Genomic DNA, 68771 nt, shown 5'->3' on the forward strand with positions numbered 1-68771 from the left:
ATTTGTCTTCTCCTCAGCAAAAAAGAAAAAAGGCTGCCAAATGGTTTACGTGTAATCGGTAAAAGAAGACAGACCTTGCCTGCAAGTTTACATTCTAAGAAGACATGACACACGAGGAAAAGGGGATGAGGACGGAAGAGGAAAAAAATAGTCTTTCAGCAGGATTGGTGGAACGGCCCGCTTCGCCGTCTCTTCTCCCTCTGCTGAAATGGCTGCTGAGGGGTGACTCCTTTTGCAAGGCTTTGGAAATTAGTTCAGGAAAAAGCTTTGTTAATTTCAAATTATCTGCTTTCTCCGTAACATTCGTAAGTTTTTAAACTCCTGTGATTGTTCTCCCAAACCTTTTTCTAAGCTAAAAGACACCCCCCCCACACACAAAAAAAATGCTTTAGTCTAGCCTTCCCCAACCTGGCAGTGCTAAGTTCCGGGGGGGGGGGAAGGAAGAATCATGGGGGATCACAACGCCCCCTCCCCATTTCCCCCAAAATGCTTGATGTTTAGGGACCCTCTATTATTATTTACACGCACTGCATATAAATATGTCACCATTATTTATTCTAGTTTTGCAGAACGACGCTCCCTAGCTAGTGCTGAAAGCAATGCACTCTGCACCTGCTAGAGCAAGAGTGGGCAGAAAATAGATCTCCAGATGTTTTGAACTTCAAGTCCCAGAATTCCTGACCGTCAGCCATGCTCGCAAGGCCTTCTGGGAGTTGAAGTCCGAAACACCTGGAGATTGAATTTCTACTTTGCGCTAGAGGCTGCTGGCTTACCTAGAGCCTGGCTAGTGCTGCAGGTGATGCACTCTGTAGCTGCTCAGACGCCCCATCGCCTAGACGAGGATCCAGCCACTGGCTTACCTAGAGCCTGGCTAGTGCTGCAGGCGATGCACTCTGCAGCTGCTCAGAGTCCCTGTCGCCTAGGCGAGTGTTCAGCGGCTGATATCATTAAAATCTGCATTGCACTCTGCAGCTGCTCAGAGTCCCTGTAGCCTAGGCTCTTGGAATTGTTGTAGATCACAAGCTGAATATGAGCCAACAGTGTGATATGGCTGCAATAAAGGCAAATGCTATTTGGGGCTGCATTAATAGAAGTATGGCTTCCAAATCACAGGAGGTACTGGTTCCTCCTCTATTCAGCCTCATCTAGAGTATTGCGTCCAGTTCTGGGCTCCACAATTCAAGAAGGACGCAGACAAGCTGGAGCGTGTTCAGAGGAGGGCAACCAGGATGATCAGGGGTCTGGAAACAAAGCCCTACGAAGAGAGACTGAAAGAATTGGGCATGTTTAGCCTGGAGAAGAGAAGATTGATGGAAGACATGAGAGCACTCTTCAGATACTTAAAAGGTTGTCACACAGAGGAGGGCCAGGATCTCTTCTCGATCCTCCCAGAATGCAGGACCCGGAATAATGCGCTCAAGTGACAGGAAGCCAGATTCCAGCTGGACATCAGGAAAAACTTCCTGACTGTTAGAGCAGTACGACAATGGAATCAGTTGCCTGGTGAGGTTGTGGGCTCTCCCACACTCGAGGCCTTCAAGAGGCAGCTGGACAACCCTCTGTCAGGGATGCTTTCGGGTGGATTCCTGCATTGAGCAGGGGGTTGGACTCGATGGCCTCGTAGGCCCCTTCCAACTCTGCTATTCTATGCTTCTATGAGGGTTCAGCCCGTGGGGCGCTGCTGGCCAGCGTTTCCACCGCAGCCAACTTCCCCCTTCTAAAAATACCGCCCGGGGCTGCCTGTGGCCCCTCCCGGGGCTGGGAGAGGAGGGGGGGAGGCGTCGCTGAATGGCCTTGACTGACGCCCCCGGGGGCGGGGCCGGCCTGAGGTTGGCTACCGACGGGCAGCCGGGGCGGCTCAGTGACCACCCGATCACCTGTGGGACCAGGGGCAGAAGCAGCCGCCAGGGCGACCAGGAGGAACCGCACCCGGAGCAGCAGCAGCAGCAGCAGCGGCAGGGTACTTTGCCCCGGGGCGCTTACCCCGCGGTGGGCGAGATGCTGCGAGACCGGACGCTGCGGCTGCAGTTCGGGAACCGGATCGAGGTCGTGTGCGTCGTGGGCACCCAACTCTCCACCGACGTCTATGGGTGAGGTGGCCGCTCTCCCCCATCCCCCATCGCCCCAAAGAGCCTTGCAGCATAAAAGCAACTCACCCACCCTCCGCAACATAACGTTTTTGCTCTCCCCCCGCCCCAATTTCGGAAGATCCCCCCCCCCATACACACACACCACATTTCTGGCAGTCCCTTTTTATACCTGCTCCCCAACGCCCCTCTTTGCAGTCAGCTAGGTTTCTCCTTGCAGTGCGCTCCCTCCAATAGAGGCTAGATTTCTTCTTGCAGTGCCCTCCTGTCGGTATTGCTAGACGTCTTAGATCTTGACACATTACTCTCCCATCCCCAATGACTCCATTACTACACCCTTCAAAACGAGCCCCCATTCTGTCCCAGAATATAATTCTTTCACGACCTCCGCAATATTCCAGTTCCTTCTCCCTGCCCCATAACTTGAACCCGGGTCTTGTCCCCCAACTCCTCTTACTTCTGCCAGCAAACACCCCCACCCTCACCCCACGCCCCATTTTTTTCATTCTGTTACTAGATCTGCAACCACCCTAACAGCATCCTGTGTTTTTCCACGGTATTTCTTGGGATTCAAGCAGACGCCTTTACACCAAATATACCAAAATCCCCTCTTACATTTCCGGACGTCTGGATGGCAAAGGGCTCTTGTGTTTTCATCGCCTCCTGCAAATACCTGGTGCCTTTGCCGGTTCCGTGCACCCTTCCCCCCCCCCCCCAACCCCAAGAGAAATCCATTCCTTGACTTGAAAGATATTTTCTTGGCGTATCTGAAACATTTGGGGGAGGTTTCCCTGGGAGTTTGGAACAGAGGGATCCAGGGAGGACTTCCTTCTGTTGGCGAAGAACTGTGCCATTTTTGAGTTAGACTGGGTGCAGTGAAAATTCTTCCCTCGGAGTCTGCAAGCACCAAGATGAAGCCTCGGTCCTTAAATTCTTGCATGGCGCAGGGATACCTTGGCTTCGTCTGTTGGGTGCTAGAGATGGAGTGGGTGACTTGTCAGACCCTGATGCTTACGGGGAGATTTGTCAGAGATCCTGTCTTCACACAGGCAATAGAGATGTTTGTGGGTCTTCCTTTTCAGGTTTCAAGAATCCAAACGATTTTAAACTGACGCCGTCCTCCAGATCTGCCGTAAGGCTCCAGTTGCGTTTTAATTGCCCTATTTAGCTGCTCAGGATTTCTAAAATGGGTGGGAATCACACACACACACACACACACCAGGCAGCCTTGATCCAGTATCTCAAAGAGCCGGTGGCGGTTACTCAGTGGTGGTGGAGGAAGCACTCTGTCTATGCTCAGAGGCACACCTTCACCCGTTCCAACAGAGCTGTGGTGCTAACTGCTCCATAAATTCTGGGGAGCCATGCAATGGACTCCTATGCGTGTTCGCTCCAAAGTCAGTTGGACTGCGTTTACTCCCAGGGAAGTGTGCATCGTATGGCAGCTTTATTTATTTTATTGATTTAAAATTCTTTTTTAGGCCATCATTACGGGTGTAACCAGTTTTTCACAAGCCACACCAGAAGCACTTTTGAGTCAGGGATGTGTTCTCTCATTGAAGTGCAAATGTACATCCTTGTGGCCAATGCACTTTTCTCAGCGGTCATAGAGGGGAAGTGAAAATCGAAAAGGTCCCCAAGCAGGACTTGATTTCTGCTGAGGAAAGTTTTGGGGCTTGTGGAACAAGTTATTTGAAGACTCTGGGCTTCAGGTAGCTATTGCTCTGTGGAGCAAGGAAGGCACTTTGCACACACTTGGATTCCGTATCCCAAGGGCTGAGGAGTCCTAATAGTACAACTAGGTTTAAATGAAGTCCTTCCTGTCCTTCCTCCATGAAATGAAGGTGGGTTTCCCAGCAACAGTGAAGCACTTCATATTTTGTTTCAAAGCAACCAAAAAAACACTAGCGACGATCACCTGCCAGGAATACAGAAACCGGGGCTGAAATTTACCAGCCGTTCGCTGCCGTTTGACTCGGTCACCTCTCATCCTAGAGATGTTGCAAAAAAGCCGGGAACTGTTCCTGGTTGGTGAGGGACAGCTGGCAGTCTGCATATGCTCAGAGGTTTGGTGGATGCGAGGCCCAGGCCTTGCTTTGCAAATGGTGCCCGGTCCGGGGCTTAAAGGCCGTGAGTGCTAACATTTCATCTGCATGGGCTGTTTGCGTTGCTAAACCCACCTCCATAACAAGAGACCTCAGTAATCCTGCGTAAAGCCCCCGCTGTCTCTCTCTGCAAGTTGATTGTCCTTTGTTCGTTGGCTCAATGCGCCAGTTAGCCAGGCTCGCTGCCAGACCATTCGTAGATGCCACGGTCCTGCACCGATTGTTGTCATGTGGTTTTGGGGTTGTTTTTAAAAAGCTGGCATTGGCAAATTCCAGTTAGGTCTAGGGAAACAGAGTTGAATAGCATTTTCAGCCTAAAGGGCTTTTGAGGAATGTCTGCGCAGACTTAATTCTCTTCCTCCTGACCTCTAAAACAGGGGTGTTCAACGTCTTCCTGCCCATTTTGAAGAAACCCTCGGGGGCCGTTTTCCAGGAGTGGGCGGGGCTGAAAAAGGGGAGGAGCTGAAATACCGGCATATATTGGAGCTGAAAGCTCTTGCAGCCAGTAACGAAGCCTTGGATGGAGCAAGTGGACCTTTTAAGAAATGTAAAACTACCCAACCGTCGGAAAGGAGGCGGAGCCAGGGGAAAGGGCGTGGCCATTGGGCACCCTCCAAGAGGTGGATTTGTTCTCCAGGCCTCTGCACCCCTGGCTTGAAGTTTGTTGTTTATTCGTTCAGTCACTTCCGACTCTTCGTAACTTCATGGACCAGCCCACGCCAGAGCTTTCTGTCGGCCGTTGCCACCCCCAGCTCCCCCAAGGTCAAGTCTGTCACCTCCAGAATATCATCCCTCCATCGTGCCCTTGGTCGGCCCCTCTTCCTTTTGCCTTCCACTTTCCCCAGCATCAGCCTCTTCTCCAGGGTATCCTGTCTTCTCATTATGTGGCCAAAGTACTTCAGTTTTGCCTTTAATACCATTCCCTCAAGTGAGCAGTCTGGCTTTATTTCCTGGAGCATGGACTGGTTTGATCTTCTTGCAGTCCAAGGCACTCCAACCCTAACCCTAACCCTCTAGCCCTGATTTCCTTCCCTTCGCTTCTACTTTGGGGAGATTTCTGAAAACTGGCGTCTTTGTGGCATTTTAGACATTCGGGCCAGAACGGAAACACCTCCGAGTCAGCGGCACGTAGGACGTCAGTCGCCGAAGTCCCCAAGTCGGTGTTTGGTGCTGCAAAGCGGCGTGTTCGAACGCTCAGGGTTTCTCGACTGGCGGCATTCTGCTGCGTCAACGACTTTGCTTCGAGCAGCCGGGCTGATGTGGGCCAGTGCAGCGTCTCTTGCTAATGCGTTGCCCCAGCTGCTACTGTCAGGGGGCATGGTTGATGCGGCACTTAAAAATAGACCTAGGAAGCCATGGGTATTATGCAATGAGTCCCAAAAGGGTGAAGTAGGCAGGCCGGGCAGCCTTTAAAAATCCAAACGAGAAAAGGATTCAAGTTACTTCCCCTGACCTTGAGGTCCACGGAGCTGCAGCTGGGCACCAGAGAATAGCCCTGGGGAATAGACGATAATATTTTCATTCAATTAAAGATCGTGTTTTCTAAACCAGAGTTGTCTAGCTGCTCCTGTTCAGCAAAGTTTGGCCTGCAGCTGAGGTTCTTGTTTCTGTTTCAGCAACTCAGGTTTTGCAAAGCTTATCATGGGGCGAAACGGCCTCTCCTGGCATTCCAATCCGTCCCTCCAGGCTTCCCCAGATAGCCACGCCCTTTTCCCCTAGCCACGCCCCTTCCTCAACCACCAATCGTGGGTTGGTTTCAAATATGTTGGCCTCACCCCATTTACACCTGTGGCAGCAGTAAATCTCTCCGGCCTATGGAGGCGTCTTTGGAACCCGGGGTCCTGATCTCCACTTGGGATGTTTCTGAGCCCATGTGTGTGCACGGATTGGTTTCTGTCCCTTCCTCTGTTTCTCCCTCAAGTGGGGGTCAAGTTCTGCCCGTGTAGGGTTGCTGAATGGTATGTTGTCTATGTGCCAGCTGATGCTGCCGAGGAGCAGAATGACCTCAGTGCAGAAGCACAGGGGGACAGGAGGGGGGGCGAAGGAGCCGGTGGATGGCACTGGCCAGGGTGCACCGTCCAGATCGAAGAAATGCAGGTAGCGCTGCCGGTCCGGTCTTGCCCTTCCTGCGGAAAGAGCCGAGGCAGCAAGAAAGTATGCTAGAACCGCATCTCCCGGGCATGGGTCTAGAGCAGCCTAGGAGAAGAGACTGAAACAGCTGGGCCTGTTTAGCCTGGAGAAGAGAAGATTGAGGGGAGACATGACAGCACTCTTCAAGGACTTAAAAGGTTGTCACACAGAGGAGGGCCAGGATCTCTTCTCGATCCTCCCAGAGTGCAGGACGCGGAATAACGGGCTCAAGTGACAGGAAGCCAGATTCCGGCTGGACATCAGGAAAAATGTCCTGATTGTTAGAGCGGTACGACAATGGAACCAGTTACCTAGGGAGGTGGTGGGCTCTCCCACACTAGAGGCCTACAAGAGGCAGCTGGACAACCCTCTGTCAGGGATACTTTAGGGTGGATTCCTGCACTGAGCAGGGGGTTGGACTCGATGGCCTTGTGGGCCCCTTCCAACTCTGCTATTCTATGATTCTAAGACCCCCCAGATATCTTGAGGAAGGCTGTTTCACCTACAGCAACTGTGGTGGCCCACTTCTCCCTGAGAGGACAAACCGATACTGGGGCTGTACCGCTTGAATTCCCAGGTGGGGCTCACATAGTCAAATGATCCTTTCTATACAAATGCTTCCCTGCATGCAGAAAGCTAGCAGGTCAGGCACAAGGAGAGGTTTAGCCTTGCCCTGATGTGCTAGTCTTCTCTTTGATGTTCGCTTTCTATGAGGGAGCATTTTGTCTTGCCTGCAGCACAAAACGGTACAATCCAGACACAGACCTGGGGTGGGGGGCCGCTGCAGTAAGGCCCGGGGCAGCAGATCAATCAATAACCCGTCCGTCAGTCAATCCGAACATGCAGCGGTCAAAGCTTTGGAGTTATCTTGGTGATTGCAAGTCTTGAGCTAGTACACGTATGTACAGAGAGAGAGAGAGAGAGAGAGAGAGAGAGAGAGAGAGAGAGAGAACTTCGAAAGCATCAATGGTTGGAGGAAAGGAGGTAGGATTCTTGTAGAATCAATTATTTTCTCTGCATCACAAACCTCTTCTCTTCTCCTTTTACAGAGCGGCTCCGGCCGACGCCCTGACGTTCAGCGTGAAGCATTCGGATGACGTCGAAGTCGAAGTGGTTACCAGTGACCAAGCGGAGCCGGCGCCGGAAAACGGTGGCAAGCGATGGCCGCTGGACCCCAGGACGATCCTGAGGATCCGAATGACCCGGCCCAGCGCTGAGGCCAACGACAACAAAGTGAGAGACACTTGGCTTTGGGGGGGCTTTCACATCCCCCATCACCAGGACGCCCCAAAAGAGGACAAAAGAGGGCGCTGATTTGCATCAGCTAATTTACATGTACAGATGCAAATTTAGACGTTGTTATTATAATCTACTTCTCGCCCTCCTTGCGTTCCTGCCTGTTCAGTCTTCTGATGGGGAATAATTCTTTTCCAGTTCTTTGAACTGGAATTGGACAGGTCTTCAAATAGAGGACGGTCCTTTGATAGGCTTTCAAGTAAAGGACTGTTCGTTGTAAAAGAGGACACCCGGACACCCTACTAGGGAGGCCGTTTCCCTCGGAAGTCAAGGAAGCGCCAGGCCTTGTGGACATGGGCAACGCGCATCCCGTTGAACCATTCTGAGTGAACATGCAGCAGCTGTCCAGGATCATAATGCTAAATACAGCGCTATGTAATGTCCCAGGTGGAGGTGTCCTTTTTTTCCCCCTTTCTGCTTCTCCCGGACTGCAAGGAAACAGGGCCTCAGTGTCACCCAGGGAAAAGACTGTGATTTAATGCTAGGAGAAAGCAGAGGAAAATCCCGTTACCAGAAGTCCCACAAATTCTAACCCACCATTGTACGTTTTCTCCTTCCCCAGGTAACCGTGGGCTATTATGGGGAGAATGGCGGCCACCCCATAGACCAAGCAGGCGTTTTCCTGACTGGTGTCGGTGAGTTCCGGCTTTTCCTGGAATGGGAGCGAACCCCTCTGCTCCGCCACGCCCCCAGCCATCCTGTTTATCTTGGTTTAATGTTGCAAATTGTTCCAGCTTTCGTGGGCTGCTTAAAAAGAATCAGCCGAGATCTCGGAGTAAGAAGAGCAGCTTCTGAATTGCCTTGGGCAACTGAGCAGGAGACAAAAGCTGCCCTCTTTGGCATCAGCTATGAAACTGGATTTTCCTCCCTCCTGCAGTATTAAGGGTTAACAGTCCCACGGAAACGTGGAGCGGAGGACTGCGTGGTGTTGCCTGACAACAGCGGTGTCCTCCCCATTTTGGGTCTCCCCCGGCGGCGTTCCAGGCCCTGGGACACGCACGTAGCAGAGTACCTCTGAGCATAAGCAAAGTGTTTTCCTTTGGCCCCAGAGTAACGCTAGCGACCTGCCTTCAAAACCAGGATTGGGGCCAACCTTTGGAGTTGCAGTGAACAGAGGCAGGACGCCAGATGGCGTGGCATCACACCCAGCCACAAAACAAAACATGTTTAAGACAATTAGAATAATGCAAAATTCAAATGGAGCTACCACTATGCATAACATTTAATGGAACAAGTAATCCATGCAATTGAATATGTAAAATAATAATAAGCACTAATTTATTTATTTTTAAATTGACCCATGGCATAAAATTATACCCGAGTAAAAACTAAATAGTCCACAAACACTAGATAAAAAAAACTACACATATCGCTTTTTCTACTGATCATTTGGGGGGTTGTGTAGAATCATAGAATAGTAGAGTTGGAAGGGTCCCTTAAGGCCATCAAGTCCAACCCCCTGCTCCATGCAGGAATCCACCTTAAAGCATCCCCGACAGGTGGTTATCCAGCTGCCTCTTGAAGGCCTCTAGTGTGGGAGAGCCCACCACCTCCCTAGGCAATCGGTTCCATCGTCATCCTGCTCTAACAGTCAGGAAGTTTTTCCTGACGTCCAGCCGGAATCTGGCTTGCTGTCACTTGAGCCCATGATTCCGTGTCCCGCACTCTGGGATGTACTCAGGTGTTCATCCACCTATCCCATATGCCTTTCGACCACAAGGGTCTTCGTCGGTGGGGTAGAAAATTATTCCATATTACAGCCCAAAACATGGGGAATTTTGATTAACTAGATCGTTCCATTCAAGGCAAATGTGAAAGCAAGAGGAGCTGGTTACCAAGACCTCTCGGTCCTTTTCCTGACGCTTTTGTGCGCTCCGGCTGTGACTCTTGGGACGGTCCCTCCCAAGTAACCGTAGCCCCGCGGGTTGTGCCTTCGGTCGCCAAGGCAGCGGCAAAACAGGTTTTCAGCAATGCCGGGATTGTCTGACATGATAGCCCCAAATGCAGCCGGGAAACTTGATCGCAGCCCTCCTTGAAGGTGCCGGCTGGGGGTGTTACTGGGCCCATGAATCCAGCCCGCAGGAACCGTTCTTAGAAATGTGCTCCTTCTGACCCTCTTTCTCTCCTCCTCCCCGGCTGCCCCTTGACGCAGCAGATGGATTCCAGGAGTTACTTTCATGCCAGACCCTCTTGGGAGTCGTGTTTCTGCAGTTTGGTGGAAGCAGAATTAAAATCGGGGTTCCCTGCACCATTTGCAGAGCACCATGGTATCTATCAGTGACCTTCTCCGTGGCCAAATGTTTTGTCGTTCAATGGTAGAGCCCCCCTGCTTTGAATGCAGAAGATCGCAAGTTGGATTTCCGGCAGTGTCCCCTGGTAGGGCTGTGCGAGAGCCCTGCCTGAAGTGAGCCAGTCAGTGTCAACAATACTGGCCTAAGATGGGCCAGGGGTCTAACTCAGTAGAAGGCCCCTTCCGACATTCTAGAACGTCTCCTCACAAATAAATCCCAGTCAATAAAAGTCCCCGGCAACGTCGAACAAAGGTTTGTTTGCTGAATCAACCCGTTTTAATCCTTCCTCTTGAAGCTACCCATGGGATTAGGGAGTGATTGTCCCTTGAGCAGCCTTTCTGTCCATTGCATCATGTCAGTTTCTTTTCCAGCGCTGGAGCAGGGTCGGGGGGGGGGGGGGGGGGCAGGGGAAGTTATAAGGAGATAAGACAAGCTCTGAAGCTGGCTCAGAGCAAGGGTTTATCGAGCCCAGCGTTCAGTTCACACAGTGTCCACCCACCTACAAGGAGGACATGAGTCCCACAGCCATCCTCTCCCTCCTGTTCCCAGCAACTGCTATACAGAGAGACACTGCTTTTGAACACTTTTTACTTATGGATATCCTCTCATTATTACCTTTTTCTTCCTTAATAGCAAAACCCCCCACTTCCCTTTAATGGCTGTTTTGTCTTGCCTGCTGCATTTCTGTAAACCGCCCAGAGAGCCCTGGCTATGGGAGCGGTATATAAGTGTAATAAATAAATAAATAATAAATAAAATAAACAATCTGTTAAAGTTTGGAAATAGGCGCTAGAGCCCTTAAAACAAAGTAACAACTATGCTTAAAGAGTCCTAAAAATGCAAATATTACTCTCAAAATGAACTGATGGGCACACAAGGTCTTGCTCCTTTGGAACTACAATGCCTGTATTAATTTCCTGCGCCTGGGGTGTTGCCATGCCCTCAAGGGACAAAGATTTGCATCTGGAAAGGAGATAACATTTAAACCAGCCAAGTGGTGTGTGGGTGGGAAGAGGGATCTCCAGTTGATCTCTACAGGGGTACAAGGAAGGCTTTTGTCTTTGTGCTTCCCGCCTTCTGCGGTAGATTCCGGTTTCTCAGAGGATTTCCAAAAAGGGATCAAGGGAAGAGGGCAGCAATAGCCGACTCTATTTTATTCCTGCAGTCGTGACGGGACTGTCGTTAAAGTGAGCTTAAAATGCAAACACGCACATGCCCAGAATATTATTATTATTATTATTATTATTATTATTATTATTATTATTATTATTGGGTCGGGCAAAGAGCTTTGTTGTTGTTCGGACATAATAGGAAGGTAGAAGCTCTCGCCTGTCCCTGCAACGCGGCTCTTAAGGGTGCAGGAGAATTCATGGCGGTCCCTAAGAACAGGAAGGGTTTGATAACTGGTCCTGTCTTTCCAGCGATTTCGCTGGATGTGGATGCAGACCGTGATGGCGTGGTGGAGAAGAACAACCCAAACAAGGTAACGTACGTGTGTGTGTGTGTGTGTGTGTGTGTGTGTGTGTGTGTGTGTACAGGACTCACAACAAGATGTAGGTTTTGTTTGCTTATTGTACACACCTGAATTTCCTAGACAAGGCTGCAGGCATCAGAGCTCTGAAGTGCCCATTTCAGACTCCAGAGTTTTCTTCTAACCCTACTGAGGTCAGCTAGGGTTGGAGCCCGTGGGGCCGGCAAGGTATTTAAATTACCAGGAACAAACCCACCCACCCCTGCTTGGGAAAGGCTGGGACACTCTGTACGAAAGGGTGGCCTCCTGCTCTTCACCCCCCCCCTCGGTGAAGGACATACTGTAGCTGGCACAGAGATCTCCCAACCCACAGCGTTCCTCCAAGCCTCCCTGCTGAGCTGGTGATCCCTCAGCTGTGTTTCTCCCTTGACAAGACCTCTCTCTCCCTCGGGCCTACTGATGTATCACGTTCTGTGCGACGGAGCCCAGAGAAAGACCCCGAGGTGCACCAAAAATGGTGGCATTTTGACATAGAAGCCACGTGGATTTGAGCTTTTGGTGGGTGTGAAGGACACCACTCTCCGGACCGATGTCTCTCATCTAGGCTCACCTTCAAGACGTGTTGGACTGCAAGTCCCATGCAGTTCAACACATCTGGAAGACCCCAGGCAGAGGGAGGCTGGATTAACTTAAAACATTTAGATTAAAACATTTCGGCTGATAAAAAAAAAAGATGCCCCGTTTAATTGAGCCACAGACAGTGAACTGCTTTCGATCCACGTGTTTGCAAAACCCACCAACAGATAGCTGCATCTTGGAAGAGGCATTCTTTATCCACTCTGCCAGGTATGCTTTAGGGTGGATTCCTGCATTGAGCAGGGGGTTGGACTTGATGGCCTTAGAAGCTCCTTCCAACTCTACGATTCTATGATTCATAAACAAGGGAACACTTCTTCTCAGATAATGCTCACTGTGAGAGATGTGTAGGTCATTAGTATTGCCTCTGTTCGTATGCAAACGTATGCAGATTTAATCAATCCAGTAGCAGCTGTTGGCCATGCTGACTGGGGATAATGGGAGTTGCAGTCTAGATGGGAAAAGGCTGCTTTACTCCAACCCTTGTCCCGCACGCTAAACATAAACGTTGCCATTCCAGGGCACGTGGACCTGGGGTCCCGACGGCCACGGTGCCATCCTGTTGGTGAACTGCGATAAAGAAAACCCATTCATCGGTATGGAAGACTGCCAGGACGACAAAGTCTTCTGCAAGGAAGGTAGGCGAGGCTCGTCTTGTGCCTGTCCACCAACCCAGATTGCTCCATGGATGGGGTGGGTGGGAAACCTTTGCTAACCAAACGGTCGCAGCTCCCCTTTTGTATATGCGGTTGCATGTGTGGAAGTAACATGGGGGCATTTTCCAGTCATAGGGCGTTGAACCGGTTTAAATGGTTCCTCCCAACTGGGCCCTGGAAAACGTTCCTCTGTGGTTCTCCATGCTAAGTTTCGGACACTAAGAACATCCGAGGAGCACCCTCTGATTAACACGGGGAGTGCCACAATCCGTGTGTTGGTATGGTGGTGGTTCCAGCAACTCCCCAGTCCACCAGAGGTTGGCACAGCCCTTAGTGGACTGGGGGAGTCTATCACACTGCTCCCAGTTAAAGCACTTTGTCTAGAAAAACCCACATCCGTGCACCCAGATTTCTCATGTGTTTCGCCCCCCTTTCTCCTTCCTTGTTTCCTGGACGTTGAACCCCCCAGACCTAGAAGACATGTCCCGCATGATCTTGAGAACACAAGGACCCGACCGGCTGCCTCCCGGATATGAAATGGTCCTTTACATTCCTCTGTCTGACACTGACAAAGTTGGGGTCTTTTACTTGCAGAGTAAGTAGGTTCTTCTTCTTCTTCTTCTTCTTCTTCTTCTTCTTCTTCTTCTTCTTCTTCTTCTTCTTCTTCTTCTTCTTCTTCTCCTCCTCCTCCTCCTCCTCCTCCTCCTCCTCTCTCTCTCTCTCTCTCTCTCTCTCTCTCTCTCTCTCTCTCTCTCTCTCTCTCATACTGTTTGGTTGCTGCAAACCCCTTTCTTTCTTTCTGTCTTTCTTTCTTTCTTTCTTTCTTTCTGCTTCTTTTTGCTTTGACGTTTCCTGTAACTTCCACTTTCCCCCAGTCAGCCATTGTTTCCTGGTTTCCCGGCTCCTGCGAAATTTTTCCCCCATCCTAAAAAGTTGAAATGCCTCTCCTAAGGCTCAGTTACTAGCAGTAAAAGCCAGGAACTTTAAAGTTTATAAAACATTAAGAATAAATTAAATAAGAGGCTTAAAGAGGATGAACAGGGATCTAAAGGACAGGATCCTGCCATGGACCCAGTGGCACTGGATTGCTTCTCTTCAGCCTTTCCTCTGCTGGGGGAAGACCTGAGTGGGGGAAGGGTGAGGTTGTGTCTTCATCCGTTCAGGACCCCACAAGATGGAGCTTATCATCTTCCAGCTCCTGCCGGAGAAACAACGTGTGTTGTCTCCTGGATGGTTTTTGCCTTCTTGAGTAGATGGACCATCAGTAAGCAACTCCACAGCACCTGCGTCACACTGAATTCCGGCACCGGTGGCTGGTTGGAGCCCTGACCAGCTTGGGAATCAACAGCATGAGGGTGTATGAGTCGTCAACACGTCTAATGAGAAAGGACCCCTGATGCCTGCAACATTCCGGGCGCTTAACTGGCACCCGCAGAAGGACCACCGATAACGGAGCCGCTGCAATTAGAGTTGGCAGGGGAGAGGGGCGGCATTTTTTGGCAGTGCCCCCGGAGGGATTCGTCACTCAGCCGTTAAGTCTCTCAATCAGAAGCTGCTCTTGGATAGTTCCCGGGGAAGCGGCCAAGCAGGGCGGCCCAGGGTTACCTCTCCCCCAGCTGGGCAGGGCATACCCCTTAAGGGAAAAAGCCGGCTGTGTGTTTGCCTGAACAGTGGAAGGAGTAAGTGATTGATTCAGAAAACGCTTACTAGAGCAAAGAGGAGGAAGAAGAGGAGCAAAGCCAGAAGGGACTTCTGGAAATGGTGAAGCACCTCCTGGACAAGCCTGCCAACATTTACACTGAGATTCTCCGAATCCCATCTAGCCCAGTATTGTCGACACTGACTGGTAGCAGCAGCAGTCCCGTTGACAGCTGGTTGGCCACTGTGGGAACAGAATGCTGGACTAGATAGAACTTTGCTCAACTAGCTGGCTCTCCTGTTATGAAGGTCCACTTAGACTTGAAAGTCATGGACTATATGAAGGTCCACTTAGACTTGAAAGTCATGGACTATGGACTAACTAAATGGCCCTCTTCTTAGGTTCTCATGAAGGTCAACTCAGACGTGAAAGTCATGGACTATATGAAGGTCAACGTAGTCTTGAAGGTCATGGATTATGAACTAGATGTCCCTCATCTTAGGTTCTTAGGAAGGTCAACTGGTCAAGGTCCTCCAGCAATGAGTGTTTAGGCCTTAAATGCAGAGGGACACGATACCCCTTGTAGGCCAACAAGACATCCCAGACATTTTACTGCAGCAACAAGATACCCCAGATGCTGAGTTTCGAGGGGTTACAGCGCTGGAGCGGTCTCCGCCCCTTGAAGCCATCGCTCCGTTTGGCCTCCCCTAATCCTTCTGGTGTCTTTATTGCCGATTATAAAACCGCATTCAGTGGCGATGACGTCAGGCTGTCAGAATCGTCGGGGCGAGGCGAGGGAGATCACACCAGGGCACTTGGCAGGCAGGCGGGGCGGTGGCAGAGGTACGTGCCTCTCCCAAATGGAACTGCTGCTCTAACAGAACCGTAACGAAAAGGGGCATAGCTGGAAAACACACAGCCCATCACTTCTGTTCGGCCACCGCTGTTTGCAGAAGGACTGGACAATCCAGTTCCAAAGTTAAAGGCAGGCGGACAGGGCATGTACCTGCCTGAAGCATCCAAAACCCTTCAGCTGCCCCGTTTCCGAAATCCGGCAATCCCAAACACTACCCACCCCCATTCACAGCCTCAGTTTCCCTTCTGGAAAGTCAGAACCAATTGCAATTTCTGCCAAGGTGTCCCCGTGTCATTTTATTTATTTATCGCTTTCCCCATGAAGTAACAGCAGCAGCTTTCAGTTTGCCCAATCAGCAAATCCATGCAAGGTCTCTGCATTTCCACAGTTGGGAGAAAGGCCAGAATCCAGCTTTTCTTGGTAAAGGATTGAGCTCAGCTTGATTCAAGATACTGACTCCTTCTTCTTTTAGTGTTTTTAAGCCCGCTCTGCCCTGCCCCACAAGATCTGGCTTCAAAGAGCCCTGCCGGCCTAGTTTTATCAACTGGGGTCGCTTTGACCCTGAGGCCGGTCAGCAATCTGGGTTAAAGCAAAGACTTCTCTTGGCTGGGTGGCGAAATAACTCTATCCCGCTGGATCGAGTGACAGCACCTTGGCCCCAGACCCTGGGCATTCCAGTTTCAGAGCCAGCCATTCAATTAACGTATTAATTAGCCGGGCTGGGGGAGGCAGGCAGGTTTGCCTTCACCTCAATATGCCTCCTGGATTCCTGGTTGCAGCTGTGGAAACGGCTCCTGCTGGAGCTGTCCTGTGGCACCCTCTCGTTTGATCTCAGTCCTTTCAATGTGATCTGTGGCTTCTCAGACCTAGCGCTGCCTAACGTGCGAAGCTGGCGACTATGTTTTTGAGCTTTCTTCGTGCGCCATCTTTATTATGTGACTAGCGAACTGTCCTTCAACATAAAAGCAGGACAGCATTGGTCTTTGTAAACCACTTGGAGCGTTTTGGCGCTTGGGAAGTATAGAAATATACTCCATGAATGTGTGGACTTCTTCTCCTGCAAGGGAGTGGGACTGTTTTGGAATGGCTCTCCAGAAATGCCACCACCTCCTCTTCCTTCAAATCCTTCCCTTGCAAAAGGTCTTTCTTTTTGCAAAGTCCATCTCTCCCCAACCTGGTGCCCAAAAGGTGTGTTGGAATGCAACCCCCATCATCCATACCTGGGGCTTCTCATCCCAGAGTTCAGGACATGGACTAATAGACTCAAGTGACAGGAAGCCAGATTCCGGCTGGACATCAGGAAAAACTTCCTGACTGTTAGAGCAGTATGACAATGGAACCCATGACCTAGGGAGGTTGTGGGCTTTCCCATACTAGAGGCATTCAAGAGGCAGGGATGCTTTAAGGTGGATTCCTGCCTTGAGCAGGGGGTTGGACTCCATGGCCTTAGAGGCCCCTTCCAACTCTATTCTTCTATGATTCAATGATTCTCCATAGTAAGTGTGTGTAGAATTCTGTGCACTGAACTCACTTGGACTCACTCCTCAAGCATAAGATCACTCTGTTAATTGAGTAATTGTATCAAATGAATTGTCGTTTGGGTTGCTTATTGTTCCTTAGCAGGTTTGAACCCCGACACCTCTTTCGAAACAGACAGAGAAGGAAACTAAGGTTTGACCTTTGCCTTTTCTCAACGTTTCGCCTTCTTCTTCCTCCGCTTGCAGATCCGTTCTTCGGCCAGCGCTACATCCACGTCTTGGGCCGGAGAAAGCTCTACCATGTCGTGAAGTATACGGGGGGCTCCGCAGAGCTGGAGTTCTTTGTCGAGGGTCTCCGCTTTCCGGACGACAGCTTCAATGGACTCGTCACGGTCAATGTCAGCCTCCTGGAGCCGGTGGCTGAGGTGCGGCAGCGGAAGGGGGGCACGCAATGGGGCAGGCTGCTTTCCTCTTGCAAAAGCAATGTTCAGATCATGTGTCCTGAATGTGGATGTTGGAGGGAGTGAAATTTGCTGTGTTTTCATCAGCTGAGTCCCCTGGACTTGGGCTCATTTCCCTGAAGCTGGCCTGACTCGATTTGTATTTAATATTGTATTTAATATTGGTTGGCTTTAAGATCGTATGTTATTTATTTTTTCATGCATCCAACTCAGAGACCTTACGCTGTCAAGCAGTATATAAGCAGGTCAAATAAATCTTACGATATCAAGCAGTATATAAGTAGTTTAAATAAATAAATCTTACGATATCAAGCAGTATATAAGTAGTTTAAATAAATCGTGTGATATCAAGCAGTATAAAAGTAGTTTAAATAAATAAATAAATCTTACGGTATCAAGTTTGGCTCCAAACTGGTGGATCTTGAGGTTCTAGTAAAGCCCAGAGAGAGAGAGAGAGAGGAGATCCGATCCTACAATCCTGGCTTCTGGGCTACGCATGTATACACTAATTAATTCCTCGGCCACCTTTTGCGGTGTGCGGGCTATCCTCTCCCCTGGGGGCCATGTTAACTCCAGAAAGAGCTGCTGATGTTACGGCTTGACACTTCAGTTCACACTGCTAATGTGCCAGCGTGCCTCTAGCAGTGACCTTTTCATTCAAGTGCCCCCTCTTTGTCCATTCTCCGGCCCACAAAGGGCCTACTCGAAGGGTGCAAGGCTCTATCCCCCCCTCCTCGATCTTTTTAGAGCAATATAAATTGGGCCGGAGAAAGGCGGTTGGTTTTTCAATTAAGCCCAGCGGCCTTCTCAGGTTCTCTCTTGCCGGAATGCCTCGCATGACTCCTGCACGGACCGAGCTACGTCGCGGCATAAAAATATAACTCCCGTCTGCTAATGTGGCGACGTATTTCTCATTAAAAGCAAAGGCAGCCGGGTCGACCGTGAGGGGGGAAATTCTGAAATCCGTATCAGTGTCATACCTTGATTAGGCCAACTGGGAAAGAAAGAAAAAACAGGTGCAAGCTTTTGAGATTTCCAGATGTCTTCTTCAAGTTGGTGGAAGAAAAGACAGAAATAGGAGAAAAAATGCCGACCATTCACGCCTATTGATGACAACATCCAGTCATTTTTCAACTGCTATCTTCCCTCACCCTCCTGCACCAGCCAACGTGCTCTTTGTAACTTCTTACCTGGTGAAGAGATCTGGACATCTCAAAACCTTACACATTTTTTGGTGATTTTTGAGTTGACCTAATGAAGGTGTGATACTTTATGGACTTCGGAGTATTATTAATTGAAACACATCCTGTCTTAAGTGTCCTTGGCCTCTCTCGCCAGCTTCAGGGTCCTTTCATTTCCCTCACAGAGACTGTACTGTTGATTAATATTCTGTTGCTGACTGTTTCTCTGGGCGGTCGGAATGTTGCTGTGGTGGTGTTTGTTTTATCAAATTGCCCCATGCAATATTCAACCAGTTAATTGATTTAGCTGTGCAAGCTGGAATCCTGCCAGTTAGGTATTTAGGAGGGGGTTGATTTAGCCCACGTCGAAATGTTCCTCTTTCCCAGCAAAACTGCCGCTCAGTGAGATTCCAGCTCTAAACACACACACACATGCACACGCTCAGTCATGGCTGTTAGGTTTGCATACCAACCAAGACATTTCTGCATTTATTTATGTACTCGTTGTTAAGCTGCACCCCGCTTTTTTGTGTAATATTCTCAACAGGGTATTCCGCAGACCCCGATATTCACAGACACTGTCGTCTTCCGGATCGCTCCGTGGATCATGACCCCAAACATTTTGCCGCCAGTCAGCGTTTTTGTGTGCAGGTAAAGAGCCCCAAGGATGTGAGGTTGTGGGGGTCGGGGGTAGAGGCGACCCCCATTATAAGGAGCTAACAGGGAGGCGTTTTGACGGCGATGTGGGCATGTTTTTAAATGAGTTTTGCATCCTGAAACTTGTCAGGTTTCTGTCCGTGACAACAATCAATTATTTTGAGAGAGGGGTGTTTGTTAGTTAGTTAGTTAGTTAGTTAGTTTTCCTGGAAGCAGAGCACAAACGGCATTAGCAAGTGAAGGCATCTAACGAAAATGACTTTGTGGTTATTACAGTTGGGAGTGATGCTTTTTAATAGAGTACCATCAGTAGCCATTTTACAAAGACTACACGTCCCTGACCCTTGGAAATGCTATGGGGACCCAAGAAAGGATGGGAAAGGAAATTGAAGCAGGGGAGCATGTTGACTTTTAGTGGCTGAAGGGAAATCTCAGTGGTACGTGAGGGTTAGTTTAGGATTTGGGTTGAGGAGTACCTCTCCCCAGGTAGGAATCAGGGCCACGGAAGAGCCTAGTAGGCTGAGTGGGACTCTAGGCCAGCTTGCTTGCTGACTGTTAGTGACTGGTCACATTTTAGTGGTACATTAGGGTTCAGGTTAATCCTCAGGTTAGGGTTAAGGTTGAGGAGAGAACAGCTCCCCAGGCAGGAACCAGGCAATGAAAGAGCCTAGCAGAGCCAGACAGACTGAGTGGGCACTAGGCTGGCTTGTATACTGACTTTTAGTGGCGAGAGGGAAGGTTCTGTGGTATGTCAGAGTTAGGCTTAATCCTCAGGCTAGGGTTAGCATTGAGGAATTTATTATTACTTATTTATTGCATTTATATACTGCCCCATAGCCGAAGCTCTCTGGACGCTTCACATAATTATGGCTCCTCAGGCAGGAACTGAGAGTGTGCAAGATTCTAGCCAGGTCAGACAGACTGAGTGGGCGCCCAGGACGGAACTCATATTGACATTTAGTGACTAGAGTCCAGTATTAGTAGTACATTAGGGTTCAGGTTAAGCCTCAGTGTGCAGTTAGGTTTGACTTCTGCGTAGCACATCCGGAAGGCAACGGGTTGGAGGCAACTGCCCTGTGGAATCCTCCCCTCCCCCTCAACAGAGTGAGAGCTCCATTAACAAAACTTTCCCATCTTTCTTCTTCTTCCATCAGTGTGAAGGATAATTATCTCTTCCTGAAAGAGATCAAAAACTTGGTGAGCAAAGCCAATTGTAAGGTGAACGTTTGCTCGCGGTACATGAACCGCGGGGACCGGTGGATGCAGGTGAGCGGGTGCTGGAGGGGGTGGGTGCTAACTTTGGGGGGAGTATGCTGAGGGGGCCCCAACTTAGTGGTAACGTCCCTGCTTTGTGCACATGTTTATTTTTTTATTTCATTCATTTCTACCCTCACAAGGCAGCTTGCCTTAAAACAGTCCAAAGGAATTTCCAGTTTGTCTTCGTCTAAAGGATCCCTAATAGCATGGCTATTCCAATGGCTATTTTAGAAAGAGAAAAGAGAGAGGGGGAAATCAATAACTCGTCTTCCCCCCGCCCTGCTCCTTTCTTCAGGTAAAGAAACTGAGCAATTCACAGAGATGCTATTTAAGGAGCAATTACTTACTAAGCCCGCAGCTGAGAACAGTAATGAAGAATAAAACCTGCAAATGGTAAACTCCTATTTGAAGTTGCCAGGGTTCAATTTAAGAACATCAAAAGAGCCCCGCTGGATGAGACCCTGGGACTTACTAGTCCAACATCCCGGCTTCCCACAGTGGCCAACCAGCTGCCCCCAAGTGGAGCAAGAGTGCAACAGCACCCTCCTCCCTGCTTGCATCCCCCAGAAGCTGGTATACAAAGGCATATTCCAGATATCCACCATGACTGGTAGCCATTGACTAGTAGCCAACTTCAGAAGATCAGAGGCAGCAGCATGATTCTGAATATGGGTGGGGACAGAACAGCAACACGGCAGAGGGATTATTGCTTTTGAGACCTGCTTTTCGGCTTCCCGAAGGAAAACAGGGCGCTGGGTGAAAAAGGGCTTTGATCCGAGCCAACACGGCTCTCCTTACGTTCTTTGTGATGTTGCCAAATGGAATTCACTAGCGAGTTGACATTACAGGAGGCTCTTGGGTATGGAGGGGGCATTGCCTATTAACTAAATTGCCCTTGTAATTCCACCTATTTATTTATTTATTTATTTTATTTAAAGCATTTTACGGGAAGAAGGCACTTTTCCTGCAGGGTTGAAAATCTGAGCGTAGAGAGTAGCTGTGTTTCTGGCTAGGAAGGATGCAAGTTCAGGGCACTTGGGAAATAGACGTTTGCTGATTCTCTTTCCCTCGGCAGGATGAAATAGAGTTTGGCTACATCCACGCTCCTCACAAGGCCTTCCCGGTGGTCCTGGATTCCCCGAGGGACGGAGGCCTCCAAGATTTTGCTGTCAAAGAGATTCTGGTAAGCACTGCCCTTTTGTCCTTGCGCCGGAGCATGAGACAACCCTGAATTCTCTTGTGCGAAGGGGAGTTAATAGTGGGCGCCTAGTCAATGATGAGGTTCGGTGATGCCTACATCTGGATCTGACCCAGCGTGTGCCACGGCGAACGGGAGGCACAATGACGCCCACCAGGCTTGGGGTCTGGATCAGACAGGTTTGGTAAGCGACAAACTGAACCGTGAAATCCCGAACATGTTCGGAACGAGACTGTGTACAATGGCAAACAAAACGCGAGTCCGTGCACCGTCAGCTATGCAAACTTGCGTACACGACAAGTGGCAAAATACAGGGGGCGTCCCCTCGTGTCTCCAGATCAGAGATGTTTACTCATATATGGTAGTGGCTGGACTCAGTCTCTCTCTCCTCTCTCTCTCTCTCTCTCTCTCTCCTAACCTCTGGGCAGTTTCACTGGGCAAAGGATCTGCAACCAGGTAGCCTGAGTCGCAAAGGCTGAGCGAAAGTGGTGCAGTTTCGCTCTGCAAGTCCACGGCGTCCTCCTCTGCTCAGTTCCTCTCTGAAGGAGCTTTGAGACAGCAGCATCTGCTTCTAATCTGGCTGGTTTGTTTCTCACCTGCCTTCTCAATGTTGAAATTGCTCCCTTTGAGGCATCCCAACATCAGCAAAGAGTCGTCTAAAAAAGCCCAGATCAAATCGTAGGAGCAGAACAGGCTACCTGGACATTTTATTGCAGCCTTCCCCAGCCTGCCTAGTGGACACCAGGTTGGGGAAAGGGGAGATTTGAACTCAGTTCTCTTTTAAATGCGAATTTACCTCATTTCGCTCCTTCAAACGGAAAATGAGTTCTCCTTCGAAATTCACACTTTCCGAATTTCGCAGTGGAGTTACACAATATCCTCTTTTCTTTTCTTTTTTGCAAGAAATTTTCCTAACAGCATGAATTTTTGAAGGTTATTTTCTTGTTGTGCCATCTCCTGGCATGCATTTTTTTAAAAAAATTGTAGATCAAAAATGTATACAAAGATGTGTATAACAGGGGAGAGAATATTCAAAAAGCTCATTCCATTAGGAAAATTGCATGCAAAACATGGGTATACAATAATACATAAAAATAATATGTTTATAACCTGATTTTTTTTCTTGCAAGGAACCTAAGCTGGCTTACATGATCCTTCTCCGTTTTATCCTCACAGCAACCCTGTGAGGTAGGCCAGGCTGAGAGTTAGCAGCTGGCCCAAACTCACCCATGGCTGAGTGGGGATTTGAACCTGTGTCTTCCCAGTCCAACCCTCTTACCACTACATTTATTTATTTATTTATTTATTGCATTTTTATACTGCCCAATAGCCAAAGCTCTCTGGGTGGTTCACAAAAATTAAAACCATTCAAAGCAGTATAAAACAGCAGTATAAAAACATGATATAAAATACAATATAAAAGCACAACCAGGATAAAAATCAGCATATTCCACATCACACTGGCTCTCCATTTAAGCAAAAATGCCTACGAAAAACCACCCAGCGTGCACATATATGCTGATGAATTTTCAGGCAGGGAGAAAAAATCTCAAGGTTCGGGATGAACCGAATTTAAGACAGGAGAAATTCTCAAAGTTCGGGGCGAACTGAAATTGGGTACGGAAAAACGAGAAATGCAGAGAGAAAATGAGGTTGGCACATTTGTGCATCTCTCCTTTAGGGATGGGGTGATCTAGGGATAAACCATCAGGCATGGGTATTGCTGTCCTAATAATCCACCAACAGAATGCGCCAGGCAATGTCAGCTAAGGACAGGCGGAAACCAGTACAGCAAAGGCCAGCCCTTTCTCCTCACCCCAAAGACGGATCCACACACACCGTGAAATCGCAACACCCGTGAAACTTCGGGGAGTGCGGGCGGGTTCCCGGCCACGAGGCAGAACCCCTCATGGCTTCTGCGGCATTGCCAGTAACCGGAGACGGGCAAGGGTGAGGCGCCGTCGGTATTACAACCCACAAACGTCTCCTTTTTCCGTCCGTGCCCGCTCGGAGAAGGTCAATCGCTTTTAAATGTGGCGAAATCTATCATTTATCATGCCTCGAATGAGTACAGTCAGTCCCGGATTTGTCATGCTGCATAGGAATACCATGTTGATCCCTCGCTCGTTTTGCAAGAACTGGGCACCTACGTCTATCTGCCCTCTCTTTAAAAGATACGTAGCATTTAGAAAATCAATTTCAGACTCCAGAGCAGCTAAACATATTATATTCCAATCTTTGGCTTCGAAGCTTCTTCTAATCCTCCAAACTATCTTTTCCCATCTCGTTTTCCAGATGGGACATTTTAGCTGAATGTTCCCACCACCACCCTGGCGAGGTTCATGTGCATCCGTAAGCCTTTGGGGGCCCACTTAATGGAAAACGAGATGAGGGGAAATTAATTACTTTGAGGAGGACTTGGCAAAACCAGTAGCATTACAGGCCTACTACCCATGACCCTCAGCCATTGAGAGAGGGAACTTGAAACTGAGTAGGTCATTTTCTAAAAGAAAATATCGGGGGGGGGGGAGGTCTCTTTTCTCCTTGTCAGCCCCAGCAACTGATGCCTTGCAGGTAATAGCAAAGTAACAGAAATTTCAGAAGAGACCAAGGCCTTCGTCCATTTCCGCCATTTTGTGTCACAGAATTCAGCTCTCAGTTGGATGTAGATTCATCTGTAGAAAAGGAAGAAAAGTCCCCATTTAACTACTGATCGCGCTCTGTTTTTCCCTTGGCCTTCTAATTGAAGGCCTGAATCTTCTTTCTCTTTAGGTATATATTTAAAACCTGCGTCCCATCTGGACGTACAAAAAAAGACCTTTCAAAAGACAGACTGTTTGCTCGGGTGCTTTTTTTGAGCTGTGTTATGTATTTCTCATTTAATTCATGTCCTGTCTTTCTGCCCCCACACCCAAATTGGCAGTCATGGCAGCCAACACGAATAAAATAACAGACGATAAACAAATCTCAATTAAAATGCACCATAGAAACAAACCAATTAATAACACAATTAAAAACGGAACAATTAACTAACCAATTAAAGCAACAGACCAGCTTATTTGCCAGAGATGTGCCTGAATAAAAATGTATTTGTCTCCAAGCGAAAAGACAACAGAGAGGGAGTCAGTTTTCCCTCTCTCAGCAGGGAGTTCCAGAGATTGGGAGCAGACACTGAAAAGGTCCTCTCTTGGGTGTCTGCTACATATGCCTTTGATGGTGTTGGGATAGAGAGATCTCCAATCCCAAGGAGGTTTGTATGTGTTGGAGACTGCACCCCTAAGAAATATCGAGGTTTCATTGCAAATCTCTTGGTTACAGCACCACTTTTAATACTGAAACAGTGGAAATGAAACCACTTTTCTCCTCTTGAGGGAACGACTGAATAAAACGCAGCCTACCAGGCGGATGAACAAACAGGTGGTGTGTCAGAACCCAGTGACGGAGAACCCACGTGTGGTTCTCCGGTCTCGGGAACACGTTCGGAGGCGAAAGAAGCCAAATGAAAACGTTGGGGTGGAATTTGGGAGCTGGTGTAGCTCAACTTGACTTCTTGCAGAAGTGTTTTATGGGGCTTATGTGCTCCCTAGTCCCTGAATGCCTCTGCTGCAATCAAGCTGTCAGGTTTCAAGGCATCTTTGCTCTTGTAACTTTTGCAGACTCTTTGCGCTATAACTCGGAGTGGGGGGCAGTTCACAGCAGGCGTCCTTTGGTTTTGCTGATGAACCGAACGCCTGTAGGGAATCGAACCTGTGACCAGCAAAGAGACGAATTCAGCGCAAGGGGAAGGACACGCACACACCTGGTCAGACTTGGCTGTTTTCAGTTTTCCACCTCTTGAAAGCAAATCGCGGGTTGCTAATCCCCAAGAAGCAAAGGGCGGAACCAAGGAGAAGTACGGAAGGAAGGTTTTATTCTCACACCTCCTGGAGTTACCGACTTCTCCAAGTCAGCAGAAACCGAAGGCACTAATCCAACCTATCCTCATTCCCGTTAAATCGTTTTTACGACAGCTTTCATCTCCCCACTGTGCCAACCAGCATTTGTGCCTTTGGGGTTTCTGTTTTTGCCAAGTGGGTCTTCCTGGTGCAGTATCAGTATCATGATGGTCCAGCTTTTGGGTGGATTCCTGCATCGAGCAGGGGGTTGGACTTGATGGCCTTATAGGCCCCTTCCAACTCTACTATTCTATGATTCTATGACCGGCCACAAGAACCCAGGGGCATTTCTCCTTTAGACAGGTGTCTCCATGCATGATCCTTGCAAGTGGAGTGAACAGGACAGAGAAAGAAACCCAAGCTAACTGTGTGCCTGGTTTATTTTATTTTATCTCCAAATGTATTATTTATTTATTACATTTATATACCGCCCCATAGCTGAACCTCTCTGGGCGGTTTACAAAGGTTAAAAACAGTGAACATTAAAAACAAATATATACAAAATTTTAAAACCAATGAAAGCATAAAAACAATAGATTGTAAGCCTATGCGGCAGGGTCTTGCGATTTACTGTTTTACTCTGTACAGCACCATGTACATTGATGGTGCTATATAAATAAATTAATAATAATAATAATAATAATAATAATAATAATAATAATAATATCCATTTAAAACAACTACTCTGGAGTCAGTTAAATTAGGGTGACCCTATGAAAAGGAGGACAGGGCTCCTGTATCTTTAACAGTTGTATTGAAAAGGGAATTTCAGCAGGTGTCATTTGTATATACGGAGAACCTGGTGAAATTCCCTCTCCATCACAACAGTTAAAGCTGCCCTCTTTTAAATCTGGTCACTCTAGCAGAGCTCCTGCACCTTTAATTGTTATGATGAAGAGGGAATTTCACCAGGTTCTCCATATATACAAATGACACCTGCTGAAATTCCTTTTTCTATGCAACTGTTAAAGATACAGGAGCCCCGTCCTCCTTTTCATAGGGTCACCCTAGTTAAATATGCATCTGCCTCCTGTTTCGGTAAAGTTTTGCAAAACATCCAACAATCCCATTTGTAAACTATAATCCAGTAGAATTTTAGGATACTTTTAGGATGCTTTTAGGATGTTTTTTAACGGTGTATATTATGTTTTTAATCAGTATTTTATGCTTGCTGCTGTTCCCTGCCTCGATCCAATCGGAGAGGCAGGTAAGAAATAGATGATGATGATGATGATGATGATGATGATGATGATGATGATGATGATGCAACGAAAACCCTGTCAGGTGGGGCGAGAGCAGAGACACTAGTACTACTGGGGAAAAGGCAGGATATAATCATCATCATCATCATCATCCCCAATGAAGCGCCCCCTAGATGTGTTGGACTGCAGTGTCCATCATCCCCGTTTGGCATGACCATTCTTTGCTGCCACCTCTCACCATTTGCTACCTGAGGCAACGGCCTCACTTTGCGTAATGATAGGGCCGGTTCTGCAGACGAGTACACTCTAATTGTGTCGCCGTCGTACTGGATAGAGAATAGAGATGTAGAAAGGATGAAGGGGAGGAAGTTATGGATTGATGGACAACCAGTCCGTATCTTGTCTCTCAAATGATTCGGCTCCAGGATTTTGCCTTAAGATTTGGATGTCACGATATCGGCCCAGGATGTGTGTTGTTCTTATCTCACCTAGACACCCGGCAAACAAGACTGAGATCTTGGGGTTGTGGCGGACAGCTCAAAGGAAACGTTGACTCAGCGTGCGGCCGCTGGATGAAGAGGGCAAAGTCCATGTTAGGCATCATTAGGAAAGGAATTGAGAACAAAGCCGCCAATCTCACATTCCCCTTATACCTAGATATGGCGTGACCACACTTGGAATACTGTGTGCAGTTCTGGTCACCTCAACGAGAATATTGAAAAGTTGGGGAAAGGGCATCTAAAATGTTCCAGGGGCTGGAACATCTCTCCTAAGAGGGAAGGTTACAGCAGCTGGGATTGTTTAGCTTGGCCAAAGGGCGAGCTATGGAAGATATGACAGAGATGTACAAAATGCTGCATGGGGTGGAGAGAGCAGTTAGGGGGACATTTTTTAGCCTTCTCTCCTAATCCTAGAACCCAATGGAGTCATCCCACTAAGCTGACTGGTGGGAGATTCAGGACAGATAAAAGAAAGTCCTTCACACAGCGCAGAGTTGGCCTATGAAATTCACTAGCAAAGATGTAGAGATGGCCGCCATCTTGGATGGCTTTAAAGTAGGGTTCGACAAATTCCTGGATAATAAGGCTGTCAATGGTTGCTAGTCCTGATGGCTACGTGCTACCGCCAGTATCAGAGGCAGTATGCCTCTGTACCCTAGGTGCTGGGGAGCATGGGTGGGAGAGTCCAGCTTGTGTGTTCCTGTGGGCAGCTGGTTGGCCACTGTGTGTACACAGTGCTGGACAAGATGGACCCTTGGTCTGATCCAGCATCAGGGCTCTTTGCCACCCCCTGTAGCTCAGCCAGACTTTGCCGTCCCGGGCGAGAAATCCCTGGACGAGAAAAACAGAACTTCCACCACCTCGCTGGGCATTCGGTCAGGATTACTGAATGATTAAGGCAATGAAATTAATATCCTGAGTCATTTTGAAGTCTATTTAGGGTAGCAGTGGAGGAGAATTCATGCTATTGTAATGTTATGCAGGCTCAAGGCTTTCAAATGGCTTCCTGCCCGTCCCCTGGCCGGAGAGCGTTCCAAGCCCACACAGCCTTTAAGGAAAGCTGCTCTTTCGTCCAGGGAAGGGCGGCAGCACCCACTTCTCTCCCGGACTCCAGATGAAGCTGTCAACCTGTCATCTGCTCCCAGCAGGGCAGGCGCACTCTCGAAAACATCTCCTGGCAGGAGGGGGGGGAATAAATACCCTGCCGTGATGCTCTTCGCCGTATCTTCCAGTAACTGAATCACAGGGATGGGATTACGCCCTCGCGACGTGGGCACAAGCAACCCAATTGACCATGGGGCTCGGCTTGAACCTGAACCCCTTCCTGGAATTTGAACGGTTGACTTTCTCGCAGGTGTCCGGTTTTCCCTGCCTGCCCGTTCTGCCTTTATTCGGCCTCTGCGTTGAACCAAGTTTAATTGTTTGGAAGATAATACATGTGTGAGAGTTTACGCCTAGCACGTGCAGGGTGTGTTGGAAGGGGAGAATTCGTGGCTGGTTCCTCTGCTCTCATATCATGACGCCTCCCTCCCTGTGACCTTCACTCTTCCAGCGCCACCACCCTTGGGAGCCTGCAGGTCTCTTGTTCCCTTCAACACCTCCACCCTTTCTTCTTTGCTGCGTCTTACGCCTAGGACCCCCTCCCAGTACATCATTCCAATACTACCTATCTAACAATCTATTGATCTCTCTTTCTCGTTATTCAAATAGCTCCTCAGACCTTTGGAATCTGGCCCTCCGTGGTTTCCTTTCCCCTTAGCTCCACCCTTCTCCCTGAACTACCAAACATTGGGTGGATTCCCGGTATTTGCGCCATGTTCATTTTGAGGCTTCCGTCGGTGTCATTTCAGTGCATAGATCCCCTCATGTGAAACATGCGCCAGGAAGGCATGTAGCTCAGTAGTGAAGCCCCACCTTTGCATGCAGAAGGTCCCACGTTCGTCCCTCAGCCTCTCCAGGTAGCAAGATGCAGGATCACTGATAGGTTATGCCTTCACTGATTGGCTATGCTTTTTGGAGAGAGGCTGTAGCTCGGTGGAGGACACTTTTTACATTGAAAAGGTACCAGGTTTGATCCCAGGTATCTCCAAGCAGACCCGGGCAAACTGCCGCCTGAAACCCTAGAGAGCCATGGCTGCCAATCAGTGTCAAGAGTACTGGGTTTGATAGACCATGGGACTCAGCCTGTTGATCCCAGCTGACCCAAACAGCTGATGGGGAACAGATCTACGCTTACCAGGTTTCTGTCTTCCTACTCTTACACTATTTAAGATATCCTTCCCCGATCTGGTGTCCTCCAGCTGTGTTGGACTCCATCTCCCATCATTCCCAGGCAGCCAGCAATCCTGCCAGCTTTGCTAGAAGCTCAGGCAGCTGTTATTCATCCCTGAACTGAGCCCGCCGTCAAACGTGTCGGGTTGAACAGAGTGCAGGACTCTTCCTCCCTGTTTCGCAAGCCGCTTGGCAAAGACGGCTGAACTTCATGTGAAACACCGAACCTCTGTGGTGTATACGATGTGCGTATCTTTTTCTCGCTGCCTTCCCTTCCCCTCCCGCTTCCTAACAGCACAACTCCTTCTCTGCTTTCCCTTTTTCGGGGCACAGCTCTCCCAAAACGCTGGAATTGCGTATTCCAGATCTGGTGCTCGTATATCCTTCTGGTGTCGACTTGAATCCGCGACATCTTATCCCTGCTGCAAGACAGGTGTGTTGCCGCAGTTGGTGGCAGCTAGCTTTCAGCACTTCAGCTTTCCCAACTGATTTTTAACTCCACCAGCTGTTTCAAGGCAAGGATCCGTGCAGGTCCTCTTTCTCTCTCTTTCTCGGGCAAGATCACTGGACCACGAATCATTCGTTGGCCTTCCAAGCATCATCATATTGGCAGCTTCTGTGGACATTTCAATAGGAGAGAGCCAGTGTGGTGTAGTGGTTAGAGCGTTGGACTGGGACCTGGGAGATCCAGGTTCTTAGCCATGAAACTCATGCCCAACTTGTGGATATCACATTCAGGCAGACAGGCAGCCACTGTGTGAACAGAACGCTGGATTAGATGGACCCTCAGTCTGACCCAGTGCGACTCTTCTGATGTTCTTAAGAGGTGCGGATGCCTCCTCCTTCCCTCGCCCAATGAAGAGCCACTATTTTCAGTGCCACCACATGGCATTAATATCAAGAGTGCCTTTGAATGTGGGTCAGGTCTTTAAGCATTTGTAGTAGACTCTCTAGCTGACATAAGTGTAAGAGACTCTTCATTCATTTGTTTTCCGGCAGGGCCCAGATTTTGGCTACGTGACCAGGGAACCTCTCTTCGAAGTGGTCACCAGTTTGGACTCTTTCGGGAATTTGGAAGTCAGTCCGCCGGTGACGGTCGGTGGAAAGGAATATCCTTTGGGGAGGATCCTCATTGGAAGCAGCTTTCCCACGTAAGAAAGATACGGCAAACACCACAATGGTTTCTTTTTATAAGGCTGGGCAGCCAGAACCTCTGGGAAAAAAATAGTTGAAAGCGGACATCAACTGTGATTCTCTGTTGGCTGACGTCTCCAACCTGGCAGCATTCAGATGTGTTGGATTACAGTTCCCATCATCCATGGCTGTGCTGGCTGGGGCAGATGGGAGTTGTAAACCAACACATTATGAAGAATGCCAGGCCAGACCTAGAGTAGCAGCAGTTGACTTTCTATACATTAGAAGTTCAGTCTAGCAAAAGGATTCCATTTTAAACTGGAAGTTCACCATTGTGACTCTGTAGAATTTTTTAAAAAAAATCACTTCAGAGCAGGGTTGTGAAATTCCAGGCCTACGGACCAAATCCCCTTCCCTGTCCCCTGTCCACCAACCGTTCAGTTGTTTCCAGACTTTTCCATGCTGTTTTCCCCCATTCTAAAATTTTGAAATGCTCAGTTCCTGGCAGAAATAGCCTTAAGCTACAATATGCTGGTATTTTGGTGAATTTGGCTCCTCCCCCTCTGCCTTTGGCCATGCCCACTAGAATGCAGCCCCCGAGAGCTTCTCTGTAATGGAATCAGCCCTCGAACTAAAAGAGGTTCAACACCCCTGCTTTAGAGGAACCTGCAGAATTTCACCAGTCCTGCCCACATCTCTCTCTCTCTCTCTCTTTCGCTCCAACATCCATTTTTAGCCTTAAGTATTTGTTTCTTCGTTCGTTCATTTATTACATGTCTGATCTGCCCAATAACTAACATTCCAGGGTTGTGAGCGGTCATCTTTTCTCGCTTGGGTTCCGTTGTCTCGATCAGGATGATTTTATTAGCATTGTAAACTAAACTAGGCGTCCCGAGCTGCAGGGCACGGTTTTTAAAATGAGATCAGCCAACCTGTTGCCAGCGAAATCCAATGGATGATGGATGATCTACACATTATGCAGATAATCTGGGGATTTCCGCAGATGGGTTAGACGGAGCTCATCTTCCTCCGCTCGTTTATTATGAGTTTCGTCACATAAACCGAAGCAAATGCAAGGACCGCTTTGCTCCATCCAGCCCAACATCCTGTTTCTGACAGTGGACAGCTAGATGCTTCTGGGCAACCCACAAGGGGAGCGTGAACGCTTCTCCACAAACGTTTGCTCCCGGCACCTGGTATTGAAAAATTGCTTCCCTTGGACCGTAATAGCAGCTCCATTACTAACCACCACAACTGATGAGAACCGTTCGGCAGACTCAGGCCAAGGGTCTACCTTGTCCATCACCCCGTTCCCCCTAGTACACAGCCGTGGGTTCCTGGGGAATTCATAGGGCATGAAAGAAAAAGGCCCTCCTCTGGTTCTTGATGGGGATTCCCTCCATGGATTGGCCTCAATCTCCTTTGAAATGTTGAGGGGGGGTTGGGGAGGGGGCCCATTCAAGGCGAGATGATCAGGGGTCTGGAAACAAAGCCCTATGAGGAGAGACCGAAACAACTGGGCAGGTTTAGCCTGGAGAAGAGAAGATGGAGGGGAGACATGAGAGCACTCTTCAAAGACTTAAAAGGTTGTCCCACAGAGGAGGGCCAGGATCTCTTCTTGATCCTCCCAGAGTGCAGGACACAGAATAACGGGCTCAAGTTAAAGGAAGCCAGATTCCAGCTGGACAGCAGGAAAAGCTTCCTGACTGTTAGAGCAGTACGACAATGGAACCCATGACCTAGGAAGGTTGTGGGCTCTCCCAAACTGGAGGCCTTCAAGAGGCAGCTGGACAGCCATCTGTCAGGGATGCTTTAGCATTGAGCAGGGGGTTGGACTCAATGGCCTTAGAGGCCCCTTCCAACTCTACTACTCTAGGATTCTATGATAATCTGCATAAATCAGTTTCCATTTTGGCTTACACAATTCTTCCTCCTTCCTTCCTTCTCTCTCGCTTCCTTCCTTCCCCTTCTTTTCCCGTTCTTCCTTCCCACTTCCCCTTCTTGACGTTTCCCCCCCTTTCCCTCCCCACGCCTCTCTCCGCTGCCCTCATGGGAATTCCCAACCCCCTTAGATCCGCGGGGCGAAGGATGACCAAAGTTGTCCGGGATTTCCTCCACGCCCAGCAGGTCCAGTCGCCGGTGGAGCTATATTCGGATTGGCTGACCGTGGGTCACGTGGACGAATTTGTCACGTTTGTTCCCATTCCTGGCAAAAAGGTGGGCGACTCCGTGCATTTGTTGTTTGAATGTTATTTTGGACCGAGGGAATTGGGACAGTCACGAGAACCAATATAGGTCCGTCTCACCCAATCCAGTGCCTCCCAGATGTGCTGGGCTACAGCTCCCAGTATCCCCAACCCACCATGCTGGGAGCTGTAATCCAAGCACATCTGGAGAGCATCAGGTTTGGGAAAGGCTGATGTAGGAGCTGAGCTGGAAGGAGCCACCATTCCAACACAGGCACAACTCACAAAGGCATCCTAGTATTTAGCTACTTCCTGGTCGCCACGGGTGGCCAGAAATTCCATGCAGGCAAGTGAGCAGGCTGGCAAGCTTCCCGCAACAACATTCAGCAGACGCATCATTTTTAACTAGCCTGTTTAAAAAGGCTCGTCGCCTATGTTTCTGCGCTGGGCACAGGGGAGAGGCTCCTGACATCTCTTCTTTCACGTCTCTGTCATTTACTCTCCCTCGGTCGCTTTTCCCCATCATTCCAATATTCATCCGGCGCCTCCCATCCCTTTTCTCTCTCAGCAATTCCGGATGCTCATGGCGAGTCCTTCCGCCTGCTACAAGCTCTTCAGAGAGAAACAGAAAGAAGGCCATGGCGAAGCCGTCATGTTCAAAGGTAGGTCCGAAGGTAGAGTTTGGCCCCGTTGGGCACAGCTGCTGGATCTGTCACCACTGGGGAAGACGGGGGAAGGAGACGTCCTGGAGCAACTACAAACATCATCTTATATCCCAAAGAGGGGTGGTGGGATGGCCCATAGTTTGGACGCTGGCAGCGGTGGGTGTTTTCGGTGGTAAGTTATCCAGCCACTCTGCATGGAGGAAACCCATCCCCTCGTTGCTTCAAGAGGAACACCTGCTGCGTGTGAAAAGGAGCTCAGCTGGGCAGGTTAAGATGGGCGACTGTTCCAAGTGGGAAGGTTTGCAGGAGGAGCTCTGTCTGTGTACACACACACTCTCTCACACACTCAGCTACCAGGGACTTGGCCACATGGTCCACCATGAATCCTTTGGCTCTAGAGACCAGGCCTGCTTCATGTCTGATCTACATTAGAGACCCCTGGGCAATTTGGAGACAACGTGACTCAGCCCTAGCCCTAGACTTGAGACCGTTGGTGCAGCTATTTTGGAGACAGTGTTCAGCTCTTTATAGAGTTCTGGCTGGTTCTGTTGGAGAGGCAGTGTGGTGCAGTGGCTAAAGTGTCGGACTAGGAGTCAGGAGATCCGGGTTCTAGTAATCGCTCGGCCATGGGAGCCCACTGGGTGACTTTGGGCCGGTCACAGACCTTCAGCCCAACGCACCTCACAGGGTGGTTGTTGTGAGGATAAAATAGAGCGGAGAAGGATTACGTACCCCACCTTGGGTTCCTTGGAGGAAAAAAGGCGGGATAGAAATGCAATAATAAATCAATCAAATTCACAGCCCTAGTGAATTCGGAGCTTCCTCTGCCCCGTGGGGCTGATCTGTCCAGGCGCGGAGCTCTGGCTACAGCAGCTGGAGGGTCACCATCCGTCACCAGCCTCTTTGCATGCTTTCCTGACAGCTGCGCCATCTGGGCTGGTCGTATCTCTTCTACTAAAAAGGAGATGAAGACTCCGGCATGGGGCCGCTACGAATAAATCACGACACTTCCAGAGGCCCTAAGCTGGGTAGAGATGTGGGGATGGGGCCGTTGTGTTGGCCATCTGCCTGCCTTTCACCTCCGTCCGCCACACTGGCTTTCAAAGAGTGACTGTTATGCCAAGGCAAAAGGAGATTCCTTTTGTCCCGCACAGAAAGTGCCGTCCGTAGTGTAACGAAAACGGTCAGTGCTGCACGTGATCAGGGTATCCCACCTCCTCCATATTCTTCCCCCGGCTGATGTTCAGTGGATGGTTGCCCAGCAGCAGATGTCCTCCATGCTGGAAGCTGGCCTTTGGAACTCCTCGCCACAGGAGATTTGATGAGTCTCCTCTTCCCCGCCGACTTCCATCATCAACTCAAAACTTCGTTCTTCTAGTAGGTGTCTCTGTAGAGCACTGTTCCATTTCAGCTTTTTATTTTCTGCTGCTGTTCAATTCGTTTTGGTAATGTTATTGTTAATTTGGTCTTTTTTTAATGAGGATTAGCTCCTGCATTAGGACCAAAAGACAGGATGCAATTTTGCAGGGTAACACATTAATTTATCCAGATTCCCATTATCTGCTTAAAATCCTTTGGCTCCTTCCGTACATGATCCGTAGCACACCTAAGACCTCTCTCTCCCCCCTCAAAAGCCCTCTCCACTCGCTCCTGTGAGTTGCCACTTTGTCCCTTTCTGCTGCCATCACATTTTCTTCTACGGCCACGTGGAATTTTGCCCTGAACCCAAAGACCACGACAGACGGACAGCAGGTAGCTTTGGGGTCAGCTTTCTGCATTTTACCTTTCCAGGGTACACCGGGACAGACACGAAACGAGTCACCATTAACAAGGTCCTCTCTAACGAGATCATGGTGGAAGAGAACCAGTACGTACAGGTAAGTCCGTCCTTGCAGAGCGGCTTGCGGCCACGTCTTTTCTTTTCAATAAATCTATAGTAAGAAAAGAGGCTGTCTGTCTGTCCACCTGTCACCAAGACTGTGGAACACCTAGACACTTGATACTTGGCATGGATACTAAGGGACCCTAGAGGTGTGCACCTCAGGGTTCTTTTGTTTGAAAAATGCATTACTTAATTTTAATTACTGTAAATAAGTCCATGTGGTTGATGCTTGCAGCACCATCACCAGTCACTAGGTGTCAGCCTCCCTTAACTAGCGTATAGGTTTATAGGCAGTTATTCACCTGCTCCTGCTCCACCACTGTGGGGGTTCAGGGTTGGAGTGGAGAGACCCCTCCCTTAGAGGGAGCTATAGGGGTGCACCAGGGCAAGAACCTTGCCTAGGGGTGCTAGTTGGCGTGGCTTTGAGAGCTGCGTACGTTGGCTTGAAAGCTCCCCGTATCAAACGAAGGGCTATTCCAACCGGTGCAAAGCTGGTTCCGTTCGCGAGTAATGACTAATAGAATAACAATTCTCCTAACAGTCCATGGGGAGGAAGCGGTCTGTGACAGTGGGGAGGAAAAGATGGGGAGAGGGGGGAGACGCCGCAGCGGTGCCACAGGGCTTGAGGGTCATGAACTCAGCGCCGTCTCTTCCCCCAGCGGTGCATCGACTGGAACCGGGACATTCTCAAGAAGGAGCTAGGCCTGGAAGAGAAGGACATCCTGGATCTCCCCGCCCTCTTCAAGATGGACAAGCAAGGGAAAGCCATGGCGTACTTCCCCAACATGGTGAGAGGCTCGCTCCCCCGCTTCCCAAACAGAGGCCAGAGAAAGCTAGCTAGGACCGTGGGCTAATTCACAATACTGGCTTAGACCGACTGATGGGCCAACTAGATAGAAGGCAGCATCCTGATCAGATCAGCCCTCTACACAGAACCATGAGGACTAGAATGTTTATTTTTAAGGCAAGAGCCATAGCTCGAAGGTAGAGCTTTGATACCCCCTGATTTAGCAGGCCAGAGCCCTGTGGGAGACCCCTAGTTACATCACACCAGGCTCAACGGAGCACTGACCCTTAGAACATAAGAACATAGGAAGTGCCGAGGGTCCATCTAGTCCAGCACTCTGTTCACACAGTGGCCAACCAGCCATCATCCAGGGATGAACAAGCAGGACATGGTGCAACAGCACCCTCCCACCCATGTTCCCCAGCAACTGGGGCACACAAGCTTACTACCTCGAATAGTGGAGATAGCACACAACCATCACGGCTAGTAGCCATCGGTAGCCTTCTCCTCCTCCAGGAATTTATCCAGCCCCCTTTTAAAGCCATCCAGATTGGTGGCCGTCACATCCTGGGGTGGTTCTCAAGAGTATTTGGCCACTTTCCAGATCTCATGCTAAAACGCCCCACCGTTTTTCGGAAGATCAAGGAGTCTTTTCTTGGCTAGGTTTTCCGAAGCCTGCATTAAAATAAATGAATCCATTTTGCCCTTCTCCCTCCCTAAAATGGTCCCTTCCTCTCCTCCTCTGCTATGCAGGTGAACATGATTGTCTTGTCCCGGGACCTGGGCATACCGAAGCCCTTCGGCCCCATCATCGAAGCCGAGTGTTGCTTGGAGCAGCACGTCGCCTCGTTGCTGGAGCCGCTGGGACTGATGTGTACATTCATCGACGACATCTCCTCCTACCACAAGCAGCTGGGAGAAGTCCACTGCGGCACCAACGTCCAGCGGAAGCCCTTTGCTTTCAAGTGGTGGCACGTCCTCCCCTGAAGCGGGCGATCCCGGGAAGCGACACACGCGAGGCGCATTCGGACAAACCGTTTGAAACCCCACGTCTGTTGACCTGCACCACCCTCGACTGAGTCATTCTGGCCTGGGTGGAACCAGTTTGTCTCTCTTGGAGGTCCAACGTGCCACAGGACCCTGCAGCCACCACCGGTCGGAGAAACCGTGCGAGCCAATGGAAGTTGGGAAGGGAAACGGTTCCTCCGAATCGTCCGAGGGGCGCTTCGTTTTCCAGCCATGTCGTTTTTGTTTGCTTGGGGGGATTGACCGAGTTTCTGAGTTTCACAGCGCACTGCGGGGCTGTGTTTTCTAATCACTTTGCGCATGCTCTGTGTTTTTCCTCTCCCCTCTTTTGCCTGCTGATGTCCTTTGCCGAGCACCGCTTTTTCTCCTTTATGCATGCAGCCAACCCAAAAGCCATTCCATACTTTGTGTGCGCGCGTGTGTCTTAAAGCCATTTGGATTTATGGCAGCTGGAGGTCGCATTACTGGTTTGGGGCATTATACCAAGGATTTTAAGAAGCCACCGTTCTCTGGCCTCGGGTGGCACCAATGTGAAACAATGGCAATAAAAAATGGGGAAACTGCGGTCACGGGGTCTTCTTTTCATGTTTTTGAAGAGCAGCCTGTCGCTTCCATTTCTTAAGGAATCTTTTTTGTTCAGCCTGAAGCATGTTCAGGGTACAGAGTGTGTTCTCAGCGCCATCAAATTATTTCCTTTTCAGTGATTTATACCTTAGTGTACCATGAACAAATGTTTTTGACTCACACCCGAGAGAGGAGTAGATGAGTAACAGAGAGGAGGCACCAATCTCTGAGCAGTTGGAAGCAAAGCAGAACAATTAAAACGAGCGAGGCTCTCACTCTGCCCACACAATTCTTTAAAAAAAGAAAAAAGCATCCTGATAGAGGAACACATATATAAAAACAATGGTTGTTCACCCTCACCCTCTTCTCTGGAATGGACATTCCTTTTTTTGCACCCCTTCTATGGAAAATGCCCCTACTGTCGCTGCTAGTTCACAGTATTTCTTTGCTTTCAGGGTTATCTGCTTCTCCCTCCCAACACACAGCCTGGTTTGGAGGGGTTTCAGCTCCAGTTGGACCAGCATGGATCGGCAAACCTCTGTTGGAGCTTTTAAGGGCTACTGTGCCTTTATGTGAAAGCTTTTAAGGGTTACTGTGTGGCTTTAAGTAAATGCTTTCTCCTGCAAGATCTGTCCCAGCCTGAGGTTATAATGAAAATAAACTACTCAGTAAATCCTGCACATGAATCCACAGGCAATAGAAACAGACAACTAGGATAGCTGTTAATTCCCACATGCCCAACAATACTGCACACACAGGAATTAAACTTTCCAATTACCATTGCAAGTGACCTTTGCTGAATGGGGCTAACTTGTATGTAAGCATTATAGGGTGTTTTTTGGTAATACAGTGTCAGACTGGGAGTCTGGAGATCCAAGTTCAAGTCCCCCACTCGGTCATGGAAGCTCACTGGGTGACTTCAGGCCAGTCACAGCCTCTCAGCCCAGCCTACCTCACAGGGTTGTTGTTGTGAGGATAGAAATGAAGAGGAGGAGGATTAGAGGGGATAGAAATGAAATAAATAATAAATGCCATATGGAACGCTCTTTTAATTCTGCTTCTGCACAACTGCAAAATAAATAAACAGTTCTGCCTAGTGCTGAAGCCCAGGACCTGGAAACCCCCACAGTTTCTTCCAGAAAGGCCTAGATTTGAGCTCAAGAATCCTAAAGTTTATCCCAAGTAGACCAGATGCCCCAGCGTTCCTCCCGCTGCTGAGAGGGCGGCTTCCCTCGAAGGGGCAGCAAGGAGCTCTCCTCTCCCTCGGCGGCAGGCGCTGTGCTATTATCCAGATACGACACGCCGGGACGAAGGCCAAGCCCGCAGGCGTATCCGATTCAATGAATGAGGGAGATCAGGCAAAAGTGGAGAGGGGCGATTTGAGAACCCCTCCCTGCTACAGCAGTGATAAAAACCAGCCTGGGCAACGGGGCAGGGCCTGACAGTCACGCCACCGATGAAACGGAATTAAATTTAGTCCCTCGGCTTTCTAATGATACTAAGCGACATTCATAGAGCAAGGACCCCACCGCCCCTGGGATCTATAGCCCGGGCCGCTGGCTGTCAGGAACAGCAAATGTTGATGATATGGCCGTCTCTTCTGGGAACAGACCAGCTGTGGGAAGTGGAGAACGCCATGTGGGGATGGAGCACACAACTCCGTGAGGGGGCAGCCTTTGCTGTGGGCCAGGAGAGGACTACCCCACGGCCCAAGCTACAGCGGATGTTCCCTCTCAGTCAGCTCTACAAAACACAACACACACTCCCCATAGCAATCTAGGAACGCCGCTCCGGACTTATCCACACGTCACTCTGCCCATTGCAGAGTCCAAAACGTAGAAATCTCTGGGCGAAGCAAGCAGCTACGGGGGACGCTGATCTGGGCAGGACACACACCTACCTGGGGGTCTGGACTCCGGTTTCCGTGGGCCTGTTGCTGAACGGGCAGCCTTATTTTAACAGTGCAAAGAGGGGGTTACGGTCACTGCTGGGCGTCAGAACCGAACAATGAATCAAGTTCAGCTGCTGTTCCAATGCTGCCAGTGTTCCTTCTTTCTCTTAGAATCATAGAATAGTAGAGTTGGAAGGGGCCTATAAGGCCATCAAGTCCAACCCCCTGCTCAATGCAGGAATCCAACCTAAAGCATAGTTCAGATCCATTCCGGCTGCATCAAGGTCCCTTAAAACCAATGTCCCTGGCCAGCCTTTTCCCAACAGGGGTGTCCCCCAGCGGTGTGGGACTACAAGTCCCATACCGCTGGAAGGCGCCCCCTGTTGGGGGAAAGCTGTTCCTAGAAATCCCAGACCCTTTTGCCAAAACAGCAACCTTGCGCTTGCCTTGCCTTGCCAAACCACTCAGCGGATTGGCAAAGGAAGGCGACTTCGCTACACTTCGTCATCATGACGTCGCCCGGCGACAGAGTCCAGCCGGAGAGGTTTGCGTTAAAAGTAACACCAAAAGAAATATGAGAGAGCCGTAACTCGTTATTTGCCAGACCTTCCGCGCTGGGAAACATCACGTTTTTGGCATGCCTGTCCAAACGATTTAAGCAGCGAGATATCGTACTGTCCCTGAAGCATGGGGGAAACATTCCTTTTACATCCCCCACGTCCATTTACTGTCTTCTTCTTTCTTCGTTATCATGCAAGTAGCTAAAGGCAGATACCGGGAATCCGCCCGCCGGCGCTAATTAAGCCAACGCTGCTCCCTTGTGGCCAATTTGGGTTAAGGCAGAGCCGCTTGAGAAAAAAGTGGTTCAAATTTTAGGGACAGATAGAACATCTCGGATCATCCCCCGCTGCTCAGAGCTATTCGGAGGAGCTGGAATCATTCGTATCCCAAAGACATTCGCTCGTTAAGTGTGGGATTCCCTTAGCTGAAATTTTGGATAAAGCTGTCAGGGGCCACATTCTAGCCGAGGAAGGGATCTAGATCAAAAGGTGGTGAGGTAAAAGCATAAACGCCAGCCTATTTGAGCATAAATCTCTTCCTGCTTTAAGAGAGACGTTTCAACTTTTTAGAATGGGGGAGGGGGACCCATTTGGGGATCTCCAAGCCCGAGATTCCCCAGGCCCATCTTAGCCACTGAGCCGCAAAAGCCCACCAGGCACCTGCCATGGCTGCATGACCTCTTGAGGTCCCATTCTCCACCCCACTGCTGCCAAATGTTTGCAGAGAACGAGCTCAAGGGACACGGCCTTTTCCGTAGTGGCACCCAGATTACGGGACGCCCCCGTTGGTTGCTTTTTGCAAGCTGTTTCCAACCTAGAGTTTTAAGGAAGCTTCTTAGTTTCCAAACTGCAACGTTTCAAGGAGCTGAGGGTGGTGTCCACGTTCCCCCCTGCCACAGCCTCACCACAACCTTGCAAGGTCAACCCTAGGACGCAATATTATGACTTCACACGCAGGCAGGGGAACCCAGGTTTTCCCTGTCCGCTCAAACCGTTACACCGCACTGTCTCTCATTTCCCTTTTCTTTCTTCGTCTTTAAACAAACACCATGCAAGCGACTGGAGGACAAACGTCCAGCTCAGATTTGAGTCCCAAACGTTGCTTTTTATTGTGTGGCTTCTTTGCTTCCTCCCACGCTTTCTCCGCCCCCACCCCCACCCCACCCCTTTTCAGCCTCTAAATCGGGAAATACGACCAACTCAACGTTCATTATCGACGTCCATGTTCCCCGTCCCTGTTTCTACCAGTCAGGGGCGGCTGAACATTTTTCGGTACATGCACACACATACACAGGTAGCCCTGGGAGAATTTGGCCCCATCGGAACTTCGGCGGGACGGGAGCGAAGGACGGCTCCATTCCCGAACGAGAAGTTGTCGTTCGCCGAGGCAAGAGACAATCAAACTGCCCTGTCCCTGGCTACAGCCCCCAAAGCGCCCACGGGGGCCCAAACATTGCAAACGCCGAGACGAGCAGCCACGATCCAGCTTCCACGGAGCTCGGACCCTCCTGGTGGAGAGGACCCTCCGCGCTCCACCCTCCCCCAAGAGCTCTGGAGAATCACGTATAGTTGAGCGTCTTGCCCACCCCGAGGGGGGAGTGGCGGTGGCGGCCCTTAGATCCGGATGGTGTTGATCCGCAGCGGCTGCACGTTCTTGCCGTTGGCATGGCTCTGCCCGGGGCTGAAATAGGAGCACAGCTTGCCGGGGAACCTCTCCCGGAAGGTGTAGAGCCAGGACATGTCGTCGGCGTTGTAGAAGATGAGCAGCCCTTTCTCGTAGTCCAAGAAGACGCCCACCCGCTCCAGCTTGCTCCGGACGTTCAGCCGCGTCCAGGGCTCGGTGCAGGCACTGTACTGGCTGCCGTCGTGCATGACGATGCAGTAGAAGCCCCGGCTGGGCTGGATCTGGATGCTACCCTTGCGGGTGACGGCCTCGTGGGCCAGGCCGATCATCCACTGGGTCTTCTCAGACACCACCACCTCCCAGTAGTGGACGCCGCCGCCGAAGGCCTCCGAGCCCAGCACGGACACCTCCACGTCGAAGCGCTTGGGCGAGTCCTGGAGCGGCTGCGGGTGCAGGTTGCCGTAGGCCACGATGGTGCAGTCGTCGGACAGGATGAGGCGCTGGTGGGCCGTGGCGGGGTCCAGCGTGAGCGTGGCAGGCACTGCAGGGGCGGGAGGAGAGGAGAGGGAGAACTCAGGACGGACACTGTGGCGGTGCAGAACACATGGGCAAACCTGAATACACCCAGTCACTACGTTCAACATCTAAGGTCCTCCTCCGGGTGCCTACTCCGAGAGAGGCTCGGAGTGTGGCAACGAGGGACAGGGCCTTTTCGGTGGTGGCCCCCAGACTCTGGAACGATCTCCCCAACGAGGCTCGCCTGGCGCAAACGCTGCTATCTTTCCGGCGCCAGGTTAAGACTTTCCTCTTTGCCCAGGCATATGGCGGCACATCTTAATCACCCACATGTTTAGGTCTTTTTTAACGGTTTTTAATGCTTTATGTGTCTATGTTCTGTGTTTTAGAATTTAAAATTTTGTATGCTTGTTTTTATCTCAATTTTAGAATTTCTGTAAACCGCCCAGAGAGCCCTGGCTATGGGAGCGGTATATAAGTGTAATAAATAAATAAATAAATAAAATAAATAAATAATAAACTGAGGGCAGGACAGGGGCGACAGGTCAGCGCTGCCTTGCATGCAGACAGCCCCGGGTTCTAGTCCTGGGACGCATCGCCAATTAACACAAGTGCCACCCAAGACCCTGAGCGCCCGACCTTTCTGGGGTTGGTGGGCACATCTGGAATTGTGAGGGCGCGCCATGGCAGCTCTCACAAAATGGCTGCCCACCCCGCCCCTCGGCCATTCACCCCTGAAGCGTCTGCTGCGGGCGCTCTCACAAAATGGCTGCCCACCCTGCCCCTCGAAGCATCTGTCACTCAGGTCCTCTGCTGTGGAGCTGCCTCATCCCCAACCTTTGGGATTTTGAGAGGAGGCTGGGGCTCTCTCACAAAATGGCTGCCACGGTGGGAGAGGCGGCTTGCCCATGCATGGAACAGCGGCGGCGGCGGCCAATCACAGAACATTCATTTCTCAGAAAAGCAACGTTTGAGACTCAAAGAAAAATAACGTGCCCAAGAACTAGAGTACAGGGCAGAGGTGGGGTGCTGAACCCCACGAGGCAAACCCCACCCCTCTTTTGAACCCAGATGATGATGATAGGCAGGAAATTCCTGAATCGGTAAAAAAACAGCATGACTTGGCAAAGCCCATCATATCCGCCTAGAAAAACCACCACGAGTGAGAAAACAGGGATAATAACCTTAATAAATAAAATAAAAATTGGTAACGCCAGCGAGGGTGGCAGGAACCAAGAGACAGATTTTTATTTGATTTTATGATGTCTACTCAATCCTTCTGCAAGGGTACAGGAAAATAGATACATATGCTTATGTTGGAAAGATGACTCCAAAAGTCGTTATAGTTTAATTAAAAATATATATTCCTTTGCTTTAAAAGAGATGGTTATTGTAGCAATGCTGGCTAGACAGTTAAGTCTAAGTAGATCCGAAGACCTGGAAGATTTTGACTGTTTTCGTCTAAATGGAAACATAATGAAAACATTTTGACTGTTTTGGTCTAAATGGAAACATATTGAAAACATTTTGACTGTTTTGGTCTAAATGGAAACATAATGGAAACATTTTGACTGTTTTGGTCTAAATGGAAACATATTGAAAACATTTTGACTGTTTTGGTCTAAATGGAAACATAATAGTAACATTTTGACTGTTTTGGTCTAAATGGAAACAATTTAACTGGTTTGGTCTAAATGGTAACCCTCTGTCAGGGATGCTTTAGGGTGGATTCCTGCCTTGAGCAGGGGGTTGGACTTGATGGCCTTAGAGGTCCCTTCCAACTCTGCTATTCTATGATTCTATGATAAATGCTAACATTTTGACTGTTTTGGTCTAAATGGAAATATTTTGACTGTTTTGGTCTAAATGGTAACATAATAGAATCATAGAATAGCAGAGTTGGAAGGGACCTATAAGGCCATAGAGTCCAACCCCCTGCTCAATGCAGGAATCCACCTTAAAGCATCCCTGACAGAGGGCTGTCCAGCTCCCTCTTGAAAGCCTCTAGTGTGGGAGAGCCCACAACCTCCCTAGGTAACTGATTCCATTGTCGTACTGCTCTAACAGTCAGGAAGTTTTTCCTGATGTCCAGCTGGAATCTGGCTTCCTTCAACTTGAGCCCGTTATTCCGTGTCCTGCACTCTGGGAGGATTGAGACGAGATCCTGGCCCTAATAGTAACATTTTGACTGCGTTGGTTTAAATGGAAATATTTTGATCTTGACACATTTGCCATTGATATCCTGGTGGTTTGTTTGTTTAACTAAACGCAGATATTTTCGTGGTCACATTTATTTATGAAGAACAGAAGAAAAACCTGCTCAAAACACATCCGCTAAACTTTCATCAGTTCCCATCAGTGTGTGGAGGCTTTTCCTTGCCGGAGACCACTTACCTGGATGGATGTCTTGAAAAAGAGATTTCCAGATGGTGTACTGCAGGGGTCCCATGTATTTTGAGGTGGGGAAATCCTCGTAGGTGAGGTTGCTTTCATGGATCTTCCCCTTCAGCCTTGAGAAGGAGAGGGCAAAAGTTAGCAGCGGAATTCCTCCCGCCGGTTTGCCGTCTCGTCTGGAACCGCCGGCCACTTAAACTCAACGCAGAGAAGGCGATGAATCTCAGCGGGGCGGTAAATCCGCTCCAGGTTCAGTGAGAACTCTAAAAGAGGCTCTCCAAGGTACTTAAAATTAAACGTGCTTTAATTTTCCCTTAATTTTTTCAGGTCAAATACTTGTGGTGTAGAATCATAGAATAGTAGAGTTAGAAGGGGCCTCTAAGGCCATTGAGTCCAACCCCTTGCTCAATGCAGGAATCCAGCCTAAAGCATCCCTGACAGATGGTTGTCCAGCTGCCTCTTGAAGGCCTCTAGTGTGGGAGAGGCCATCACCTCCCTGGGTAACTGGTTCCACTGTCGTACTGCTCTAACAGTCAGGAAGTTTTTCCTGATGTCCAGCTGGAATCTGGCTTCCTGTAACTTCAGCCCGTTATTCCGTGTCCTGCACTCTGGGAGGATCAAGAAGAGATCCTGGCCCTCCTCTGTGGGGCAACCTTTCAACTATTTGAAGAGTACCGGGACACTTTTTTTTTTGCAGCGGTTACTTTTGTTAGATTTGTTGATTACTAAATATAAATAAAATAAACACGCTGGATTCAATCACTCCCTCGGCCCGAAGGCATCGGAGAAGCAAGCTGGGCGTTTCCCGATGCAAAGGACCCGCGTGAGCCTAGGGACCTGTTCCGGGAAAGCCCAGCCCCGTAACCGTCACCCTTTTCTTCCCCCCTCTCCGGCCACAGCCGCCCGTCCGGCCTACCTCTCGGAAAGGGAGGCGATGCCCGCCAGGAAGGCGTGCTTGTCCGCCTCAGCCAGGCGCTCCTGGAGAATCTGGTTCCCCTCTTGCACCTTGCGGAGCTGCTGGCTGTAGCGCTGGATCTTCTGTTCGATGTCCGTCAGGGTCCGGGCGGTGTCGGCCTCCAACTCCTCCAGCATGGCCTTCTGGCGCTCACGCAGCAGCCGGTGCAGCCGCTCGAAGGCCTCCCCGATGGTGGCCCGCAAGCTCTTGGCGGAGGACTGGAGGGAGAGAGGCGCAGGAGTTCGGGTCGCTGGCAGGACTGCAAATCTGCCCACGGTTCTCCTGGGTTGTTTGAAGCCAGGGGGCAGCGGGGCCTGATCTTTATCATTGCTGGGGGGAGGCGTGTTCAAACAGATTTAAATCCCCCCCCTCCTCACACTGGTCTTTAGCCTCACTGGGCAGGAAATACATGCCGGTATGATTCTTCTAGTGGGCTAACAGCAACACCTTGAGGGACGCGGGGGAAATTTAGACCAGGGATCGACTTGGGTTCGAGTCCCCACTCAATCATGAAGCTGACTGGGTGATTTGAGTCCGGCCCCTGACTTTTAGCCTGGCCCACCCCACAGGGTTGTTGTGAGGATAACGTGCCGGCCCTTACCTTTGTCTCGGCCAGTTGACGCTTGAGCAAGGCCAAGGCTTCGTTGTGTCCTCGCTCGCTGTCCTGCAGCATCTGCAGCTGCTCCTTGAGTTCCCGCTGCAACGGAGGCAACAAGGCCTGGGTCACAGAAGCCACAAGCCCCGCCCACATTGGGGGGAAAGGGAGAAGGGGGGAGGAAAGAAGGTAGGGGCACACTCCCACCCTCGGTAAACACACACACAGGCTCCTTCCGGAGGCCGTGGATATCTCAGGGCGCTTCCCGAGCCCAGGGAATCCTCCAAGGCAGGTGTGGTGGGAGAATGGGCAACCTTCCGGATGCCCTGGGATCCGGCTCCCATCAGCCCCAGCCAGCACAGCTGGGGACGATGAAAGTTGTAGTCTATTTACATCTGGAGGGGGCAAGTTCACCCTTGCACCCATCTCGCCCTGCTCCTCCAGGGGAGCGACGGCCTCCCGGCCTCCCGGCCTCCCTCCCTCCCTGCCCGGTCAGGGATGATGATGGGTGCTGTCATCGCTCAACCCCTGGAGGATCAAAGCAGACAGGTGCTTCAGAGGAGGCAGCCTCCCTGGCGCACCCCTTCAGGGAGGGGGGCAACGGGCTCCCTCTCTCCCCACGTGTCCCGCCAGGGGCAGGAGTTCATGCCCAGGCAGGCTCCCCCAGCTGCTGCCGCCCCGCCCCTCCAGGGGGGCGACGGGCTCCCTCTCCGCCCCCCCCCCCCGCCTGCGCCCGGGGCGGGGCGGGGCGCACCTGGAGCTCGTCGAAGGCGTCGTCGAGGCTGGTGACCTGGTGCTGCTCGTGCACGGCGGGCTCGTCGCAGAAGAAGCAGACGACGGCGCGCTCGGAGAGGCAGAAGAGCTTGACCTTGGCGTGCTCCTTGGCGCAGGCGGCGGCGGCGGCGGAGGCGGCGGAGGCGCCGCGCTGCCGGGCGCTGCAGCGCAGGATGGCGTCGAGCGGGAAGGCGGCGTAGCGCTCCACGATGTTGGCCAGCTTGAGGCTGGGCGCCAGGGCCGGCTCGGCGAAGCAGCGGCGGCACTCGGGGCAGTCGCGGGCCGGCGCCGCCTGCGCCTCCTGGCGGCTCCAGTGCTCGCCGATGCAGCGCCGGCAGAAGTAGTGCTCGCAGCCGAAGCTCACCGGGTCCTGGTACAGGCTCAGGCAGATGGAGCACACCAGCTCGTCCTTCAGGCTGCACGGCGCGCCCGGCACCGCCATGGCCCCGCAGCAGCAGCAGCAGCAGCAGCAGCCGGGCGGCGGCCGCCTCGCCTCGCCTCGCCTCCCCGCCGCCTCGCCCGGCTGGTACGCAGCGATGGAGAGGAGCGCGCAGGGCGCACGGGCCAGGGCGCACGGGCGGGCAGGCAGGCAGGCAGGCAGGCGCGGCGCCACCGTCTTCCTCGCCTTCCTCCTCCTCCTCCTCCGGGGCCGCCTGGCTTCCTCTTCCAGCTCCGGCCCCGGCTCCTCCTGCTCTCAGCAGCCGCTGGGAGGAGGGGGAGGAGGAGGAGGCGAGGAGGCGAGACGGGCGCACAAAGGCAGCCGCCGTGGTCCCGCCCTCTTCCTCCGCCTGGGAGGCGTGCCTCGAGCCCCCAGGCCACGGCGGCCTCCCGCGCTGTTTCGGGAGCGGCTAGCCCCGACGGCATCCCATTCCCCCGGACTCCAAGTCCCATGGTCCCCAGGAGCCGGAGGGGCGTTTGGGGGGCTGGGAAGCCCAGCCCGGCTCTCGGCCCGCCACGGCACCGGCAGGCCCTGCAGGGTTGTCGTGCTGCGAGGCTTTTCCCTCGCTAGCCTGATTCTGCGGCTGAGCTGCACTGCAGGGGTGTTGCGAACGCTTTAATGGACTCCCAAGTGCGAAGGCAAAGGGAGGGAGTTTTAATCTAGCCCATGGCAGAGTGTAGGCACCGCAGGGTTGTTGTAAACCCACCTCAAGCTCACACCGACTCCCAGTTTTGCAAGGTTCACAAGGGAACCACACTGCAGGGCTGGCGTAAGCCCTTTTCTCGGCCCCAGCCCGCCCTCCCCCCTCGCCTGCAGCGCGGTGACAATGGGCTGCAATTGCCCCGGACTTTGCCTTGTCGGGGCTATTTTGCAAAAGGATGGAAAGCTAAAAAAAAGTAACCCCCCCACCCCCAAAAATTGCACACTCTGTATGACCTGCATTAGGACAGCGCTTCTTTTTGCTGAGGTCTCTTGGGAAGGAGGAAGGGGGCACCGGCTGCCTGCTTTCACAGCTGAAATCCTGCATTTCTCCATTGGTTTCCATGGGAGGCTTTTAAGAAAAGCGCCTTTAAATCTCCCACCAGCAAAGTTAAACCCGGAAGCTCCCCATCCAAGCCCAAGAGCGGCGCCGCTCTTCATTTTTCTTATCTCTGTGTTGCCCCACCACCCCCACCCCCAGCTCCCATAGAGAAGCCGGAGATAGAGCGGCCGCTCCTTGCCGACTTGCCCTTTCATCTGCCTCCCGGCGCATGCGCCGAAGAAAGACGCCCGGCTCGAGGCGCGTGGGCGGAAAGGCCGCTCCGGGCACGCAACTCCGTAGCCGGCCCGTCGCGCATGCGCGGTTGCTGGTCTCCGCCGCCATTTTCCTTCGCCGTCGGAGGATGGAGCCCGGCGGGGGCCGCCGGGAGAAGCTGCCGCCCCCGCAGGCGGCGCCGCCCAAGGCCAAGGAGGCCTCCGGAGGGGGCGGCAGCAGCCACAACAGCCGCCTGGAGAAGGCCAAGCAGCGCGCGGCCCAGCAGGAGCTCAAGCAGCGGCAGCGCGCCGAGGTAGGTAGGCGGGGCTATGCTAATGTGGCGGCCGCGGACACGCCCACCTAGCTGGCCAGCCACGCACCCCCGCTCTCGCGAGAGTTGTCAGGAAACGGGATGTGCGTGGGCCAGCGTCCCCCAGTGTCCTGCCTCCGAGGCGCGGGGTGGCAGCGAAGAGCTGCCTTGAGGACTAGCAGCCACTGGTCGCCTTTATAGCCCAAACGGCTTTAATAATGGTCTCCTTACAGCGCTAATAAACCAGTAAACCCTTCTTTTAATGGGAGCGGGGCATGAAAAGGCCCACCAGGAATAAATGGTGCATGGGTCTGCACCCACGATTACAATTGTAATAAATTAAAAAATAAACTAATAATAATAAATAATAATAATAATAAAAAACAAATGTATGTCATTATTATTACATTCATACCCCCAAAGGGGCTTCCGTCACAGCTACTGATCGACGCCGGAAGCGGAAACATTTAATTCAAAGTGTTGCTAAGCCTACGGATGTTTATTTTATTATTTATTACCAGCACTTTTGTCTGTCCTTTTAGCCACAGAAGGCTCTCGAGGCGGCTGACAAGAATGATTCCAGCTGGACATCAGGAAAAACATCCTGACTGTTAGAGCAGTACGACAATGGAATCAGTTACCTAGGGAGGTGGTGGGCTCTCCCACGCTGGAGGCATTCAAGAGGCAGCTGGACAACCCTCTGTCAGGGATGCTTTAGGGTGGATCCCTGCATTGAGCAGGGGGTTGGACTGGATGGCCTTAGAGGCCCCTTCCAACTCTGCTATTCTATGATCCTCAAGGCAGAACCCTGCCCACAGGGTGCAAACGTGGACAAATTCCCAGAGGAGAAGGCTGTCAGTGGCTACTAGCCCTGGTGGTTATGTGCCACCTCCTGTGTCGGAGACAGGGTGCTTGTGTGCCCCAGTTGCTGGGGAACATGGGTGGGAGGGTGGTGTTGCACCATGTCCTGCTTGTTCATCCCTGGCCAATGGCTGGTTGGCCCCTGTGTGAACAGAGTGCTGGACTAGATGGACCCTTGGTCTGATCCAGCCTCAGGGCACTTCTGATGTTACGTTTCCCCCTTCCAATGTGCTAAGGGAATATATATTCAAAATGGCAGCCCCAAACCATGGACGTCCACTGCTGTTGGTTTAATCCTTGCCCCTTTTCACTTCTCTCTCTCTTTTAATTTGTTCTCATTTTTCCATTCAGGTCTTTAATTCCCCCCTTTCCCCCCCCCCTGCAGAGTATGGAGTCTCTTCTCCATTCCATTCCATTCCTCACTTTTGGCCTTAATCCCAAGAGATCAGAGAGTTTAACCTTCCTGAAAAAATCTTCTCCAGCGTCCATATTACTGGTAGTCTACAGCACATGGGAGAAAAGATGGGAATACCTGCAAATTAGATTTTTGGGGGGTGGAGTTCCCCCCCCTCCTCCCTTGCTTGAAACTTACACCATGCTACACTTATTACACCATGGCATAATGGGTCGCCATTTCTGGCACTGGTCCACTCGGGTTCTTTAAGAGGGGTCACTCACACCATGGCACAGTTAAATTATGGAACTCACTCCCACAAGATGTAGTGATGGCCACCCATTTGGATGGCTTTAAAAGGGGGTTGGATAAATTTCTGGAGGAGGCGAAGGCTATCCATGGCTACTAGCCCTGATGGTTGTGTGCTATCTCCAGTATCTAAGGCTGTGTGCACCAGTTGCTGGGGAACATGGGCGGGAGGGTGCTGTTGCACCATGTCCTGCTTGTTCATCCCTGGCTGATGGCTGGTTGGCCCCTGTGTGTGAACAGAGTGCTGGACTAGATGGGCCCTCGGTCTGATCCGGCATCAGGGCTCTTCTGATGTTCTTCCAAGGAGAGCCTTAAATACACAGGTCTGTGCATATACATAAACATATGCCGTGTATATATACACACATGGCTGCTGTCTGGGGCAGACTTGGAGGAATCTGCCCTAAAATCGGCACACTGAAGAGTCGGCAGGGTTCAGGTCCAGCATGCTCTGCTCCCGCCTCCCAAAATGGCCCGCTGCTTTTCTTTTCACATAAGAAGAGAGGGCTGCTGGGACCACGATCGCTAAATCGGAACTTCCCGACTGCCACCCACTCATTTACGTTCAAAAATAATCTGCTCTGATGCCGCTCTTCACCTGGAAAGGTCCCAGTGAGCAACAGGAGCAAAGAAAGCCAGTGGAGATGGAAAGAGGTTTATTTTCATTCTCAGGGAGGCTTTTCCGTGTCGGTGAAGCCAGACTGCCTCCCTCAGCCGTTAAGGAAGACCTGGAAAGCAGACCTACCTTTGCAGGTGTGGGGAGGTTGAGGGGCATTGAGGTCTTCTCTAACCTGCTGCTGTCTGGTTGAACACACAGATCTACGCCCTCAACCGGGTGATGACAGAGCTGGAACAGCAACAGTTTGATGCCTTCTGCAAGCAGATGCAGGCTTCCAACGAGTGAGGACATGGGCCACCCTCCCAACAGCCAGGAGGAACCGATTTCCTCCTGCGGGGCTTCTCCCCCACCCCAACAAGGATCACAGCTCCCCCCCACTGGGCCACACCCAGCTGCCTGATGGAACTGGACACCCGTGAGAAGATAAATCCTTAACTCCTCTGCCTCTGAGCTGGCCTGTTCCTTGTTCAAATGGAGTTTCTCTTCTTGTATTTAAACCCTGGTTTTCTAACCCTATTTATTACTTTGGTCTGAGAAATAAGTTTTTTTAAAAAATAATAGTAATACTAATAAAGGTTGTCTCAGCATTTAGAATAAATTAATTCTGCATTGCCTTGAAACAGTCCTTTCATCAGGCCAGAATGTCCCCCACGTTTCGCGGGATGATCTCTCTCAGTTCTAGTATTACCAGAAGGTAAGAAAAAAGTTCTGTTCTCCTTCTCCATATCGTGCATAATTTTAAACACCTCGTCCCTGAGGTCGCCGTCCTTTTTCCTCTCTAAGAAGTCCCACAGCCAGCGTTCCGCAGGCGGACGTGTCATTTCAGCGGAGGGAGATAGTTTTTCCCCCTTTTCTACTATAAACTGCCCTCCTTCCCTCAATCTGTCGCCCATCTCGAAATTTTCAGGTTTTGTAAAACTTAACATTTCTGACACGTGTAAATTTCAGGAGGATTGTTGAAACATTTTCAATTTTATGCATGTTAGAATGACCAACACACACACACACGCACACACACATGCCAATTACCACTTTATAAAGGTAGAATTCTTTTTGGTTTGGTTTGGTTGTCCTTTCCTGGGGCCAAGAGCCCATATTCTCTCATCGATTTCTGAAACGAGAAGGCTGTTTCTCCACATGGCACACGCCCAGCTCCTCTTTCCAAGGGTTGTGGGCGGAGGGACCATCCTGCACACTCATCCCAAATCCCTCCTTTCCCATCTTAAGGACGACTTGCACTGCTCAGTTCCCAAACAACCCATTTCGCAGGAAATTGCTTTCATGGTCGATGTTTTTAAATTTTATTTTCCAAAACACAAGAACATTAGTTTCAAGTATCGTTTCTCAGTAACACAAATGTAATCTTCCTGTCTGTTTTTCCCCGTTTCATACCAAAGAACTAGGGGAAGGAGGGGGTGGTGTGGGAGGGAGGGGAGAGGAGAAATCAGTTTCCTAAATATATTTCACTACAATGATGGATAGAAAAATAAATATTAACAGGGCTTCCTGACGCAAGGAAACGAGGCTCTGTTTTCCCAACAGCAAACCTTGAGATCTATGCACACAGTTTGACTCCCAAGTGAAGGCCAATATGTTTTAGACGGGGAAGTCTTCAGATGGGTAAAGAGGAATGTATCGCTCTCCAAATGTTGTTGAACTGCCACTCACCCTTATCTAGCATGGCCAGTGATGGGACTTGCAATCCAACAACATCCAGCGTTGCCCGTCCCTGCTCTGTGGAACACCCCGCTGTTCTATTTTGGGGGGCACAAGGCATGAAGAGTTTTGCAGCACCCAGCCCATGAAGAGGATCCAGGGTTTGTTGTTGGGTGGTGAACTGTGGGTTGTTCGTGGTTAACAAACCATGGGTTGTTCACGTGGCTGCGTTCGCACAAAAATAAACCAACATTCGACGGCAACCCACGCTCAACCCGTACTCTGGCTTGTCATGTGCGAGGCAATTTTGAGATTTCGTACTGCTGTGTTGCAGCGGCTCTCTACAGCTGCAGTTGCATACAGCAAAGCCACGTCCTCTCTTGAAGAAGCTCCCAACAAGTTCCCAGTCGAAACGAGGAGGATTTAGGGACCCGACCAGTCCAAAAGCGTCCCCAAAAGCCATCAACATGTAAATCGTCGACTAGAAAAACAAAACATCTACAAATCAATTTTCCCTCTTAAAGCTATACAGCATTTTATACATATATCTCTATTTATATAGACAGAAACTGTACACTTTTATCTACACCGAAGATGAGGCTCGGAGTGTTAGAAACCCCTGCGACTGCGATTGCTGGGCTCCCATTCTGCCCGGGACAGAGAGCGCCACCAGATGCAACGGAAGAGATCCAGTAGCCACGACGCTGCAAGTCGGGACAGTGAGCGATTTAGTAAGGTTTTCAGCAACGCACAGGTGTTCAGAGCTGCCTCCGTTGGTCTTCAAGCTCCCCAATGATGGCTTTGAGCAAGAGGCCGGGGCGAGACACGATGGTGTCCGCCGTGACGTGGCGGGCTACATTTTGCAGCTCCACAACGCCGTTGGGAAGATGATGTACGACGTGGACCAAATCAGGTAGTAGAGCGAGGCAAAGTAGGAGGCAGAGAACAAAACCATCAGAACGCCTGCCGTGGCAGAAGGAAAGAGAGAGGATTTAGCGGCAAAGTATTTAACACACATTGCTCTCCTGCCCTTTTTCAGTTTGCAAAGAGTCCAAGGCGGCCCACGTGTTCCTCCTGCTTCTCCCCTTTTACTCTCACAACAACCCTGTGGGGTAGGTTAGGCTGAGAGTCTGTGACTGGCCCAAAGTTACTCAGTGAGCTTCACTGCCTGAGTGGGGACTAGAACCCGGATCTCCAGCCCCAACACTAACCGCTAGGCCACATTGGCTCAAGTAACAGTTCTCCAAACTGTGATGAGTGAAGGGGACCTTAGCAAACCCAATGCCTGGATTTGGGGTTCCATTGTTTTCAAGAACGCACCAGATTAATGTTATCCCAGCCCAAGTTGCTTTTAAAACCGGTAGGCTTTTGGCTTTCCCCAAACTCCTGGTGTTCTGGACTTCAACTCCCATCAGCCCCAGGAATGCTGGGAGTTGCAAGTGAAGGGCGACAGATTGGGGAAGGAGGTTTTACAGAAGCCCTTTTAGAGCCTTCCGGTTTCACAGTCTGAACTAGATTTGATTTGATTCGAACACCAGGGGGAGACGGAGAGTTTTCCCCAGACCAGGCTGCAATGGAGGGAGCGATGCCAGCAGGGATGTCAGGAATCTGTCCGGAGGACGACGGAGCGCCACGAACTTCCATCAGCTCAATCCCTCTGCCTGGAGTCAAGCCCGTTTGCAGATTTCCCGTGCTTTAATTGAATTGCGTAAACAGAAACGTGCGCGAACGGCAATCACCATTTGTGTAATTTGCGTACATTTCAGCTGTAATTTGCGTAAATTACTCTAATTCCGGCCGTAATTTCTGCACGTTCCTATTTACGCAAATAAAAATAAAACATGGATTTGGGGGGGGGGGGCGACCTGTAGCTCAGCCTGCAAATGCGAGCCGAGTTGGGTGCTCAGCAGGGGTCCGTCGAGCCCCCAAAGGACTGGATTTCACAGTGACACACATCCCTAATTCAGCACCACTGGTATTGGGGGCAGGGGGAGCGGGTTTAACAATAAAAGAAGTGGCATACAAGGTGGCAAAAAGGGTCAAGTTTAGTTTGTTTGCAAGCTAAGTTTGTCCCTTTCAGCACTATAGATGCCATTTTTTAATTTAGATTTTTTTCCCCCAGCACCTGTTGGGCGTCTGGCCCAAGGAGAGGGGAGTCCGGACCCAACTTCCTGCAGTTGGCCTCCCAATGCAGCCAGTCCTGAGGTGGATGGAGCCATGCTTCTGACCCTGTGCAAGACAGCTTCCTATGTTCCAACCAATCAGCTTTTTATTTAGAGCCATGAGGACGAGAGTCTTGCATTATCTTTAGGGGAAATATTCGATCCCAGCACCTCCAGGTAGCAAAGTGCAGGATCACTTATAGGTTATGCCTGAACTGATTGGCTATGCTTTTCGGGAAGAGGCTGTAGCTCAGTGGTTTGCATGCAGAAGGTCCCGGGTTTGACCCCCGGCATCTCCAGGTGCCAAGATGCAGGATCACTGATAGGTTATGCCTGAGCTGATTGGCTATGCTTTTGCGAAAGAGGCTACAGCTCAGTAGTAGAGCTCCTGCCTTGCATGCAGATGGCCCCAGGTTCAATCCTCGGCAGTTCCACGTAGGGCAAGGAAAGAACCCCTTGATCAGAGCTGGACATTTTCTGAAATCAAGATGGCCCCAGCAAGGGGGTCGGCTGTCGGCCCTGCCCGTCACTCACCTCCTGCGAAGACGGCCTTCTTCCAAGGCTGAGACTCTAGCACCTTGTCGTGAGGGTAGAACCCCTGGTCCACCATGAAGAAGATCATCACCAGCGCCACGATGCGCATGGCCACCAGGTCGCCCCCCGTCAGGAGGTAGGTGGTCGCCAGCACCGATGCTCCGTAAGGGCAGGGCAGGCCCCGGTACATGAAGGGGATCCCTGCGGGCAAGAGACAGGCCAATCAGAGCCGTTTGGGCAGGATCGCACCTGCCTAGAATGGCTTGCTCTTTGGGTTGTCCACCTGGCGCTTTGGTCAGGGACCAGACTTTGCTGTACCAGGGCTTTTGTGCGGGCCGGGCAAAGCTGAGCGGGCCCAGTCGCCTTTGATCCTTTGTCAGCGGAGCAAACGGGACTGAGGGCGGCGTCTTTGCTCACCTGGGCCTTCCCTAGCCAGGGCAGAGCAAAGATGAACCAGGAGGTGGAGATTCCTTCGTCCGTCCAGCGCCTCGGCCGAGCAATCCCATGCACAGGAGAAGCCCCACTGTTATCTCTGATCTCAAACTGGAGATAACAGCAAGGGCACCTCACCTCACCTCCTCCCACAAGACTCCCAGGAGTATGGGGAGCTGCTGGGTTAAAGCCGTGGGCCAGAGTTCCCACATCCTCCTGCAAAAGGATTTGAAGGAGACAAAGGCCAGAAGCCGCAGAGGCAAGCAAAACGTGCGGCGAAGGGCCCGTGAAGCACACTGGTCCCTTTCGGACGCAGCGGCTCAAAGAGGTACCAGGGCAAGAGGTCCACGCTGTCAGATCCCTCCAAGGCCACCAGCCCCAAAACGGCTACTTGCAACGGGGGAAATCCCAAGTGCACAACTTATGCTGGCGATTTGGGGCAAGGCAAGAAACCTTTTGGAAAGGCGGCCCTTTCCGGGCTGCTGGCGCACCTGCACCTTTGTGATGGGGAGACTTCAACGCCGTTGTTGCCTCTACCACATTTTGATTTTTAAAAAGATGCTTTTAAGTGCATCTTATATTTGCACGCCTATATATTTTTAATTTATTTTTTTGCTGCAAGAGGTTATTGGCATGACCTTTGATGGATTAAAATGTCTGACTCGCTGGTGGATTATTTCTCTACAACCGGAACCTGGGAACCTGGGAATAACGACGCACAAGAAGCCAGTTCCGGACACCCAGTTCCCCGCTGTGCGCAGCCGTGGTGAAGCCTCCTACAGCCGGGGCCAACACAGACATCTTAAACGCCAGCTGCGGTCACAGGACTCACCGCTGGAGAAGAAGCACAGGCGGGTGAACACAGCCAGCACGTACACAATCACCAGGAGCCCGTCCAGGAACCCGTGGGCTTGCAGGAGCAGAGCGGTGGCTAGGCCGAACGAGGTGAAGTCTGCAAAGTCATCCAGCTTGGCTCCTGCGAGTGTCAGAGAGATTCGTTAGTCCGGGACGACACAGGCACCTTGGGAAGACGGATAACAATGCCAGAATGCTCTGAGGTCGCAGCTTCTAGGCGGTAAAACCAGCCCAGGTGGACATCCGTGTGTGGGGGGGACCCACCAAATGAAAAGACAGGAGCAAGTCAAAGCCCAAAACGTGCCAGGGAATGGCTGATGCAGGAGGAAGGCTTAAACCGAGAGCAATAATGCAATACAGGACTGTAACGCTGCCACAGAGTCCGCCTCTGCTCAGCACAAGTGGTACAGCCATCCCCCGCCCCTCTTCGTCCAACGGCTCCTCACTTGGATGGGTTGGCTTCAGGAGGGGGTTGGAAAACGTGGCGGAAGAGCACAGGCCAGGCTTCTCCAAGCGGGTTCAGACTTTTAGGCCTTCAACTTCCATCAGCCGCAGCCAACGTGGCCAGCGGTCAGGAACGTTGGGAGACGTAGTCCGAAACAGCAGCAAAGAACAAGAGGGGCAGGGCTCAGGCGCGTGTCCGGTTTATGAACATCTCTTTGGCCAGCGTAAGGAGACACACGCTGGACTAGATGGGAGAGGGCTTCTTAGGACGCTAAAACCGGTAACGGTGTGATAGGGCCGTTACCGACACCAGAAAGACGGTGGGGCTTGATCAGTTTCTCCCGACGGGGAACACATGACTTGAAATGAAATGGAACGGAACGAAAAATCAACCCGTCTCTGGATTTGTTCACAGACTTTCCCCTACTCTTTCAGGATCACGACGCACTCACAGGGAGAGGGGGACCTCTGCCTCGTTCAGGGAGCCCCGGGCGTTGCGATTCTGCGCAGAGGTTTCGTTGGCCCGCCACACAGAGTGCCGTGGCGGCTCAGAACCGTAGACGCCGCTGCAGCAACAGCCACGACATGGAAAAGAGCGACTCACCCAAAGCAGAGCAAGCGTTCAGTTGCCGGGCGACGGCTCCGTCAGCGAGGTCCAGCAAGAAGCCGGTCAAGACCAGCCAGCAGGCAGAATGGTATTGCCTTGAGGGGGGACAAACAGAGAGGGACACGGTGTGAGCGCTGCCACAGCTACCTACGGCCAAGGGGCAGCTGTCCAGCAGGACAGGAGGTCAGCTAAAGGGACTAACCCTCCTGGGCAAACTCTAGGTGAGGCTGCCGGCCGGTCGTTAGGTCCTAGATTCAACCTTTTCCCCCATGTCCTGCCGGTCAAGCCAGGTTCCCACATCCTTGACTCGTCCTTTCCGTTTCTTTTGTGCCCATGGCCAAATCCACCTTCCCACAGGGCTGTCAGAGCAATCCGCCACGGATGCAAATGACTTTGGGTTTCTATGAATCTGACCCACGGATTCCAAAGCAGACCAGCTTTTTTCCGAGTCGTGCAAATCCCCTGGACTTATTAACCATTTGATTATTTATTTTTTACTTTAGGGGGCATATGCGCATCAGCATATGTGCGCATCAACGCACGTGCGCATTGCCAAACAGGAACATCATTCCCGTGAATCCCTAAAAAAAAAAAAATGTACGTAAAGACCGCTATCACATCCCCCCCTTAATCTTCTCTTCCCCAAGTTAAACATATGCAACGCTTTCAACCTTTCCTCAAGCCCTCCACCGTCCTGGACACACTACTCCACCTGACTGGAGCTGAATTTTTACTTCCTGTGACCTGGAGACTATGACGTGGTTTGCATGTAAGTTGAGTGTTGAATGGTGGCTTGTCATTACGTGCAAACCCTGCACTATGGTGTAACTCTGGGTCGTTAAGCACGAACACCCCAGAATTCACAAACCAACAACAAACCACGGGTTCTCTTCCTGGATTGTTCCTGATTAACAAACCATTGTTAAATCATAGCTCAGGGTTGGCACTTAATGACAACTACCATTCAAGGACGACCTACCATTCTGGGTGGCCGTTATGTGCAAACTAGACCCACGCGTCTGCAGCCCAAGATTGCATTCGCTTTCTTAGCTGCTGCACTGCTGGCTCATACTCCGCTTGTGATCCTCGGGGACACCTGGGCCCTTTTCAGATGCTGCCAAGCCAGGTCGCCCCCATCCTACACATTGTTTGAGCTCTTGGCCATCGTCATGTTTGGATACACAAAGGTTCCCTGCTAATGCGCTGGACGGGAGGCTGCGTGCCTGGCTGGACTCAGGAGCCCAGGCTGCCATCCCTGCCCCATCAGGAGGTTAGCCCAGGCTGGGCATCAACGTACCCATTAAGGCTGCAGAGGACAGAGGAGAGGCCCATGACGAGATTTGCCATGGAGATCGAGTTGGCGACATTCTTGCGCATGAACTCCACCACCTGCGCCCGCCCGGCCTGTTCGCTCAGGAAGAGCTTCTTGGCAGACTGGAACAGACCTGGAAGGCGGCGGAAGAAGACGTGAGCTCAAGAGTGAATCCCAGCCGAGGTTTCCCCAGGACGGAGCAGACGGTCATTTAGCGACTGGTTCGGAAGAGCGGAAGCGGCTATATTTATTCCATCCCGTCTGCCAATCCCTTAAGGGGACCGTCGGAATAGGGTCAAGAGAGAGCCGGGGAGGGCGGGGGGCTTCTCTCTCGGCAGCCGGCCCCTGAAGCCAGGATGTGTTCTGCTTTACGAAAGGCGCCATCGCTGCCACATCAAGCAGAGACCTGCCTGGCCTTGAAGTCTAGTGCGCCTCTCTTAGCCCTCTGAAATGCAGCATTCGGGGCGGAGCCCCCAAAAAGGTAGGAAAGGGTCAGAAGAGTTTGTTTGGGGATCTTTACCGCCGCCTTTGGCCCTAGACACCCTCCAAACTACCAACACGTTTGGGGGCGTTAGGTGTCATTTGTGACTTCAGCGCTCTCCGCGTTGGCCCACTTTAGCATGCTCAATGTAGCTCCGTGGCTAGACCTGCTGGCCAACAACACCCCTGCGAGGCTGAACATGTTCTAACGTTGCATTTAATCACTCACAAAGCCTGCTGAGCGCCTTGCACAGCCCCTGGGGTGTCCCACCTCCCTGGCCACCAGGACTTGCAGGTCCTTGGCCATCTCCATATCGTCCCAGCGTGTTCCCGGAAAGACCACCCACCCACCCACCCCCCAGTGGTGAAATCTTGCTTCCTAGGTACGTGCTCACCTCCTTCGTCGCCCTCCCTGCTTTAAGAGCAGGAGGGGCCCATGGAGGCAAGTCCCTCAGCCGAATCAGAAGGCCTGAGAGGTGGGATTTCCCCAGCCCCCGGTGCTGCTTCAGCGCCCGGCTGGCTGCGTCCTGAGCCGTCGTGCAGAGCGCTTAAACTTTGCAGGCGTGCAAAGGGAAGCAGACGCCAGCCCACATGCAACAGCTTTACTAGTGGTTCCACTTTCCCGTGCTCCTTCCATTCACCCCCCCCCCAACACTGTGCCACAATTCCACACAGATGGAAAAGCTCCTTAAAAAGAAGACGGATGCGTCTACTCTAACCACACCCTTACCCACATAGCCAACCATTACCAAGCTGTTTACGCTGACTTTAAAAAAAACAAAGTCCCTTGCCATTAAAGGAAAGGCCACCTGCCCGCCCGCCCGGCTGCCCGCCCGCCCCCACTCGTTACGGCTACCTCTCGCCTATTTTATAAAACCTGAGAAAAGGGCTACTCTTTAGCGACAAAAGTGGGAGAAGGGACCATGTCCTACTCGTGTGTTTTGCACCCTGCCCTTGCCGAGTTTCCAAATCCCGGAAAGTTCGTGAGATGGTTCATCTGAAAGAAAACAGCAGATCAGAGCAAAACAACATCCGAAAAAGTTTTCAAAAATCCCCCTTCTCACGGTGAAACGTGTTTTTCTGGATGCTCATGCCCCGCCCCCCCAGCCCCACTCCCACTGGGTGGGCATGACCCCCTCCCTGCAAGCTCTCACCAAACCCTTGCCCTGGGAGACCACTTTGGGATGGATTCATCTTGGTGCTGTCTCTTTCCAAAACCAGCCCAGCGGAAACACCAGTTTTCTTGTTCCTCCGAGGCCCAGGAGTTGCCTCCGTCCCTTCGAGGGAGCAGCCTTACCCAACTCAGTGCTCTCCAGATATTTTGGCCCACAACTCCCAGCGTTCCTAACCAGCAGGGGCTGCTGGGAGTTGAAGTCCAAACCGTCTGGACAGCAGCAGCTTTGGTGGGGTGGCTGAGTTACAAGCCTGGCCTTTTTAAAAACTGGGTTCCCAATCAAGTCAATCATTTGCTATTTTAGCATGTCAGGTTTTCTTTTTCATTATTCCCCCCCTTCTTCCCCCCCAAAAAACTGGTTTTATTCATTTTGGAGAAAACCCCAGTGCAGCAGGAAACAACTTTTGTGCTTGAATATTTTGGAGGAGCTGTGGGAACAGACCTTGTGAAAAAAATGCTTCAAATCACATTTGTGCCCATTTGCCCTCGGGAACATTGCAGAGCTGAGCTGGGGCCTCTTTCTGTTTGATGTAGTGGCAGGACCCACGAACCTTGTGCCTCCCAGTCTGCTCACGGCCTGGAGTTCACATCTGTGTCTTTAATATCCCACCCAGCAAGAGAACTCGGCCAGGCCATCTCCTACGTTCTCTTCCACAGACAGGCAAGTGAATTACAGTCCAAATCCCTCCCCCTGATGGCAGAGCTGTTGAAAAGCCATGACCCCCAACCCATAACCCATGGAGAAATCTGGCCACTTCCCACCCTCTGTTGCCGATGAAACCGTCTCGCCCATTGAGAAGTTCAACGCAGCCCTCCCCAAAACATTACGACCCGCTCCGCTCCGCTCCGCGAGAAGGGACCAGGACGTCATGATCCCAGCTGACCCCAGGTGCCAAGCCATTGAGTTCTTGTGGTACGGACCCCTAGCTCAAAATCCCTCTCCTAAGTCCCTCTCCCCCACCTCCATTTGTCGGGCGAACTGTTTTCGGCCTGCCCTCCGTTCCTGAACTTGCAAACGCGCTTGCTTTTGCCGCGTGGAAGAGCGCAGCGCTCTCCGCAAAAACAGAACCACACACCCCGGCTTGGCTGACTCAACCGCTCCAGCCAACGGGGAAGAGTCAACAGATGGCCTGATTGTTTCCACCACCGGCGTCCTGCATTCTCCGCATGACCATCAGCGAGGAAGCGGACTGGCTGGAGGCGTTTTATCTCTGCAACCGGAGAGCTCCGTGCGATTCGCGATAACAGGCTTGCGGCATCCAGTTCTGTGGGGAGAGAGGCCTCCCTCTAGAAAACTCAGAGCCAGCTGCAGACGGAACATCTACGCGGCTGCCAAAAAACGCCAGGCTGCAGCCTCCCTTTCCTAGTGTCACTGAATAATGCAGCAATATATGGAGGAAACTCCTACTTTAAAAACAACAACAACAACAACCCTACGTCGTTGTGCCCCTGGTAACGCCGGGTTTCTTCCTGCTGTCCTCTGTCTCTTCACATAGATCTCTTTATGAGCAGGAGATCAGACATCTCCTCCAAGGCCTTGGCAAAAGAGACTGCCAGGATCGGGGGGAGGGGGGCAGCTTTGGTACCTCGAAACCTGACAACCCCAAACTTGTCTACTATTGCAAAGTGCATCCCATAACCGTCAGCGAGGGGTGGTTCTTCTCAGCTGTGTTCCCCACGCCCCAGCTGCCCATTCCACCTGCATGCAAGGCTTGGGATCCGCCTCTGAGCTAGGGTCGATCTCCTCAAAATGCAGCAATAGCCTAGTCCTCAGGGTTCTGAACAAAGGGCTGAACTGAAGACGGACCGAGCCGGCAGCAACGGCGCTCCAGGGTTTCAGGCAGGGGAACCTCCCCTGAACTTTGGCCTTTCTCCTTCCTCTAGTCGGAAGGGTCCTGGCCGCCACGACAGAGGCCCTGCTCTCTACGCCAAAGGTCCCAGGTGTCTGCAGGTAGGGCCGGGGGAGAGGCGCCTCCGAAACCCTTGCTGCCAGTCGGCAACGTAAAAAGGACACTTGCGTGGTCGTTGTCACGCGCCTGTTCTCATTCGGTGGGTTGCTGCACAGACGGCAGCCCCCTCGCGAAGAGACACGCGCACACAGCGGCCTCTCGTGCATTGGCTCTAGAAGGAGGATGCAGAAGCAAAGCGAGTGGAACAATTATTTCGTTTAAGTATATGCCCTTTTCTCCCACAACCATCTAATGCAATTTTACCCAACCTGATGCCCTCTGGAAGTGTTGGAGTGCAACTCCCATCATTCCCAGGCCAGCATGGCCTATTGGACTGCAACTCCCATAATACCCCATGCTGGGGAATTATGGGAGTTGCAGTCTAATAGGCCATGTTGGCCTGGGGAATGATGGGAGTTGCAGTCTAATAGGCCATGTTGGCCTGGGGAATTATGGGAGTTGCAGTCCAATAGGCCATGTTGGCCTGGGGAATTATGGGAGTTGCAGTCCAATAGGTCATGTTGGCCTGGAGAATTATGGGAGTTGCAGTCTAATAGGCCATGTTGGCCGGGGAATTATGGGAGTTGCAGTCCAATAGGTCATGTTGGCCAGGGAATTATGGGAGTTGCAGTCTAATAGGCCATGTTGGCCGGGGAATTATGGGAGTTGCAGTCCAATAGGTCACGTTGGCCAGGGAATTATGGGAGTTGCAGTCTAATAGGTCATGTTGACCTGGGGAATTATGGGAGTTGCAGTCTAATAGGCCATGTTGGCCTGGGGAATTATGGGAGCTGCAGTCCAATAGGCCATGTTGGCCTGGGAATTATGGGAATTGTAGTCAAAGAACGTATGTATTTCATCATGGAGTTGGTTGTGTTTAGATTATACTCAGCATTTTATACAGTATTTTCAGACGGTCAAAGAGCTTTGTGTGCATTCTTGCCATGGAATCCTTACAGACACCCCTGTAAGGTAGGCCAGTATTGTTATCCCTGTATGGAGGGCGCGAAGGCTGGAGAAGGGCGAAGGCCACTTAGGAGAAGAGTGGAGATTCAAACCCGGGACCTATTGATCCACAGCTCGGTCACTATGTTGTAAAGCAGGAGCGGACCCTCCAGATGTTTTGGACTACAACTCCCATAATCCTTGACCACAGGCCATGCTGACTGGGGCTTATGGGAAGTGTAGTCCATCTGGAAGGCCCGAGGCTGGCCACCCCTGCTATAAAGCCTCTCTGTTTCTAGAGAATAATATTCTGCTATTTGCTATCAGAGTTCACAGCTGTTCTTTCAAGCTGGGGCATATGGGTTTTGGAGTTTTATCTAGTTTTCTAATGAAAGTGTCCCAGCGAAAATGCAGAACAGCGACCCTATTAAAGTAAGCCCTGTTCCTGGCGAATAAAGACAATTGTGGTAGATGCTGCCCTGGTTTATGCTTATAAAAATTGGGAAGGAGAGTAGAGATTGAACAGGCAGCAGGACGTCACTCTGATGGGGCCGCAAATCACCGAAATACTTCCCCAAGCCCTTTGCTCTCTGCTCTTCATAACTGCACTGGAGCAATGCAGAAAATCAAGCAAGAATGCACACGCATGCAGCGAAATGTTTATTTTAAAAAGCCAACCTGGCGGGCACTGAACACGTTCCGAAGGAATTGTTTTTGGACACAAGACGAAAAACTAATTTTTAAAAAAGTTTTCTCGCCACAACCCGGGACGCCATTGGGTCAGGATTGTACACGCAGCCATGTGGCGGGTTTCCACCGCATGGGAATGAGGAAGGCAAAGCGATCGCTGAGAAATCATCACCATAATCACTTCAGATTGTTCAAAGCTCAACCACAAATCATGGCCCAAATCAAACCATGCTCCACGGAAAACCTTCAAGGACACAGCCGTGGGGAACCAGAGAGGAACAGTTCCTGCACAGACGCTTGGCTTGGACTTCTTCATCTTCCTGTCTTTGCCCCCCCAAAAATGCCCAGATTGGACCAAAGGATTTTGCCATCTCAAAGGCATACAAAAAGAATCCCGGGATTTTATTTTATTTTACTTTGGGCCTTTTCTAGTGCAGACAGAAGATCCAGAGATCGCCCCGACGGAGAGAAATCCAGCCCAGGATCTCAGCTGGAAGCTCTCTTCGTGGGGATATGGAATGAAGCAGCCTCCCCCAACTGAGCTGGGGATGATGGGAGTTGTAGTCAAACACTGCCGGAGGGCACCAGGTTGAGAGAAGGCCAGTGTTTGTACTACAAGTTGCCCATCTCTGCTATGCAGACACGGACGCGAGCCCCAGTGACCTCAGTGGGGCTTACTTCTGAGCAGACACGCACAGGGTTCACGGTGAGGTGCGCTTTGCTTTTCTTCTGCAACCTGCTGCTTGAACCATGGCATTTTGGGGTCCTCTCTGGTTGCCCCAAGTTAGGAGTGAGCTGAAGAAAAAGCCGGCCAGGTTTATTCCTCTGATTAGAAGCCGCCCAACGGTAAGAGAAGAAGAGAGAGGAAAAGAAGAGGGAAGTTAAACTGCAGACTCACCAAAAGGAGGCAAAGCGATCCACATCTCGGCTGGGATGTCAGGAAGGAGCTGTGCAAACATCTGTAGCTGAAGACCAAAGGAAAGGAGGCGATGAAGAGAGCTGCACTTTGACCCTTGCAAGTTCCGTCCTCCACCAAAGACAGCGACCCACAAAAGGACAGGAAACCGGGGTGGGGGGCGCTATCGCCTCCGTGCCCGGCTTACGGTCTCCAGGAGGTTGGATCTGACAAACCGATTCTTAGTCTGATCCTGCAAACAAGTCTTATATGCAGCCTTCCAGATATGCTGGAGGGAGGATTCTGGGAGTTGCAGTCTGCCACATCTGGAGGGCAACAGGTTGGGGAAGGCTGTACCCCCAGCATGAGCCTACCCGAGCATTTATCATCTAAGACCCTCCTCCAAGAGAGGCTCAGAGGGTCGCATCAAGGGAGAGGGCCTTCTCAGTGGTGGCTCCCCAATTGTGGGAGTAACTCCCTGACAAGGCCAACATTGCTATCTTTCCAATAACAAATTAAGACCTTCTTTTTCTCAGGCATTTGGGCACCATATGATTAGTTTTTTAATCAGGTCACGGGTTATTATTTCGATGTATGTGTGTGTGGTGCTTGTGATGTTCATAGCTAAACTGTTTTGAAATTATTATTTTTTATTAGATTTATATCCCACCATTATTCCTCCAAGGAATACATAATCCTCCTCTCCATTTTATCCTCACAACAACACCCTTGTGAGGTGGGTCAGGCTGAGAGCCTGTCACTGGCCCAGAGTCACCCAGTGGGCTTCCATGGCCGAGGGGGGGGACTCGAACCCGGATCTCCCGACTCCCAGTCCATCTCTCTAGCCACTGCACCACCCGATATTATGCACAACGTTGTGTTGTTAAGGGTTTTAATCTTTGTAAACTGCCCAGAGAGCTTTGACGACTGGGCAGCATAAAACTGCGGAACATGAAATGAAATGCGCGACGCCTTCGTGCCTCAAGAGCCTCTCCTCGCCCACATTCCGCAACTCCAGCATGACACCAGCATGACGTCCGCAGCACAGCATGACAGCAGCCAGAAAAGCAGAAGGGGTGGAGGGTGGGGGGCCAGCTTGTAGTGAACCGTGGCTCAGCAAGGACGGAGGAGGAGGAAGAGGAGGACTCCCAAAGGGCCAGGCCCAACGGCCTTCTCGGGGTCTCCCCGCTACCCTGTAAGAAGGAAGCCCCCTCTGCTCATCCCACGGGCAGGTGCCACGAGGCGGAACAGGTGGGGGGGGATGTGGGCCGCCTGGTGCAGGAGTGACGCCCACCCACACAGCGCTTCCCGCGGCCAAATGCTTTCCCGCTGACACATCCGAAGTTGCACTGGAAGGGTGAGCGGTGGGCGGTAGGAAGGCTGCAGGGAGGTGGGCCAATGGACAAGGCGCCCCAACGCCACTGCCGGCCTCCCGCCTCCTTTCCACCGAGGGCCTCAGCGCACGCACACCGCCAGCCTCTGCCCTGCAGGACGTCTCGGGTTTCCGAAAGCTCCATTCCTGGGGGTGGGCAGGTCGGAGGTTTGCCCGGGCAGAGGCCGGCTGGGCCAAAGCGGGTGGGGCGCCAGGGGGCGGGGCAGAAGGGGGTGCCCAGAGCATCCCACAGGAGAAACAATCTGGTTTAGGAAAAGGGGGAGAGGGAGAGGCACAATTTGTTCTGAACATGCAGTCCTAGCTGGACGCAGCGCTGCCCTCCCTCCCTCCCTCCGTGCAGGAAAGGGGGTGTGGCGGAGGGGCCTTCCTCTTTCCTCGACCGAGTCACACGCTCCGCACAATAGACCCTACACACACACACACACACACACACACGCAAGGTTATGCAACACACGCTATACACACACAATCTAGGCATACACACCCACACCTATGTGCGTATACTCACCATACAATACATACATGCCCACACAATCTATGCATACACACACAGAGATAGATAGATAGATAGATAGATAGATACACACACACACACACACACACACTCACAAACACCACAGCCAGCCAGCCCTTCAGTGCTAGGAGCTGCCTTATACCGGAACAGGCTGTTTGTCCATCTCGCAATGGTGTCGTCAGGGTTGGACTTTGGAGCAGAGGGGGGGGGCACGCTCAGCAGGAGAGTCGTCCCCCCCTCCCCGCAAACCGAGCACAGCCACCTTGCCCTATTTTGAAGCAAGAGTGAAGCACGGCGCATGACCATCTCAAAAGAGAGCCCACGCCCACACCCCGCGCACACGGGACCATGGAGTCCTGAGAGAGCCCGGCTGCACTGCTGGCCCACGGCAGCCTCAGAGGCGGAGAGGCGTCGTTCTCCATCACCTGCCGGCGGAGATCTTTCCGTAACAGGAGATGCCCGGGACTGGAGCAGCCTGCAGGCCCAGGAGATGCTCCAACAGTGAGCCCTTAGCTCCATCAGGGGACCCTCCCTGCAGCAACACCACTTGCTGGGGAACATGGGCGTGTACACAAAGAACAATCAAATTGCTGCCTCCCACAGATTCAACACCTGCATCAGCAGCAAGCCAGCCGTGGTACCAGAACCAAGCCTGAATATTCATCATGGTTTTTTACATTTATATCCTGCCTTTCCTCCCAAGAGCCCAAAGTCAGGCAGGGAGTCAGCAACTGGCCCAAAGTCACCCAAGGAGCTTCATGGCCATGTGGGACTCGAACCCGGATGTCCTGAGTTTCAGCCCAGCACCCTTTGACCACTACACCACACTGTTAAAAAAGAAAAAAAGTCTCCGCCTGCCAAGAGAACAAGCCTCGCCCTTTGGGCCTTCTTTCAAGACTGTGGGGGAGCATTTGGTAGGGTTGTTAAACAGGGCCTTCTTGGTAGCTGCTCCCAGGCTGTTTTTATTTTTGTGTTCTTCATTGTGTTTTGGAGATTTTAGGATTGTTTCATCAAGCTTTATTTATGACCGCAAGCCACCTTGAGTGCCATTTTTCTGGGTAGAAAGGCAGGGCACAAATCAAATCAGAAAGATGCTAGCCTGGCCTCCCTTGGCAAGGAGTTCCAGAGCCTAGGAGCAGCACCAAGAAGGCTCTGCAGAAGAGCCCAGAAACCTGGCCTCACAAAAGGCCTCCTCTCCGCCCCCTCGTTCTCTAACAAGCGAGGTGTTAGGCAGAGGCTTTGTGCCACAGTTCCCACAATCCCTCACCATTGGCCTTGCTGGCTGGGGCTGATGGGAGTTGTTGTTCCAAATATCCGGAAGGCGCCAGGCTGCCTGTCCCGAAAGGTGGACCCAGCCTGGGTTTTTATCTCTGGAGCGCAGAGGCTGAGAAGGCGAGCAGAGTCCAGACCCAGGGAGGCCCGTCGGATTCCAGTGTGGCCCAGCTAGAGGCCACGAAGGGGTCACCCACACAAGGCACCCACCCCCGGGAGAAGGCAGCCCAAGCGCCTTGGGGTGGACCGGGAGGGGTCCATCAGCCGGTCCGGTCCGGTGGGGGCAGCGAACCCATTCTGGGTTGTCATCAGAACCGGCCGGGACTCTAAATGCGCGCTGCAGACGCCGGGCCTAAGTTGGGCGCGGGGCTTCAGCACCTTGGAGAGGTCCTTCAGAGCGCCGGCTGGTTCTGACTGAAACCCAGAATGGA

At 51.3% G+C, this 68771-nt stretch overlaps 4 protein-coding genes across 6 annotated transcripts in view; 2 read left to right on the top strand and 2 right to left on the bottom strand.

The window, feature by feature from the left end:
• Window positions 1–1968: 1968 nt before the first annotated feature.
• On the top strand, window positions 1969–37024 carry LOC134411402 (protein-arginine deiminase type-2-like). The gene is made up of 16 exons (XM_063145174.1): window positions 1969–2090; window positions 7372–7555; window positions 8181–8253; window positions 11331–11392; window positions 12537–12654; window positions 13142–13267; window positions 16892–17070; window positions 18835–18938; window positions 20099–20210; window positions 21277–21384; window positions 30307–30458; window positions 32514–32658; window positions 33196–33289; window positions 35084–35169; window positions 35834–35962; window positions 36715–37024. Exons 1-16 carry the CDS (start codon window positions 1999–2001, stop codon window positions 36946–36948), a joined length of 1998 nt encoding a protein of 665 aa, XP_063001244.1. The 5' UTR covers window positions 1969–1998; the 3' UTR covers window positions 36949–37024.
• A 4509-nt stretch (window positions 37025–41533) lies between these two features.
• Window positions 41534–47540, bottom strand: TRIM62 (tripartite motif containing 62). Its single transcript, XM_063145176.1, has 5 exons — window positions 46841–47540; window positions 46093–46188; window positions 45453–45709; window positions 44537–44652; window positions 41534–42167 (listed from the first exon to the last, which is right to left on the bottom strand). Exons 1-5 carry the CDS (start codon window positions 47300–47302, stop codon window positions 41617–41619), a joined length of 1482 nt encoding a protein of 493 aa, XP_063001246.1. The 5' UTR covers window positions 47303–47540; the 3' UTR covers window positions 41534–41616.
• Window positions 47541–48539: 999 nt separating this feature from the next.
• On the top strand, window positions 48540–51628 carry SVBP (small vasohibin binding protein). The gene is made up of 2 exons (XM_063145232.1): window positions 48540–48846; window positions 51225–51628. The coding sequence occupies exons 1-2, from the start codon at window positions 48550–48552 to the stop codon at window positions 51309–51311; spliced, it is 384 nt and encodes a 127-aa protein (XP_063001302.1). The 5' UTR covers window positions 48540–48549; the 3' UTR covers window positions 51312–51628.
• Window positions 51629–52307: 679 nt separating this feature from the next.
• The window catches only part of TMEM269 (transmembrane protein 269), a 16814-nt gene continuing 350 nt past the window's right edge, over window positions 52308–68771 (bottom strand). The window contains exons 2-7 of one of the 3 annotated variants that reach the window (XM_063145177.1): window positions 65165–65231; window positions 59014–59161; window positions 57714–57811; window positions 56643–56786; window positions 55379–55579; window positions 52308–53645 (exon numbers count right to left, since the gene is read on the bottom strand). In XM_063145177.1, coding sequence (XP_063001247.1) covers window positions 53536–53645; window positions 55379–55579; window positions 56643–56786; window positions 57714–57811; window positions 59014–59161; window positions 65165–65225 — 762 coding nt within the window. In that variant the 5' untranslated portion in view covers window positions 65226–65231 and the 3' untranslated portion in view covers window positions 52308–53535. Of the gene's footprint in view, window positions 53646–55378; window positions 55580–56642; window positions 56787–57713; window positions 57812–59013; window positions 59162–60385; window positions 60606–65164; window positions 65232–68771 lie in introns of those variants that run through there. The other 2 variants (XM_063145180.1, XM_063145179.1) reach the window with 2 other exon arrangements.

This window comes from Elgaria multicarinata, chromosome 20 (genome assembly GCF_023053635.1).
Source record: "Elgaria multicarinata webbii isolate HBS135686 ecotype San Diego chromosome 20, rElgMul1.1.pri, whole genome shotgun sequence".
NCBI lineage: Eukaryota > Metazoa > Chordata > Lepidosauria > Squamata > Anguidae > Elgaria > Elgaria multicarinata.

Excerpts from the sequence above, each read along its gene's own strand:
- TRIM62 (XM_063145176.1), bottom strand. The coding sequence starts at position 47,302 with ATGGCGGTGCCGGGCGCGCCGTGCAGCCTGAAGGACGAGCTGGTGTGC. Across the intron at positions 45,710-46,092 it reads GTCAACTGGCCGAGACAAAG|TCCTCCGCCAAGAGCTTGCG; the intron begins GTAAGGGCCGGC and ends CTCTCCCTCCAG. Across the intron at positions 42,168-44,536 it reads TTTTCAAGACATCCATCCAG|TGCCTGCCACGCTCACGCTG; the intron begins GTAAGTGGTCTC and ends CCGCCCCTGCAG.
- LOC134411402 (XM_063145174.1), top strand. The coding sequence starts at position 1,999 with ATGCTGCGAGACCGGACGCTGCGGCTGCAGTTCGGGAACCGGATCGAG. Across the intron at positions 32,659-33,195 it reads TTCCCATTCCTGGCAAAAAG|CAATTCCGGATGCTCATGGC; the intron begins GTGGGCGACTCC and ends TTTCTCTCTCAG. Across the intron at positions 35,963-36,714 it reads TGGCGTACTTCCCCAACATG|GTGAACATGATTGTCTTGTC; the intron begins GTGAGAGGCTCG and ends TCTGCTATGCAG.
- SVBP (XM_063145232.1), top strand. The coding sequence starts at position 48,550 with ATGCGCCGAAGAAAGACGCCCGGCTCGAGGCGCGTGGGCGGAAAGGCC. Across the intron at positions 48,847-51,224 it reads AGCAGCGGCAGCGCGCCGAG|ATCTACGCCCTCAACCGGGT; the intron begins GTAGGTAGGCGG and ends TTGAACACACAG.